At 35.2% G+C, this 72,089-nt stretch overlaps 2 protein-coding genes across 5 annotated transcripts; one reads left to right on the forward strand and one right to left on the reverse strand.

Moving 5' to 3' along the window:
* Window positions 1-17,098: 17,098 nt before the first annotated feature.
* Window positions 17,099-19,566, reverse strand: LOC118271155 (uncharacterized). Of its 2 annotated transcripts, XM_035587099.2 has the most exons (7): window positions 19,059-19,543; window positions 18,839-18,867; window positions 18,659-18,720; window positions 18,471-18,559; window positions 17,908-17,940; window positions 17,579-17,702; window positions 17,099-17,314 (listed from the first exon to the last, which is right to left on the reverse strand). In XM_035587099.2, exons 1-7 carry the CDS (start codon window positions 19,138-19,140, stop codon window positions 17,164-17,166), a joined length of 570 nt encoding a protein of 189 aa, XP_035442992.2. In that variant the 5' UTR covers window positions 19,141-19,543; the 3' UTR covers window positions 17,099-17,163. The 2 variants fall into 2 exon arrangements, with proteins under 2 accessions (XP_035442992.2, XP_050551721.1); XM_050695764.1 differs by lacking the exon at window positions 17,579-17,702 and having other exon boundaries at window positions 19,059-19,566.
* An 840-nt stretch (window positions 19,567-20,406) lies between these two features.
* Window positions 20,407-51,072, forward strand: LOC118271112 (uncharacterized). Of its 3 annotated transcripts, none has more exons than XM_050695759.1 (8): window positions 20,407-20,837; window positions 21,591-21,794; window positions 24,200-24,238; window positions 30,800-30,910; window positions 48,533-48,697; window positions 49,402-49,493; window positions 49,933-50,080; window positions 50,688-51,072. In XM_050695759.1, the coding sequence occupies exons 2-8, from the start codon at window positions 21,683-21,685 to the stop codon at window positions 50,966-50,968; spliced, it is 948 nt and encodes a 315-aa protein (XP_050551716.1). In that variant the 5' UTR covers window positions 20,407-20,837; window positions 21,591-21,682; the 3' UTR covers window positions 50,969-51,072. The 3 variants fall into 3 exon arrangements, with proteins under 3 accessions (XP_050551716.1, XP_050551718.1, XP_050551717.1); XM_050695760.1 differs by having other exon boundaries at window positions 20,408-20,831; XM_050695761.1 differs by lacking the exon at window positions 24,200-24,238.
* The last annotated feature ends 21,017 nt before the right edge of the window (window positions 51,073-72,089 follow it).

A 72,089-nucleotide genomic window follows, 5' to 3' on the forward strand; every position in this document is an offset into this window, starting at 1 on the left:
ATACCTAATAATGGCAAGGGGACGTAATGTTGTTTTAGAAAGACTCAGGGTAGCTTTAGCTTTTAGCTTTGCCCTACAGTGGGACAATCATGGCTGAAATCTAAAATCTAAGGGTGCTTTTCACCAGAGATGTGCTACGCTACGTTGGTGCGGATGCATTTCGCTTCCACCAATATATTCATTGGTACACATAATTTTACATTGATGGAAACGAGTTGAACTGTTTTTTATATGAAAAGATGCGTGCTACGGATGCGTGGTATGGATGCGTGCTAGGGATGACTTCCCTAACTATCGATACAGCGCATTTCTTCTTGATATTGTTTCATTATTCACACAGCTTAGCTTAGTATCAGTGGAAAAGTGAAATAACTGGCATTAGCGGAAGTTTTCCTTTTAGCTGATACTTAATTCTTAATACAAGTCAAAATGTTACCATTCATTAGTAGATCTATCTTTACGGAGTCCGAAACTTACTACTGTTATCAAAACCAATAACCCAATATCTATGTAGCTAGCTATAAAAGAAATTCTCCGGACATCTACAAGTCACCAATATCACGACCCTTTCTGATAAATTTAATATCCAATAAATTGTGAGGTTCTTAATTCCGGTCACAATTCAAAGTAGATGAGATACTGGATCCAAGGTTTGAAGGAAAGTATATTTGATCCCTTGGGATTAGAGATGACAGACCTCAATTGACCTCATGCGGATATTGTCCAATAGAAACCAAAATATGTTACGGATAACTATAGCAGGAATGAAACGAATATGCGTTTCCTGATCGAATATTTACTAGTCAGATGAACGAAAGTTGTGTATTGCAGGAATGACTGCTATTATTATTATGCAATGCTACATAATTGTATTAAAAAGTTTTTTTTTCTTAGTATCATATGTATGCAGTTGCAGCAGTGTCTGCTTTAGAAGCAACACCTTTAACAGCTATACACACACACACACACACACATACATATAACAAATTATTGTATTTGTGACTTTATATTGTATCATCCATAATTTTTAATTGCAAGATATCTTAGTAATAATAAAATTTCTTTGGTTTTGATTGTTGTAAACTGTGCGATCTATTACGATGGAAAACCAATACAAAAGTGAAGTTACTACAGAATAAATTAAACACAAAATATATACATATACCTACATAACCAAGTAAACTATTCGACTAATATTAAAAAATGTAGGTATGAAGTATAAGTACTTATTGCTATTATTCGTTTCATATTATGTATAGTCAACATAGATCCTGATTATACCTTGAGTAGTATTCACACTTGAAACACATTACCGACAACAACGTTGACGATTACAATAATACCTACTTATATTTATACATGTCAACAGCAGATAAACAGTTTATGTATAAAGATCCATAGCGAGTAATGTAGTATACAGAATAAACCTAGCTTTACCTACAAACGATAAACGTGGAAGTGATTTCTAAGCAATACTCAGGAGAAATACATTTCTAGTGTATACATAGGAGACCGCAGACGACACAATTTTAGGGTTCCGCCGAATATACGGAATCCTTCTAGTGTTTGGCGTAAATAGATATTTATTCACCAACTAGCTTCTGCCAGTGGCTTCGTTCGCGTTCCCGTGGTTTAAAAAGTATCCTATCACCTAAATCAGTTCACACCCTATCTGTATACGAAATTTCATTGAAATCCGTTCAGTAGTTTTAGCGCGATTGACGGACAAAACGTCCGAATATCTACACAAATTTTCACTTTTATAATATTAGTGTGATTATATAATTATTATTTTCCAAAAATTTTTTTTTTTTTTTTTTTTACATTTAATGGGTCGACGTTTGACCGCTATCTCACCTGATGGTAAGTGATGATGCGGCCTACGGTGGAGCACGTCTGCCCATAAGCAACCTATTCACTCGGGCCTTGAAGACACCCAGGTTATACCCATCAGGAAACACAGACTCCGGCAAGGAGTTCCACTCCCTAGCAGTTCGCACAAGGAAGCTTGAAGCGAAGCGCTTAGTGCGAGTTGGTGGGATATCTACCATGAAGCGGTGACGCCTCGCCGATTGTCTTGTGGTTCGATGATGAAAAGGACTAGGGGGAATCAAGTTGTGCAATTCCCCCGCACACTCTCCGAAATGTATCCGGTAAAAAACGGAAAGGCTTGCGACCTTGCGCCTGTGTTCAAGGCTTTGAAGCCGGGCCTCCACAAGCGCATCATCGTTGATGAGCTTCTTGGCACGCCTTTCAATGTGTTCGAGCGCATCTAGCTGGCATCTAGCCGAGCCGTCCCAAAGGTGAGAACAGTACTCCATACATGACCGAACCTGCGCTTGGTACAGGCTCAGCAGTTGTTTCGGTGTGAAGTACCGTCTCACCTTCGAGAGGATACCCAACTTCCTACCAGCCAGATGCGCCTTCGACTCTATATAAGAGCCGAAGTTTAGCGTTGGCGATAGAGTTACGCCAAGAAGCTCTAGATGATCCGATATTGGAACGGATACATTTCGGAAAGTAGGAGCCAGCGGAAATTGACTCCGTTTGGCAGAGAATAGACACGCCTGGGTTTTGGTAGCGTTGAACTTGACCAAGTTGGCGTCACCCCAATCGGAGACCGCCTTCAAGGACGAGTTCAACCGTTCGACCATGGATTCTCTTAGAGACTGGATCTGTGTTCCGCTAGTCCGCGCATCGGACACATACCTTTCAACAACTGTGCTGTCATCTGCATACCCAAAGATACCGGGCTTAAGCAGGTCGTTGATGTGCAGCAAAAAGAGCGTTGCTGAAAGTACTGACCCCTGAGGGACTCCGGCGTTGATACCAAATTGGTCAGACGAGCAGCCATCGATGACTACTCGAATTGACCGATCCCTCAGGAAGTCTGCAATCCATCTGCACAGATCAGCGGGAAGTCCATATGCAGGAAGCTTGCCGATAAGGCAGTCGTGCCAAACCCTGTCAAAGGCCTTCGATATATCGAGAGAGACCGCTATTGCCTCCCCGTGCTTCTCGATGGCCTCGCTCCAAATGTGGGTGGCATACGCAAGAAGGTCCCCAGTGGATCGGTTGCGGCGAAACCCATACTGCTGATCGCTGAGGAGGTCGTTACCTTCAAGGTATGCCAGGAGCCTGTTGTTGAGTACACGTTCCATACTCTTACAGAGTATGGACGTGACCGAGATTGGTCGGTAATTGTTAGGGTCGGCACGACTATGTTTTTTGGGCACAGGCTGCACGTTGGCCAGCTTCCATGCAACCGGCACTTGACCAGTCTCCAAGGAAAGTCGAAACAGGCGTGTCAGGATTGGAGACAACTCAGGCGCACAGGTTTTTAAAACCACGGCCGGGATTCCGTCGGGGCCACTGGCCTTGTTCACGTCGAGATTACGCAACGTCTTATACACCTTGTATTTGGCTATTAACTGTTCTTTATCGGTTCTTCATCTTTTGACTGCACGGTTGGTGCGGTGGCTGGGCAACTGGCTGCCGAGCAACGGGTAGCGGGTTCGATTCCCGCACGGAGCAACACTTTGTGTGATCCACAAATTGTTGCAAATACACATGACACCCAGGTGTCATGTGTATGTGAACTTGTATATTTGTAAATGCACCCACGACACAGGAGAAAATCCTAATGTGGGGCAACGTTTTTTTAAAAAAAAAACTGTTCTTTATCGTTTGATTGTTAAAAATTAATTCATTGTACCAATTGGCTGCTAAAACGGTACAATAAGGTTTAACTTTAATAAGCTGATTATATAATGATGATAAAGAGGAGGAGACAAAATAGTTTGTTTATTGTATTCCTGCACTCTTAATATGGGTTAAACCCTGACTGACTTCTTCTTACAGAACCTGATTGAAAAAGGAGTTTCTCGCTCGTTCTTCTCCATAGGAAACTACACTTTGGAACAAGCCAATAGCTTCACTAGAGGACTGACCGACAGACAGGCATTTTGTTTTTGTAAAAAAAAATATTTGCTTTGTGTGTGCCTTCTAGGTCTATTTGAAATAAATAATTTTGACTTTGAGAACTCTACTCATCGTACTTCTACGAAAACACACCACCACCTGACATCTTTGTATACATACATACCTACTAATAAAGTTTGCACGACCAAGTAAGCAAGTTCCTATCTGTATAAACTTCCTTGGGTTACATGTTTACATTTGTGGTTCACCTCAATTGAAGCGAGACTTTATGAACATACAGACCTCTTCGACAGTGCACCGGTGTAGTTGTTTTTATAGTTAACGATTAGTCCAAACAATCGGGTCATCGTGATTGTAAAAATGTTAAAAATCAACGTGTCACCCGAAAGGGCTTAGCCTTATGTTGTTCAAGATCTAAAGTAACAATTTCACCCTTTTATACTGAAGAATTACTTGTTGTATATCGAATTGCATGTGAAGTTTTACACATGTAAAGCTGCCAACGGTATCAGTGTACTCCAATATTCAATATGTTTAAATCCCATGTAATCAGAAGAGTAATTTGCCATTTGGCCATTTCCAGACTCTATGCTACTACTGAGAAAATTTCGAAAAAGAAAAAAGCCCAGCAATGGCCACAAACCCGGGAATCAAACCCAAAACCTCTGGTCCAAGCAGTTCAAGTTACCCCTTGAACTTGCTTCGTTGTAAACTTCGTTGTTTTCTCACGGCAATTATACATATCTAAAATCGTAGAAAAGTGCTGTATGTACATTGAAAATAAAAATAAAAAAAAAGCAGGGGTTGTTGTTATGTCGATGTCGAACCCAAAAATGTTTTCAAGTTTTTTTTATGTCTGAATTGTCTGTTTAATCAACCAGACTGATTGTCTGTGTGTCTATGCGCGCTAATCGCCAGAAACCGCTGATCCGAGTTGGATGCGGTTTTCACGAATATATTGTGGTATGCTTGAATTTACATTTACCATGTCAATCGGTTCATAAATAAAAAAGTTATGTCAAATTAAAGAATCACGTCGAACACTATTCTTGCTTATACGGCATTAATCTCCGCAACTATTAGACGGATTTGGTTGAAATTTTACAGATTAGTTTGGAACCTTCAGAAAGGATTACGATAGGATATTAAATTCAAACGCAGGGCTCATTATGTTGATTTTTGAAGAGTTCCCAGTAACCTCAACCACACACAGAAACACCACGTAAGCGTTGTTTCATGCCGTGGTATCGTATCACTCCGGTCGAGCCAGCATGGCTCTCCCACACAGTATTCATGCGTATACTATAAAAATTCCATAAATAAAAACGATATATGCAATCCAGTTACTAGTAGACCTGAAAACCCTACTACAAATCCTTCCGATTTATCGTACGACACCATAATCTTCGTAGGATGGCATAAAAGGAAGTTCTGCAATCTTCATATACACTCTGTTGGGAGTGCAACTCTTGATTTGACTTGTTGAACTTTGAGATAGGCTTCTCCGAAATACGTAGGTAACGTAGTCACAGTCAAAGTCAAATCATTTATTCCAATTAAACCATTAATTCTTAGATACTTTTGAAACGTAGTCTGTCAGTCCATCAGTGAAGTTATAGTTCAGTGACTAACACTGTGCTTTCTTTCACCATTTGACTGCGATTGTCTGTATTGTCCTTCGCCATTTACTTATTTTGATACGGTGCGGTGTTGAAAACATCATGTACTGGACACAATTCCAGACCGCTACTACTGAGAAATTTTCGAAAAGCCGAAAAAAGCCCAGTAATACTTTGCCCGACTCGGAATCGAGCCCGAGAGTCCTGCAATCACTGGACCAACGAGGTTACGTATTATCGTAATGTTAATAAAATTCTAATTTTAAGTTATAGTGTCTCCTTTTTACCCGACTGCGCCAGAAGGAGGGTTATGTTTGAACGTGTTCTAACGACAAATACCTAGATACTGCGAAACACTCAAATACATGCAATGCTGCAGTTCACTCTAAAGTTTTACAGTCACGTCGAACCTGAAACAGTAGTTCTAGTAGTTCCAGTAGTTCAGTGTTCTGAACTCTATCTATCGTACATCCCACACATACCGAATTGCAACCTCGCAAGTTTAGTGATTTAATCACAGAATGTAGTAACACATGTAGGTTTGTTTCATGTAGAAGGGCACTTATCAAACGAAATGTCTACTTTTCGCCAGATTAGTTAAGAATGTCTACATACTATGGAATGGATAAATGCCTAATTTTTATTTTAATAACCGTTTTATTATTTTATTACGGAAATAAATACTCTCTAAGATATATCGATTTGGAATATCGCGTGATGTCACTTCAGCTTACATTTTATGCGAAGAAATGACGTATTTGCTCCCACTCATAAACTTTGATGCGTTTTATTTAAGTATTATTCTTCTATCTTATATGACAAAATAAAAATATATGTGTCTAATATTATTTCATTACCCAACTGACGAGCTAATTCGATTTTTAATTTTTATACCCCTTTATTATCCCTATTGCCATGGACCGGTACTTAGATTTCTGATAACATGATGGATGAGTCAAATGAGTTCTACTGAACCACAGTTAGTCTCTTGGATGATTTGACGGTCGGGAAACAAAATCAAAAACAAAATCATATCTACTGCGTTAAAAATAAAACCGTATTTGATGATTTTGTTAGCTACTAGCTAGTACATACTCGTACCTACACTAGTGTTAAATCACATCAAAGCAAAATATAATTGGACACCCTTTTTATGTTATTTCTGTCCCTATAAAATTGATTTATTCTCTCAAAAGGTACCTGTGTATGTAGGCAACGGGGCACCTTTAAGATTTCTGTCCCAGGCTTGTCTAGCCTAGATTAATGCGTAGGGTCTAACAACGGGCCGTCTCGTACATATCTCAGGTACCCAGGTACCTGGGATTTCAGAAACTAGATCCTAAGATTCAAATCTTATCTGTCAACAGAGTAATAGCTCAAAGACAATATAACCTTTATACCTAAGTCTCTACATAGGTATTAGATTTATGTATTTGGGACTTCTGTGTAATACCTAAGATCGATTATTATAGGTACAAGATGATTGTTACCTATTTTTTTTTTATTCGACAAAAACTAATGCTTGACTACATCCCACCTGATGGTAAGTAGTGATGTAATCGTTGTAATAATTGTAATAACCTATACTATATAATAGGTGTTACAAGTAAGATATGTATATTAAATCATATCAAATTAATCATCTTTATTGTGGACTACGAACTTCAACAAACTTCTTCCTTTTTATTCTTAAAACATCACCCGTTTCCGCTAAGCTATGTTTACAAATGATTGATGGAAGCCAAACGCATCCACAGCAACGTAACATAGCACATCTCTAGTGGAAAAACACCCTGAAGCCTCGAGCGCGCAGTGAACTAGCTTAGCTGCTCGAGCTTTCCGTGTATGTAAGTACTAGCTACTTCCCCGCGGTTTTACCCGCTCTGCTTGGCTCCTATTGGTCATAGCGTGATGTTTTATAGCCTATATCCTTCCTCGATAAATGCGCTATTCAACACAAAAATAATTATTCAAATCGGACGAGTAGTTCCGGAGATTAGCGCGTTCAAACAAACAAACAATCAAACAAACAAACTCTTCAGCTTTATAATATTAGTATAGATATGTATGTATGTAGAAGTCAAATACGTGTGGTTCACTATGTAGTCGCAGTTTGGAAGAGTCTATCCTGACTACTTTAAACAATCCTTGGATGGTGGCCCTTAGATAATAAAGTGCAGGTACCTATAGATATTTCACCTAATGATAGATAGATAGCATACTTTTTATAATTGAAGTAGGTACTAAAGTAACTCAATGATATTCAGAAGCCGAATTGGATAAGTTGGCAAAAGTCCAACAGAAATAAGGTTTTTGTTGGAAGATAGCAACGAGATTCGACATTTTAGGTCAGGAAATGTCAGTACTTGTGTTTCTCCAGTCGTTGTTTTGTGTCAGCGATAAAATTTGGCGGTCGTACAGCCGGGAAAGGAAAACATTTAGAAGAGCAACTGTAGGTGACAAGAGTAGCACGTAGGTCTAGTGATCTTGATCAATTAAATTATATTTTTTGACTTCAAAAACACGTTGTCCCTTACTAAGATTTTGTCCTATGCCGTGGGGGCATTTGCGAACATACAATTTTACATACGTTCACATGATACCCAGATAGACTCAGAACAATTTGTGGACGTCATCACGCAGTTGCCCAGTTTGGGAATCGAGCTTGCTAAACGTTGCCTAGAAACCGGTTACCTACCTATAATTTTTTACCTCAATCAAGTACCAATCTTATATAATAATATGCACTTCACATATTAAACCACCCCCACACCACAATGCAAAGACGTTTCGTATAGGAATCAAAACTACGCCACGGTGCGCTACAGTCGTTGTTTCAACAACAACTACACCTGAATAGTTGTCAATATAGGTACCTACATTTGTGAAATGTACGCGATGTGGTTTCGTGTACCTACTTGGTATCAATACCTGAAAAAATTTTAGTGAGAGCTAACGAATTATTTTCAATGCCCTCCCGCCCAAACCAAATCCCGTATCCGCGTCTGATAGTTGTTTACAGTACGCAATACCCACACAAAATAGAAGACGTCGAGTTGTTATTACAATCACGTAATACTTAAACCTCACAGGATTATTCGCATCACGCCTTCGTATAGCTTTATCACAGTTATCATGTTGACGCAGCATCCCCTCTTTCCCTTTATATTATTTTGTCCCAACCACTCGCTAAAAAAATTAAATAAAATAGAAATTGGTTTAAGGAGGATGTTAGAACTACGCACTTAGTTTAGGTTTGGTCCTTTAAATAAGGTTTGCTTTTTATACTGCCCTTCAAAAAGGACGTTATTTTTAGGGTTCCGTAGCCAAGTGGTAAAAAACGGAGCCCTTATAGATTCGTCATGTCTGTCCGTCCGTATGTCACAGTCATTTATTATTATTTTCGTATCGTTATTTTCGTTCTTTTCATTTTATTATCGGTATCGTTATTTTAATTATTTAAAATTTGTTTAAGTTTGAGTGGTTGTGTCCAGTTGCTAAACGCAACCTGAATGGGTTAGTTGGTTCAACTGGGAAAGTTAACCCCAGTCTACCAGTCAATCACAAGGAGTCTTACAGAATGTCAGCGTAAAGTCAATATATCAAAATCCCGATTCCCCAACAACCTTCAAATTCCTAATCCCTATATTAATAAAAGGCCGGCAACGCACGCGTTGTAATGCATCTGGTGATTCGGGTGTACATGGGCGGCGACAATTGCTTACCATTAGGTAATCCGTCTGCTCGTTTACCGGCCTATACCTACCATAAAAAAAAGCATTTAATTACCCAATAATGAGAACTGAAGGTATCTTGCTTAACATGGCGCTATTTGAATATCTCTGAAACTTCCTAATTCGAATTCCTTTTCCTTTAAAGCCGGTAATGCACGTGTTAGCATGGTAACTCCGTTGCTGGTCTTTAGAGGCGCTAATCCTCAACAGTCCTCATTTTCCTACACTATACGATTGGCAAAGCAATCCTGATGCCTCTCGTGATGCATATGTACTAAGGCTACGGTAAACGCTGACGATCAGACGGACTGAATCAGTACGCTTAGTATGAGTTTGCTTTACGTTCAACGTAATCGAAAAGAGAGCGAGTTCGACGCTCTGATTTGTTGATTTATTGGAGCCGGCCAATCAGAGAGCCGAACGCGCTCTCGTTTAGATTACTTTAAACGTAAAGCAAACTCGTACTAAGAGTACAGTTATTTTGAGTCAAATAATGAAACAATAAAACATTATAATTAAATATCGATTTAATGTAATTCACTTTAATTACAATAATATTGGGCGTAAATACAATATTTTCTATACATTTCAAAGTTCACTTTACAGTCATGAATTGCAGAATATCACTTAATTATGGGAGGAGTGAGAGTGTCCCTCACTTATATAGGTATATATACAATATTTTTATAGAACTTTCTATTCATAAGAACTTAGTACTAGTTATACTTATATGTGTATAATATAATGTTAATAATAGTAGAGGGTCATCTAAGGTATACCTATAAAAAAAAACAAAAGATGTATACATAGGTATACATACATATACATATACATTAACATAGATCCAAACAACTGTAAAGAGACTTTCACATTACAAAAGATATCTATACAAAACCCATTTATTCATATCACATACAAATGGAAATTTTTTCTTTACAACAAGCAATCTCAGGTAGTTTACATATAATATTCCACCGTATAACAGTGTAAAGGAATCGTTATTTTATCGTTAATTTTATAATACAATATTTAATGTCCGTATGGTAATACGAAATATTTATTATACATACAATTTGTGCGAAATAGAGTACCTATAACAGTTAATTTTAATAATAAATTTATAATATCTTCAATATCATGTAAATGCCTTTTAATCAAATGGAGAAATAGTTTTGAATGAGATTCTCAATGTTACAAAAATATTCCGAATAGAATAATACTAGTTGACGGTAACATATATTAATGGGAAATATATTGATTGACTATGTATAGATAAAAATTTGTTTATAAATAAAAAATAAACTTCGAAAATTTACAAGGTACACAAATATCTTCGGTGGGAAACTGACGTAATGACGTCACAAAAAGAGAAAAATATACATCTACTAGTAAAAGAACACCATTGCAGTCAAATATTCGTTCTCATTCTCCTCCAAAAATTGTCCAAAATACTACAACATTCTCCTTCCCATACTTCATTATTACAATTAATTTAGAAATAATAGTTGACTTCTCACAGCCTATCACAGATGGCAGCACGGGCGTAACGGCCTCTTCGTATCGAACAAGCGTTTAATACTTTGGTGGTACAAATTGAGAAAAATACAGATTTAAAAAAGTATTTCTACGTGATTATAGTACAAATGGAATGGTCTAGAAACAAACTAAGGGATGTCAAAACGTCATTTTTACTGTCAAAAGAACCTAAATCTTTTGACAGTAAAAATGTCAAAAGATCCTAAATCTTTTGACACACTTTGGCTCCTGGGTAACCGAGTACCTAAGGGCTTAGTACAAGTTTGTACATACTTGTACTGTTAAGTAAAGCTTAATTGTTTTGTAGGATAGCTTAATCATTCAGACAATCCCCAAAAATGTTGACAATCTTACTCTTTCTCAGAATTATTCTTCTATTTAGTTTGTTTCCAGCTCACTCGAATAATAAAAAATTGAGACAACATTTACTTATCTTCTATTTCTTACAATGTATAAATACCTCAATTATGTAATAAATGGCAGGCACTACATTGAGACTATTTGCTATGGGATACTATTCAAGTGGGCAGTAAGGGGTTTCTATTGAAATGACGGATATCCTTTTTTTGTTCACCAGATGGCACTTATGTAGCACTAGCGACACCCACTCCAGCTTCGCATGGGTGCATATAAACCTTCCTCTAGAATCACTCTATCTATTAAAAAAACCGCATCAAAATCCGTTGCGTAGTTTTAAAGATTTAAACATACAAAGGGAAATAGGGATAGAAAAAGCGACTTTGTTTTATTCGATGTAGTGATGAGGTCAGTGCCAAAGTCAAAGTCAAATCATTTATTCCAATTAAACCATAAATAGGTACTTTTGAAATGTCAACAAATAAATAAATAAATAATAGTCAGTCAAGTGTGTCCGTCGGTGAAGCTCGTTTCTGTAGTTTAGGTACTTTTTGTGTCCAATAACTAACAAAAAATGTATGCGAAATCGTTGGACGCCAACTTTGTACCCGACTGTAGGAAGAGTATTGTTTTTATATATTGGACAAATAGGCCCAAACTCGACATAAGCTCCATCTGGTGAGCAAAAAAAGCAGTAGCCGTCATTTATACTGTACCTTAGTATGAGTTTGATTTACATTTAAAATAATAGAAACGAGAGCCGGTTCGGCGCTTTGATTGGTTGCTTTATTCGAGCCGGCCAATCATAGTGCCGAAGGCACTCTGATTTCGATACTCATAAAGCAAACTCGTACTAAGGGTACTGGTCTATTGTCACACAGAAATCATCAAATCAGTAGATACTGATACATACTATAATCATAGCTATTTTTAAGTCAACAAACAAAAAAACAGATAATTTTATTGTTTCTTAAATATAAAGCTTCAGATATATTTATCACACACAAGTTCTTTTAATCTATTCTCTATGTTGGGAAAAGCGTTAACATTCAAATTTTAATTTTAGAATGTAGACATTCATTTTTAAGTTACACTTCTTATTCATTACGGCTTATTATAACTCGCTACACATGTCAAGCAAATATTTTCAATACTTATTAAGAATTTTAAAGTGTAGATAATTTAATTTTTTATTTTCAACTTTTAAGATGAATTTAGTTATTTATTTTTAGTTTTTTGGTTTTACTTTATACACGAATTAGTGTAAACTTAATAGTAATATAATTGAACACTACCTTATGTGAGAATATAGTACTTTAATACCTATTATATTTATATAATACATAATAATATTGACTGTGTAATATTTTTGTTCGTGATTTTATATTAATTTATAATACAATATTTTGTTTTCGACGAATTTATTTGTGCAAATAGTCAATTGGAATTACTTGAATACTTTTTATTAATATTTTAATTATTATAATATTAATCTACTGTCTAAAAATCAACCAAACATAATACTTGGAGAGAGATACAAAAATAATTTGTGTTAATATTAATCTTTACTAAAATCTGAGCATGAATTAGGAACTATGGTACATAACAGAATAGATGTAAATAACACAGATAGGTATATTATGAAAAGGATCGGGTTTCTTTGACCCAAACTTTTAGACCAATGATAAATTAATATACATTTAGTTCTGGATTCCTATTGGTAATAGAATGTGGGTCAACATTACCACATAGAATTAAAAGAGACCCCAACCGATATCAAAAAAAAAATGCCTTAAATTACAAATAAAGATTTACAAAAAAAAAGTAATAGCCTTATTACTTATGGCAGTCTTGATTGATTTAAATTATATAAACAATATACAATCACATTTTTTATATAATTCAACAACTGTCATTTAAAATCATAAAAATAGAATTGATATAAAAATTTAAATTAATTAGGTATCACAAGATTTATTTTCACTACTTTTACTACAACATATACATAATTATTATTACTAGTGGTCGCCTAGTGGTCGAAATTCGACCATATACGATTTAATTTACAATACCACTTAACATACGTTCAAGGATAATTTGTATTTAACGAATTGCTATTAGTTTTGTAAAATTCAAATTAATATATTCCGGCGCATCATGAATAACCAAACCTCCTTCAATTAGAAACCTCTTTTCATATGAGACGTGAAAAAATCATCGCAATGTCTGTCAATTTTGACGTTTTGTCAAATACGCTACTATGTATGGTAGTGTGTGTAATGTTTTATTTATTAATTTAATTTAATGTATTTTATAAGCATTATTTTTGAAAAATATTAGCGTTCTGGACTTCTCCTACACATATACTATAAGTGTACCAAATTTTATGCTCCTACGTCCGCGCAATTTTCGTAAAAAGAGTTACAAAGTTTTTGCTTCACGTATTAATATATAGATTTCATATATCTAGTTTAAATGTATAAAATTTCAAATACAGTGATGTCATAGGTTGATTGTAACTTATTTTACTTTACATTTTCAAATGGATACTTAATAAATAACTATTATACCAATAAATTGTTTACAAGTATGAATAGCAACGAGCTATTAAAGGACTAAATTTTAATTTCTACCTCTTATATTTTATACAATATACTTGGCAATAATTGAACACCATTAGACTGTTAGTATTTGAAATCAGACGGAACAGATAATGAAATGGGCCTTAGTATGAGTTTGCTCGAATAAACTAACCAATCAGAGAGCTAAACGCGCTCTCGTTCCTATTACTTTAAACTTAAAGCAAACTCATACTAAGGGTACTGTACACCGTTCAATACTTAACTGAAATCCTTTCAAAACCCGCTTGCTTTTATATAAATCCCATCTACTTTTAGATCACCTACTTATCATATCAACCGTTGAAAGGCTGATTGATCTAAACGACATTTTTGAGATTTTAGTATTATATGTGATATTTGGAATCAGCAAATTTTTTCCATCAAATTATGTGTGAAACAAAAATGTGTTTTGGTTCAATTAGTCTTTCAACTGTCGATATGCAGAAATATATCAAGTATACAGAGTCATCTTATACCTAAGAGAAACTAGGCAAGTGCCTACGACGCCATGTTACAGAAGAGCGCTGTGCCCAAAGTGACAGCGGCGCCAAAACAAATTAGGGGCGCCATTGGGGTGTCTGCCTAGGCTCTCTCTAGGTTTAATCTGCCTCTGTATGTATATTTAATATTAAATAACCAAGTTTGATGACTGTAAAGTATCGAAAAAGCTAGTAAATGAATCAGTCAAACTGGTAGCTCTTCATCATGAAGAGGTTTTGAACCACTGGAAGTTTTAAGGCTAGATCAGTTATGGAACTCACCATGAACATGATATCTGACTTGAGCCTTTTCTTATGTAGCTTCCATATAGTCCAGAAGTCTGTGATAATGCTGGTACTAAGCTAAAGGACATACACTACATCGGGTACAACAATAGTACAGGTTTCATTCGCGTGCGGTGATTGACAGGACTTGTATTTGTGTTCAAGATTGTCTACGTCCATTTTTACTCCTCTTTTCTTCGCCATTTGTATTACGTAGCTCTTTAACCTCATGTCACTGGAATTGACAGAAGTATTTGATTAGAAACAGTTTATGAAATTAATTTTTCACAAAGTTATGAAATACCAAAATGTGTAAAAAATCTAAAAAGATTTTAGATCGAGGTTTAACTGGCTGTAGGTACCTCTAATTATAATTTGATCTTGTTTTCATATATAAATCATAGCATGACACATAATTTTTTCAAGTTGATGTTACAAAATTCATCATCATCAAGACTATACAAAATTACGTAAACATGAAATCTCAGTTTGTTTTTTAGTAATATGTATAAAGATTGTTCTAAACAAAATATTACAAGAAACTTAAATTGAGATTGATAACAGGATAATCTCCATTGAGTTTATGCATATTACGCACAAGATGTTTTCAAACGAGTGACTGTGGGAAGTCTCAATTAAGGGAACAATACATGACATTCTTATGACTAACTGTGGACTTCAAAATGGGAACATTCTATGCTAAAATAAACTCGCAGGTATATTTTAGAGTATACTGTCAACATTTATCAGATACTAAGTAATCTTTTGTGGTATCACTGCTGTTCACCCCCTCTTGATCATAGAGTGATGTTTATAGCCTATAGACTTACTCGATAAATGTATTATCTAACACCAAAAGATTCATTGAATTCAAACCTGTTGTTCTAGAGATTACTTAATGTGATCAACTAAATAAGCAATTGATTTAATAGATTGATGTGATCAACTAACTAAATAAACAATGTTAATACATTCTAATTATAATAATAAGTTAAAACCAACAATGGCGTAGCGTGGCTTGGCGGGGCCCCATATAAAAAATAGTTTAGAGCCAATTTTATTTTTTAGTAAAATCATCCAACGATTTTTCCCGCCCCTTGGATGAGATGAGATGAGAGAGTGTCAGACTCTTACTGACTAAACTTCCGTGTCTGGTAAGCACCTGTGTCAAGAAGTAGGCAAGGTCTATCAAGCCAGCCAGCAGCCCATGTTTGGGGGCCCTGGGGCCCCGTATAATTGATACGGCAGATACGGCGCTACCAAACAATAAGTACAATATTCAAATATCTAAATAAGTTACCAGATAATTTGCTACAACTTAACAGGGTCATGTATGTACTCGTAGTATGTAATGGTTCTCTGTATGTACATTGTGCAATTAATAAATAAACAAAACTCTTCAGACTTCTTGAATTATTTACTCACCTGAACTTCATACACAGGCAGCATAAACAGCTCAGAAAAGCCATGGTCAGTAGAACGCCTACCGTAGTGATCACCATGTCCATAAGACTGCCGTCCATCATGTTTGTAACCAAATAGGTTTAATCACCAACTGAAAAAAATTTTTTTTAAAAAGCGCACTTTAATTCTTAGAATAAATATCCAGATTTTTTGTAACGTGTTTATGAATATCAACTTTAGAATATCAAAGCTATTTTTTTCAAGCGAAATCATATCAAATTAATGAGAAATATTGAAATTATCTGTAAATATCAACATTAACGTAAATATTATATTTTCACAGTAAATTACTATTATTTGAACGTTAAATTAATAGTAAATAAAATACCCACTGTATAAAATCCGCTTCACACCTACACTCACTCACTATAATTCAGAATTAATTGATAAATTAGTAAAACTACGCCACAATAACACACTGGCTGGCTGAAACACCAAAATTGAGGCGAAGTAAAACGAAAACATTCGATAATGACATTGACAATTCAAATGTGGAATGTCAATGTCTTCAGTCTTCAAGCTGAACTACCAATAGGAAGCGCTTTGATTTTCTGGCAGCCAATAGAACCCCGACTTGTTCAGACTTTTTTTCGTTCAGAAAGAGAATAATTTATTTTATTTAAACTATTCAAGTTTAAATAAAATAAATAATAAGTACAAAAAAAAATAAGTACACAAAAACACATAATGGTACTTACATTAATATTATATGGCATTCTCTCCCATTCAACCTTAAGGTTAAATTCAAAATCAGTGAAAATTTGCAGCTTTATAGTTAAATCGTAAGACATGTAGAGCAAACAGTTGAACTGTGCAGTTTTGTAGGTGTGTAGGCTGTATGGACTTACAATTAACTGTAGGTACAGCTCAGATAATATTATAGTTAATATGAAAGAGTTAAATCGTAAGGTGTGTAACGTAAATTAATGATTAAGTACTACCCTTGTCAAAATTATTCACCTAGTAAGTTATTTTTATGCATGCACGCGCTGTACAAATCTTATTTAGAAAAAATACTTTTTGGAGAGTTTTAAATTATTTTTGTAATAATTACGATGTAATTTTCCTTAAAATCACTTTTATTATACTTTTTTATAAATAACATTTCTAGTTGTATTCATTAGAACTAAACAACAAATACTCCCGCATCTTCTACAATAACATTACAAGTTTGTGAAGCTGGTGCCAGAGGTGGTTTTACTAATGGCTTCTTCGTTTTGTAATCTGTATTCAGTTTTTTCGCCAATTTCTTTACATTAGATTTCAATGACCGATCCCTGTAAAGTAGACGTGAGGTTCATAAATCTATTTATTTTCAATATCGTGAGACATACTAAATTAACTAAAAATCACGTATTATTATGGAGAAAAGTTCTACTAGTTTCAAGTCACAGAGGGACTCTTCACCATGAGCAGCGTGCGCAGACACGGCGACGTTGCGCAGCCTACTTTTACTACTTTTTTATTAATAATACGTGAGTAAACCGTGATTAGTAGTTAATTTTGGTAAGTATGTTCAATCAGTAGTCATTCACACTTACGTGTAGTTTATGCGGCAACAATAAATACACGCTGATATCACACAAACAGCTGCACACACGATAAACAAGAAAACTGATACCATAATTCCTTGAAATATTTTTTGACTTTCTATGTAGAGTTGTTCTGAAAACAGCAATAAAAAAGATGATTAGGTATCTTTTCACGATACATGCCAGTTTTAGACAGAAATCTAGACCAGAGTAGTCCTATGTTATTTCAAATTATAGTAGGTATCTAATTTACATATTTTACTTCAATCTACGTTGATGTTAGTTTCTACATAATGCGTATTATTCATGCAGTTTTATTTTAACACTCTGTAACTTACTTGCCATTTCATCGTCAGGTAAATTATTACTATCTGCAAAATCAAACAGCTTATTTATTGTCTGCACAGATATTCATGGGTGCCTACCCTACCTACGTGTCTAATTTGAAAAAATCTCTTTACAGTTAGTTCACCAATATAATGGCAGTCTCGAACGACCAAGAATAGATTTTGACGGTACTAAAGTCTAACAGCAATGCCTTTAAAGCTACTTGATGGACCAAGGAGGTAGTGAAGTGCCACGACCACTCTCACACAGAATACCAGTGTGAAGTGCTAATGTAATGTTACGGCGTTTCGTCTTGTAAGTTGACCCGCTGTTTGATTGAGCTACTATAACTTACTGAGACACGATAACGCAATTAACAGTTCTCTACATAGTTCGCAACACGTTTGTGATATCTCCGGTATTTGGACTATGTCGCTTACCATCAGACGAGAAATAAGCTTAGTAGATACCAATATAGTATCAAGGTAATATAAGTAGTATAGGAAACCGAAACTAGGTACCTATTGAAAATTGAATTTAAGCGAATCATTATATTTCATTTTAACAAACTTACCAAGGTTTTCATAATTAGTAACGACTTTTTTAAATACTCTTGTGAAATTGATTAGACATCTGTCGGTAGCCGCATCATAGAAATACATTCTGAAAATAATAAGTAATGGTTTTAGACATTTCGTTACAGGTGCATAATGATGGCAAGAATCTTTATTCAAACAGTTTAGACGTATACAAAATACGTACTCTTCACAACCACATTTTTCATGGCAGGTCTTGGGACTCAGTGATACATGAATCTCCAGTATCTGTCAAAAAACAAAGAAGAGTGAGGACTATCTGACGAACCTAATTACTTCGTTAAAAAAAAGCATCAACTGCATCAGTACTTGAGTAGTAGTAATGTTTTACGCATTTTATACTTACACCATCTTCTGGCGGACCGTCATCTGCATCTACGGTCAAAAAAACAGTATGAAAATGACATAATACTATCTTCATAGCGTCTAACTAGCAATAAATCTGACTCAATCATAGCACAATAACATTTCATCTCGGTGTAATGCCCTATTTACCAATCTTTAGTATTACGAAACGCTATCTCATAAATTAATCACATAGACGTAAATAATTGAATATTACTTACAGACAATTGGACATAAAGTAAGGAGCACCACAAACAACATATTAATAACCATTTTCTCTCTCGTAATGGTCCGTATTTTCATCACAATTTATTCACTATTAAGAAGTTTTAGTGAGAACGAAGTGCACACACAAAATTCCTTTGGCAATGATTTGCGAATAGTTACTGCACAGTTCAGTCGAATTTAGATTATTTATTGGTTTAGCGATATGTACTAAATATCATATTTAGTGAAATTACAATATGCTTGCACCTTTCAGCCGACCAATCGGCTTAGCAGCGTGGGTACCGAAATAGATGCATGACCTCGCAGGCGTTCGACTAATGGAGTTACCTATTTATTCAGTCTCAACTATGTAATCTTTGGAAGTTATTGGTTATTATAACTATTGCAAAGATCTTTATAATTGTTTTTCTAGAAATATCTACAGAAATTGAGAAGAGGTCACCGACATCTGCCTTGTACGGCAAATTCGGCGAGCCTTGAATAGTAAACAAAACCTTTAACGCAATTAAGTACCTATGTAATTACTAAATATATTACGTATAGAACAAGCCAAGAAAAAAAGTCCTCCTCTTTGCGTCAATTTTTTTTTAGTTTTTCATAAAAAGTCAACTTTTAAGTTTCTTCCATGAACTAAGTAGAAGAAAAAGTTCGTAACATGTCTCTTAAGAACTTCTCAACCACACTCATCTCGCATGTCACTCTATTACGTATTTTAATCTCCGAAGGGGTAAGCAGAACTAAATTATGTAGAAGTTAAAGTTTAAATATTTGTACTTAGAGTATGTATTTAAATATAGCTGAAGTTGTTTAGAAGATTTTTTATATTGATTGTATTATAAAAAAAAAACACGTGGATTTGGTCAGACCTGGTATTATACATGTCATATTAACGCACATTAAAAACCAAATCAATTTCTTGCTTGCTTCTCAAATGCTGGTACAGGTACTGAATTTTACTTCTTTTTGCTGCGTGTAAAGAAACGTTAAGATTCGTTCAGAAATCTTACATGCAGCATTATTAAATTTTATGAATAAATCCTGATGTTCCTATTGAAAATTATTGTGAAAATTATGTTAATAAAAAGGATTCGATGATATTGTTCTAATAATATTTTTAAAATAAACAAAACTATACAATAAACCAGACCATTTTAGTTGCATATTGCATACTATAAAGTGTAAACGCATAGAAACAAATTATTGCTATCTTTGTTTCGCTTGATGGAATCCATATTTAAATTTGCGTTAGAGGGAGACAGAAATAGTTCTGACAAGTTGTTCGAGTCCAGTGACTGCAACGTACCATCATTGCCGTTTCGCCGTGTTCAACTTCAACAAATCAAAAAACCAGTTTATTTACCGACTACATTCACGACGCGCGCGCGTTGTAGGTCTCGTGTCTAGAATTTATAGTCCGTGTTTTCTCATGTAGATTTCAAGAAAAAAAATCTGTCTGTGCACTTTTGAGTTATAATTTTTCGTGTGTCATTTTAAACTTAAACTAAAATTCCTCGAAACTTTTCTGTGATTTTCGAAAGTTCTCAATAAAGTACCCATTGAGAGTGATAAAAAGGTGTGTCGTGGTTCGAATTTTGAATCGTGAATAAACTTTTGTGCATTCGCGTGAAAAATACAGGTGTTTTGTTTCGATGAGTTCGTGTGTACAAAAGAGATGTTGATACGGAAAAGTTTACATTCGAAATCGATTGTCAGTTGCATAGTTGAGTGATCTCCGTGTGATTTGTTCAACGAGACGAGTTCGCAAGGTAAACGTGAGTAAAAGTTACGCTAAAATAACTGTTCCTAGCCTTAGATACTAGCTCCTCACTGTATGGTTCAATTAGCACGATGAAAAGTTCCCACCGGGTGATTCCAGTCGGATTTTAATTGGAAATCATTGTTGCATTCCAATAGGAATGTTAATAATAATGTAGTGGGTCGAAATGTTTTGATTTCGCATTCCTTTGTGCCGTAATGTTACTATCGAACAACAACCGGTTTGTGTACCATAATTGGGTACAACAATAATGTTTGTGAATGCATTCGAAATTCGAATTTCGTTTTCGCTAACATTCAATTTATGCAATAACTAGGTATGTTTATTTGGACAACTTTAAAAAGTTCTAGTTCAAGGAAATTTATAATAAGAACTCTTTAGAATATTCCAAATTTAAATTAAATTGTTTTTATCTATTTTAACTATGAAAATTTAAACTGACACTTGTTTTGTCCTATAAGTCACTATTGACTACAACACTTTTCCTTATAACTACTTACTGACTCTTACTTTAACCTCTATGATGTGTAGAATCTACAATTTAAAATATAAAATCCTTAAATCTTTCAATTTACCACAAAAACAGGAGTTATGAGTTTGATACCTAATTTATAACAGAACTTTACATCCCTAATTTAATTCAATAAGGTCTGTAAATGCCATAAAAATATCTAAAACATAAAATATTTGCCAAGCTAATATGTTACAAATTCTAAAGATACTTAATTAAAAAAAAATTGTTCCACAGATGTGTTCACCAAGACACCTCAGCAATCGAACAAGCTCTCGTCAGCCCTGATGTTGTCCGGAACATTCCATGAAGTCGGCTGACATGCAGCCATGGCCAGTGGCAAGGCTCTGTATTCTATAGCGGTGGTCGCATTGGGCTTCATTTGCTTTGTAGTAGGTGCCATCGCTGTTGGTTTACCTACTTGGGGAAACTTTCATAGCTGTAAGTATTTTTTAATTAATGTAATGTTAGGTATAACATGATATTGACGGTTGAAAGGCTAATTGATGCGACCATTTTGTCACAGATCATTTGATGGAAAAGAATTCGCTGATTCGAATAGTGCATATAATACTGAACATTACACAATATACAAAAAAAATGACTTAGATCAATTGATCTGTAATTAGCCTTTCAACCATCAATATAACATTGCAACAGTTATTTCTTATACAAGTTGAAAAAGGACATTGTTTTTGTAATGGAAACCGAGTCTCCATTACTTAGTAGGTCTATTCTGCCAGCATAAAGTGGTGATGGCAAGTGAAGAGGGACTTAGACTAGAGTGCCCTTGCTTGTTAGTTACGCTTACACCAATGCGACAGTTACAATATGTAACATAATATTATATTTTTAATGATATAGCACTTGTATCAATTAATCATACTTCCCACATTAAACCTTGTATCAAATGACCTACCCACTGTTTAGATGAGTCACTGATTAATAATTATGTAAAGTTAATAATAATCACCTATTTAAATAACATTTATTATATCGTTAGCGATCGCAAAGTAGGACATTAGCTTAATTGCAGTAAAAAATAGTAAGAAAGTTGCGCATGACTGATTGGATAAATAATTGACTGCATGGTTAGCGCATTGACTGGCATACAGTTTGCTGCACAATTTACGGATGATTTGATTCCTACAAGGAACAATTCTTTTTGTGATCCATGACCCACAAATTCAGCTTTGGTTTAGTTCTGAATATGTCATATAAGTAAATGGAATTCATGTTTAAAAATGCACCTATAACCCAGAAGAAAAATCTCTGATTTGAGGGTTCATTTCTGAAAAGAAAAAAAAAATTAAAGTATTTTGCCACCTAATATCACATTTACAGTTTAATTTGTTGCTCCAAAAGCTTACATATTCTAAAATGGAATGTAAAAAACAAAACTGTTTGATTGTATTAGGTGTATAGAATACAATGCACAAAAAACAATAGAATTAATTAAAGTAACTATCATGCAAGCTTTGTTATTTTGTAGGCTAATGTATCATTCTCATGGTTAGGTATTTTCGTTGCAAGTCCAATAAAACAGTTAAATAAAAATACCACAGACTTAATGACTAAGTAACTGACCTATTTTGTAGTTAAGAATGACTCCAAAAAATACTCAGAAATGTCACCAGTTCTCGTTCTCTTAATCTGTACCAACAATTGTTTAAATGCGAAAGTTTGCATGAATGTTTCTTAGTAGTCAGTTAATTCTTTTTTAATGTGAAACAGCGCAAAAAGAATTTTTCCCTATAAATTCCATACAAATTTTAGGGAAACAGAGAGTAAAGTCCTCTAAGAAAAGGAGGATCCTCCAACCAGGCGAGGTGATCATGCCTGGCGGGCTTTCTGCCCAACTGTTCGTTGGGATTTTCTATCCATGTTTATTTGCATGTAAATTTCATATGTGCGATGTAGAATTTTATGACGTCATCCGTTGATTTGCTCGTCGATAGCCTATGAGCGACTTCTGTTATGTGTCGCCACAAAATAAATCATGTCAGATTGGCTTGATGGCACATGAGTCTAAATTAAAATTTGTTCATTGCTGCCTCTGATCAGGTACATTATAATGTGGATTTAAAATACATAGGCAACTTTTAAAACCAGTGAAGCAGCTTGCAGAAGCTGGTACATAAATTTGTTTCATTTTGACTGTACTATATTAATATAATTTGTCCCTAACAGAACAAATAACAGATAATGTCTTGGTTTTCAGGTATTATTTTATCCTCTACCAAGCCATATAAGTAATTAACTTAAATATTTTCCTTGTCGAATACAGGGAAAATAGATTATTTACCATTATAGGTAGTTTGTCTCTTAGTTTCCTCAGTTATTAGTGATTCCAACAGTACTTGTCATTTAAGCATAATATTAAATTAGTAACTCATATTAATTGTTCCTTTATGTCGAGGAAGGAAGAATGTATCTTATTATATCAGCACTGTGTAATAAAATAACAAAGATTTTTAATACAAACATGTCTGTGTAATAAGTAGAAATAAAAAAAAAATATAGGAATGCCAAAAAGTTTAATTAATAATGTTTTACGTAACTGTCTGACGACGTAACTCGACTAGTTTCAAGCCGAGTTTCAGCGAGCGCCGCGCAGCTAACTGTTGTTGAAGTTAGTGTAAATATGAACCCCTACTTAGGCTTGAAACTAATCAAGTTACCTCTTCAAACCGTATGTAAGACGTCAAATAAGAGTTACAAGTTTTATTAAAAGAATTGACTAACTATATCGTTTTATTCTTTCCGTTTTTTGGCAGACCTATTGACAATAATGACACTGTTAGCAAATGCTTTGCACTTAGATTTGTATAAACTAATTCTTTCAGATGACTCTGACTTTCAACTCTCAGTTCCTGGGTACTATTGTAAGTATTGAAAATAGTTTCTTGGTGGTGGGTTGGGTCCTAAAACGCGAATAAACACCTTGTAACTATAGATATACAATACATATTTGCTTGTTAACATGGTGGTGGTTTTTCTAGCCTTACGAACTGGTGAATTGTTACTAGGTATATAGCGTGTTTCAATTTCATTTTGGCGAGAAAAATATCGACTCGTCATCGTCACTGATCCAACAGACAACCTTCAATGTTATACTTTCACTTTGAAACTGTCTTTTTAAAGCTTAAGATTATTGTTTTCGCAAAGATATCAGCCGTAAAATAGTTCTTGGAGAATGCGATTCTGCCAGAAGTCATTATTCCACGCTAACAAAGTCGCGGACAAAAACTAGTATCTTTGCAACGTGTCGCGGATTTGAATGTCGCGCCGCGCCAGCCAAAAAGTGATAATGTCAATCTGAGTAACATCCCCGGAGCCAGGAAGTCCGGCGGTGTTTTTTCCCCGTGGTCTTGCGCTGACCTCTCTCAGGTCGTGTCGATCTGCCGTCCCATCGGTGTGAGAACAGAGAGTACACCTGTGTTTGCGCACATACTAGTATGTACACTATAATATTTCCCTTATGGACTAGTCTACTTTTGACACTGAACGAAAAAGATCGAGACATTTTAAATATAAGTGCAAGAAATTAGGTAGGTATCTATTATTACCTATAAAAGAGGCTGTGCTCGTGAGGACAAGAGCACAGGGCTTGCGATATATTAAAAAGTATGGACAAGTTCCTATTGATAAATCTTCTTATACAAGTTAAAATCTAACCAGCTTATTTATACTTGTTACGTAACTAGTATTTTCACGTTCTTCTAAGATTCTCCCAACGTTATAATGATAGTTACGCTTTTATTTATGTTTATTGAAGCCACAGGTTGTAAGAAAGCGATAATCGGAAACGTGTCTTATCTCATAATAGTTTCATCAGTAAATAACAGTACAAAACCGGATTGAAAGATTATATTTATGTATAGGCGTTAGACTACTGCGTTTGAAGCAGAATATGATACTATGTAATGTAGTATCAGGTAGAATGTGTAGAATGCCTCGTGTTTAGACATTAGCAGCGCAGAAGACAAAATAGTGATTACCAGTGCTATGCATACCGATCACAATAACATAGCGAAATGTTGAAATGGAGTTAGTATTTTGTTTCATTTAGATGTTAAACAAAACAATACTTTCGAGATTATAAAAAAGTTACTGGTTCCATAAACAAATTCGAATGACGAATTCAAAAAAGAATTCGATTCTAAGGTGTGTGTTCAAAAAAGGAATTGTACCAAACTTTGTCGTTACTTTTTTGGGTATACAACCGTCATGGTATTGGTGTGTAAACAATACGACTAAGTGTGCGTTATACTTAGGTGTGTATCTATTATCTTGGGGCACACAACGGAAGTCGCAGGCCCAAGCTCAAGCGCACTGGAAGTAGGCCAAACCGCGCTCCTACGTCTACTGTTACTCTGTTACCTTTGATACCTTCGCCTTTCTAACGTACCTCAGCTATTTATAAGATAACATCAATGATTGCCCGTCAAATCTCAGAAACTCATCTCTTTTTCACGGGAAAATAATTAAATAACACTCCGTAGTTTTTATTTTCTCACAACTAGTTATTTATAAATCCATCTATTTGTACCGTTCAGCCATTATACCTAACTTAGATTTTTTAAAAGCAATTGAAATTGCTCAAGCTTGTGCAGTTTTGCAATAGGTTTTCACTTTTACTTCCTTTTTAATAATAGTAGATTCTAAATATAAGTAAGCGACAAGCGTTAGAACGGTCTTATCTGCACTAGTAAGTAACTGTACACAGAATAAAGTTACAATTTAAACTGCACGGTAAACAGCACTATGGGAATAATTACCTCGTAGGCTGTTCTCGATGTTTACTTGGGTCGGTATATTCAGTGCATTAAAAAATGTGGCACGCCCGCCAAACGGGTTATTGACCCACGAGACCTTTGTGACAAAACTTGTGGGAGATGTGCCAGGCTGCCAACGGTCGCGGTTATGGAGTCGTGTTTTTTTTTTTAATTTATACAGACTACAGACATCGTGCATTCAACCTCTTTCTAGAATATGTAAATTAATATATCTTGAATGCTAAATCACTTTGTATTCGATACGTACGATATGTTAGAGGCGGATTTAATTTTGAAGTTCAATAAACATTCACGTCACGAGATTTGAAAAGTTCTTTTCGTTTTGTATTTTGAGTACTGGGTCCAAAAATTTTAAAAACGTACTTGCTTTGTTTTTGTCATCAACTTAATAATTATAACTGCAAATCAAAGGTGCTAATGGCTCCATAAGACTTAAAGGTTCTTGAATAACAACTGCTGTGCAACTTGTAGCGAGTTCGACTCCCACGCGGAGCAACTCTTTGAGTCCACAAATTGTTGTTTCGGGTCTAGTTGTCATGGGCATGTGAACTTGTATGTTTAAAAACGCACCCATGACATAAGAGACAATCCTAGTGTGGGGAACGTAAAAAAATCAAGTATCAAAGCAAAACTGGTGTCAAGCTTATAAAATCTTCGATAAATTCTGCCTTTTTGGATGAAAATGTAGCTTCTTGCAGTACTTGCAAGACACGTACTGGATCCACATTCTTAGGAAGTAACAGCAAAATGATTTAAAACTATCACTTGTACAAATAACACCATAAAATTAAAGTTAACAACAATACTTTTGTATAATTGCGCCATTACATTGGTTCACAGCCGACATGGATCACGCCCACTATAATAACGGTATCATCCAAAATAGAAAAATGATAGCTTATTAATTTACAATCGATGCATGTCTAACCGGAATAATAAATTGTAGAAAGCCGTTGCAGTTACTATGCGGTCGCAGTACCATGTATGTCTATCAAAATTAACTCAATAGGTGTTTAAAAAATATCGATTCACACGCCTCAAGGTTTCCTTTAATTGCTATCTGCTAGACAAACACGAGCTAGTTCCCTAGACAAATGTTTATTTTACTTAACGAAGTTTTAGAAACCTAAAACTTTAATGTATATCACTGGCCTTCTTTCAGTTAACCAAATATCATGTAATTTTCCTCCTTAAACGTTCTAAAGTCTGCCATGTGTAATTTACTCTAAGGTAGAATACTGTAACCGTTGTTGGTCTGACGAGTTCGTATCGAAACCATCAATGGTAAGCATGACAGCGCCATTTTTTTCCCTGACAGGCAACGACCTCGCCTCAAACACAATCACGATACGCGAAGGTCCTAAGAAAGAACATTTTTTCTCTTCTAAATGTTTTTTGTTTAGTTCACAGTCTTCACTGTCATCATTGTCCATGACATTGATGCTAAATGAAGTGTCAGCTCTGGTATTTATAACTGTTAATTTAGTAAAAAGATCATTATGCTATTATGCATCTCTTTACAACCACACGTACACAAATACACGTTGCTAAGTTTGTTGTTTTGATTAATTATGGTTTTGACTCAACGTGCACACGTTTCGGATAACTATATCTTTCTATGCCATTTAGTATAACCGTTTTTACGGTCCGGGCTTTTATTACGACAGTCGTGATAGATATCATAAACCGAGAAATTGGTATATTGTTCCACTTCTGTTTCATCAGAACTATTCAAAGCCATATTCGATGGAACATTATCTTTTATGGCTATTTATTAATACGTTTGATTTCTTGGTGTTGGTAGGTGGTAAGAAGCGTACTATTGCTCCTTAATCTAGGCTATCGGTTTACCGGGACTGGCCTGAATCGTTAAATTTATCGGTGCACTTTATGACTTATTGTTCCGCAAAGTTCTTTAACATTCACAGTTATATTGGCTCGCCGCTGTAAATTACAATCACAGTCACGAATAACTTTAAATGCTATGTTGATGCACTGTCTTCAGATGGACAGGCTATCAGACGGATAATAAAATAATAACATAAAATTATGTAAGCATGTAGGTATGCAAAGATATTTTTGAAACCTGCAATTAAATCTTTGGTCTATCATCTAACCTTATGTTTTATGTAAGTTTGAAAACTTTCACAATACTTTTATAGTAGCAATTCGTTCCAATCCTTACTGGCTTTTTCTATGAACCGTTGTTTATTGATTAGCTTCTGTTAGAGTATAAATATTAAATTGAAGCTTCTACGAAATACCATTTACCTACATCTTGCGATCTTGCGATACACTATTGAATATCTTCGACACTCGTAAACGACTCGTGACAAATTGGAATAGACTGAAATCCTCTACGTATACCTATTTTAAACATTTGATACGCTTACATCTATAGACTTGCGTAATGTTTTGTTGCTATGCAAAACGATTGAGAGATATTTTATTTTCTCTTCGGGCTACAACTAACTTCACTAAGAAAAACATGCCTTTATGGATTAAAAATGAGTTTGTCAGAGTTCTTTTTTCATAAAACCCTCTTGATGTTGATTAGTTTACTTTATTCTACGTTTGTATAGAGCCAATACTATGTAAAGTATCGTATATATCCGTCACGCTACATAATGTTTCAACATATGATGTCCAGTCAAGTGCATTGTTGACCCGAACACTAGGTGAATGTCGGTCATCGTGTAATCAATTGACACATGAGTCATGACATGCCATCATTAATGCAGTGCATATGGCCTTCCTCTGATTTCGCCATAGTCTTTCTACGAGCTTATTAAGACTCGTATTGGTACTGCTTCGATTGTATTAGTATGTAACAAGGTAGGTATATTTGCTGTGAACGCAAAACGTGCCTTTATTCTATCGGCGCAGATTCTTCCAGAGTCAAATAGCTATGCTATATCCGCTATTTGTTTGTTATTGGTATTGTGTTTTGTATGTATAGTTCTATAGTACACGCATAGTATATTTAGTCAGCAATATATTTTTCACCAAGCTCCATTTAACTAGTATAGAAACAAGGCCATTAAAATTGCATTTACATGAGTCATTCGTTAAGTTGTTTTCCTATTAACAACCACGTTCGTATTAAATATTCAAAGGCGTAATAGGAAAATCGATAATACTTTTTTCCGCGGAACGTCTGAAGGAAGTTCTATGTCCGTAAACGTAGTTAGATGAAAGAGGTAGAGAGGAGGTAGACAATTAGCAAGGTCTCTTCGCAGCAGACTATGAATTAAATTATTATGCAGCCAGGAAATCGTGACGAGGGCCTCTGTACTCCTCTTAGCGTGTCGCCGACCTTCAGACGGATTTGCGAGCCTTCAATGTGTTCAGCTCAACTAATAGGCTGATTGTCATAGTATTCCTAAACACAGCTATTTCCCTAGTTGTAACGCGAGCGGCCTTGCTTTAAACTCTATGATGCGTTCATTAATGAATACAAGTTACAACTAACTATTCATATTGAAACAACATGTAATAGCAAGGTCTGTTGAAATATGTACGCTGTACAAACGAGTCTGTTCCACATTTAGGACACTCACTAAAAGATATTTCAATAGACATATTTCCAGTAGTTCGACCACATTGAGGGCTCGTAGCAAAACATGTTTGCTTTATTAAGGTATTGTTACGTCAATTTTGTTTAACTTATGTATATGTGTAGGTGGTTTTGAGGTCGTCAACGATTTGCGTTTGGATGCCAAGTCAATATTTTTACGTTACGTCACACATGTCTATAAGATGTTTTTTCCATACATCCTTGACCTCTTTTATGAGTAGTCAGTAGTCCATTATTTATTTTAAGCCCAGCATTGTACGAGAAACAAGAATGAAAAGTGGTGATGCGGATCAGTGAGCAATGTTTTGTTTAAAACCGTTAGCAACAGTGTTAATAGTAAAGCTGCAGTAATTAAGATTTATATTGAAAGGAAATTGGAAAAGCCCGTAAGTGATAGCAAAATGCTGTTTATCAGCTTGGTTTTGCGGCTTTCCCGTGATATAGCTCGAGCGCCGGGCGCTACTTTCCCACAAGTCTTTCTACTTAGGCTTTAACGTGCCATTAAATTGGATCCTACACATTTCATGTGACGTAATTGAGAGCCCTGGCAGTAAAATTTATTTTAATGTCTGTATTTTATATCATCCTTAATGGCTTGTGGAGCATGTCAATTAACAATGCACGGTGGTTGTAGTACCTTCCTATTAAGGTAAATACTTTATGCAACTAGCACACGGTTGGTTCAGAATCAGTACTTTGAACTGAATTCAGAACGTAAATTGGTACTATTAAAATGGTGGTTGGATATATTTTTGGTACTAACAAACATTATTATTTTCGATATGATGTTTTTCGGCTTACTCGCGTAATTATTTGACGAGGAACTCGACTAGTAGCAGCGAGACAGTCGCCGCGTCGTGTGTCGCAGAATGCTGCTCATGAATATGAGCCTCTAGCATGGCTTGAAACTAATCAAGTTCCTCGTCAAATAATTACGTGAGCAAGCCGAAAAACATAATAATTAATTTAATATGTCTCACGAAAGTTATATATTAAAAATATTATGTTCGATACAATGTTTCTGGGTTATTTAGGGTTGTTATTAAACATAATGTTTGATTTGTTTGCAGTAGACAACCCGAACTTTGACCAGGGATACTTCGGACCATGGCGGGTTTGCAAGAAACTGCTCTACAACCGGGAGAAATGCGGCTCAGACGTCTCCAAGTTCCATCCGTCGAGTAAGTTACTTTACATACCTTTACGGGTTTATTTACCCATCTTGTTTGAAAGCTAGGTAGTAAAACATACAGCTCATTGATAAACAAGAAGTAGGTTTAACGAGTTTACTATAAATAGATTCATTCACGGTCTTAGTTTCAAAGCAATCTGATTAATCTAAAGGAATGGTAATCTAAAATCATTTCAGCTTTCTTAAAATTAGCGAAAGACCCATTCATTGTCGCTTGCTAATCGATTTCTCAGCTATTTACTCACCTCTATAAATAACTTCATCATCTAATGTCAATGCTACAACCGTTAAATAAATTCATGATAATGCTCGCTTGCCTACTCTCAACAAGTTTCTGAGAGCAAAGGCCTCTAATGTCCAATTGAGCAACAAACATCTTTGAACTATCATATTGAAGTAGGTATGTATGTACTTTGCATTGAACATACATTAGTCTTCTGTTTCTTATCGAATATCGAGTTGTATACTTATACACGGTGTAACAAAAAGGGGGTATACATATCAAGTGCACTGTTTCTAGATAACATAACAAACGATACGGGAAGGGTTTTTTAAACTCATGTTTTCATGGAACGAAGTTATGAATTTTTCCAATACATCAAATTCCAGAAACCGAACAGGTACTAGGCGATCAGATTTACAGAAGAAATGTTTCGTAATATTAGCGAGTGACCCCTGTAGTGTTGTGATACGTTTGTATGATTTAAAATCAAGAACCATGCGACACCAAGTATTTGGTACCAATTTTTTTAAACGTATTTTGAGCTGATTCTTTGTGTAGAGATTCTATTCAACCTGTATTCTTCAGTATATTCAGACTGCGTAACTTACAAATGATAAAAATATAATTTTGACGCCGTTTTTTTGTGACTGTCATGTTCGAGACACATTAATTTTCTGAAAGTAGTGCACCAAATGGCTTGACCTATTTTCTTTCGTAGACACGCCCCTAGTTTCCCTTTGTTATCGTTCTCTACTAATTGTATTAATTTTTGTCGCTAAATGTGTTTTATTTGTATTAAAATGCTAATGGATTTACTTAAGAAATTAAATTATGCTTTAATGTAATTTTATGGTAATTTTTTACAGTGAACTTAGGTATTTATAATAAGGTGTGTTTGTTATTAGAATCTAAAAATTTTAATGTCCTATAAAAGGCTAAACAAAATGTTGTTTAAAGGTAACCTAATATTTTGCTTAAAGGGTCCGTTGTTAAAAAGGAAACGGGGTTCGGTGGAACGGAAAATAAAGGAAAGGGCTGTGCGTTGCTATAAAACCTTTGCCTTTATCGATTTTTTACGAAAACAGGACACGCATCTATGTTTTTGTTGCAGTCTTTTATGTATTTAGGTTACTCACTTAATATTTATGGGACTTATACTTTAAAACCCATTCACAATTTTTGCCGTGGATTAAGTTTTTTAACACGTTACTAAAAATGTTTTAAAACAAATTATTTTTTTATGTTTCGGTCATTAAAAACACAGTAGCAAAAAGAAAATCACTAAAAGAGTTAATTAAAGCTAAGAAAGTATCTGTACCTAGGTAAACTTGTAGACTAGTATAGCCTAGACTAGACACAGATTACACGTGAAAGTCTAGATAAAATAGCTCCAACGACAATTACTTCAGAAGAGACAGTTCGCGACTTAGATCGAAAATAGATATAGTATCGCTATCTTTGTTTTCAGTCCACTTAGGAAATTGGTTACGTTCTTAATTGAATTGATCTTTAACCGCTCCTAAGTTTATTTTGCTAACGTTTTTATTGTTTACCTGACTAGAAGCTCATTACGTGTTTGTGTGAGAAAGAATTGTGATACGTGCATTGTGTTATGTTTAGTGTTTCTGTGCTATTATACATGGGTTTGTGACCTGTGAATTCGTGAATGTATGTTTGTTACTGTTTCTTCTTTAAAACTTTGATAGTAAGTATTTTTATAGAACTAGCTGACGCGGCAAACTTCGTACCGCCTCAAACATTTCTTTCTCGTCTATTAAACATTCCCGGGACTTACAAATAATTCAAGACCAAAATTTACTAAATCGGTCCAACGGTTTTCGAGTTTTGGTGAGACTTAAGGACAGCAATGGATTTTTATGTATAGAAAAATAATGTCAGGCGTTACTTTGCGGATATCCATGCTACATTAACACTTTATTGTATTGAAATCAATGAAAACTAAAAATGTATTGTAGTTATTGTTAGTGTAGTAAGTATTTGTTTTGTTGAATTTTAGCATAAGGTGTGTGTGGGCGGAGAGGTTTTTTAGGTCCAAAATAAGGACAGGAAAGTCGAGAACTTACTTTGTTAAGTTGCGATGTTACGTTTGGTCGCAAGTTCAACACGTGGCAAGTGGGGTCGGGTTTGATCAATAATATTGTTATTACTTATATAGGGCAGGTCTCGATCTCTATTTGGGTTATAAATTCCAATACAAAACACATTGAAACGTATATATAACTGACATAAATGAAAAATCATAGTTAGTATGGTCAGTACATCGGTGTGTACGTAGATCTGCCTCCATCGAAGATATAGACATTACAATCATACTAAATTAATTATTATGTTATCTATCGGCTTACACACTTAACTGTTTGACGAGGAACTTGGCTAGTTTCAAGTCATGCTAAAGGTTCATATTGATGAGCAGCATTCCACGTCACACGACGCGGCGATTGTCGCGCTGCTACATTATATTTTGTACATTACAATCATATGACTTTTGAATATTAAAATGTAATCTTGCCAAAAGACCCCTTATGTATTCACGATAAACAAACGACATTTCAGTAATATGCTAATACCAAATACGTCTAGTAGAAGCAAGTAACTCAGTTTGAAAGAATAACAAAACGCGATTAGTGTGTCGTGACTGAACTCAATTAATTCTCATCTAATGCCCGTATTAACGTTTCCTTATAAACTGTCTTCAATACCGCGTTATTTCTATTTAACATGCTCCGATTGCTTCGATCGGTTTCGACTTTAGATAAAAAAGAAAATTAGTTTCTTCATAATGCTAATTGTAATTAATGATTCATTCATTATGAATATTTCATTTTCACTTGTGTAAACTATGTTTAATGTGAATATTTACTCACATAATAATACAGGTTGCAGGGGTACACCTTTACCAGTTATGTTGTGAGGTCTTTATTAGGGCAAGGCGAGGTTTTTTAAGGGTAGATAAGCATCCAATGACGTCTTCCGCTTTGGAACAGGCGAGAGGGTGTGTCAGACTCTTACTGACCAAAAACCACCCCGTTCCTAAGCCTGTTTTTCGGGCCAGAGCCTCGGTAAACCGCTAGCTAGGCAGTCCGCTGCTCCGGGATTAGAGCGAGTCTACTGTCAAATTCAGGCTCCTAAACTATGTAATATGATGTACCTATATGATGATAAAGACTTAACGGGAGTCAAATCAGAGATTCTTAGGTTGCAGTCGCTCTTGCGGTCATTCGAATAGATCAGACAAATAATGAATGAAGATAATAGAACTATATTCATTTATTCTTTATATTTTGCAAACCATCCTCGAAGAAGATAAAACACGAATGAAGTGTCTTGGGTATTGTCCAATTAACAGTTAGAAGATATAGAGCTATTTACGTGTCACCAAATGAAATTCTGTGTTAAGGGAAAGTTCTATTATCACCTACCGTTTCAACCAATAAGCTTTTGCCGTCCTAAACTAACAAGAAAAGATAAAAGTCGAACGCAAGGGGAATATTTAAGGCAAGTGTGCATACTACAGGTAGGTAAGAGACTTTAAAATATTATGCTGTGTTCATTACTCACGCTAATATTATAAATGTGAAAGAAAAAAATATTTGTTTGGATGTTTGTCCGTTGTCACCGTTGTCCGCTAAAAATACTGAAAGGATTTCGATAAAATTTGGTATACAAACAAGGTATGAGCTGACTTAAACTTTAGATTGAAAAGTTTGGAATTTTAGTTTAGTTTCCTATTAAGTAATTTACGGTCAACTAGTAAAAGACCTAGAGTAATCTGTCTTGGTGACTAGTGGTCTAAACATGTCATCTATACTACACGAAGGCATTACCTACATGCCATAATTTGCACCTCTGCCCTTCGGGGATTAAAGGCGTGAAGTTGTGTGTGTGTGTGTGTGTGTAAGATATATCAGAGAATACATACATGTCTGTTTGTTGCACTATTGTTTTTAACACCATGTAAAAATGATACATATACCCCTTAAGTCACAGGTCAGTTCCTCCGTCTAATCGATCCGTCAGTTCTCTCAGTTCAACGAACACGAACGTTACTAAATGTGTTAAGTAATTAACTGGTAGTTTAACTTAATAATGATACGCCGGTATGCAATCGGTTCGAACATTAACTGTGGAAGACTACAGAAAAATGGGCATTAAGGTGGTGTTAGTTAAAGTTATTTATCACTTTTTTCTTGTGAACAGATTATTTATTTGTGTCAGAATATCTGTGTTGTTATAGAGTATATTTCTAATTACGGGTAGTTATAGTTTCTTCTATGTATATTATTATGTTTCCTAAGTTTCTATTTGAAAGGGTAACAAAATAGTGTGGTCCTTTTCTATGCAGTAAACCGGTGATCGGGGAGCTAATCACAAATCTGGTAAAACGGGATAATATACTATTCACCCCGTTTTACAGTTATATGTGTTCGATCCAACCAAAAAAAATAAATAAAAAAGAAAAGCCGTTTATTTCATAAAACAGTCTTAATACAATCAAGATTCTGACAGTTCAAATAAACATATATATCATTTGTGGTACATCGCGAGTTTTAAGGAGATTATAGTTTATTTCATATCTAGACAAGACAAGAGACAGAGTAGATTCAAAATCTTCTAATTAACAAAGACACTTTCCTTGTGATGTTGATTTATGAAGTATTGTTTCACGTGTGACTTGAAAGTAACAATGTGTGCGACGACAGTGCTAAGTTGTGCGTACATCACACGTGCTACTTAAACGATCATAATTTAAACTATCCATATACATATTAATGTGGGCCGTTAACAGCTAAGAGAAAATGTGCTCTATTTTCACCCCCTTTCACTTACATTGTAGTGAACTCACGATTTAAAACCGACCCTTTTGTTTAAATGACTAAGAAAGCTTTGATCAGTTCATCTTGTGTACAGTTAGGTTAGGTACTGGCCAGAGTACGGAGTATTCAACTATTCAAAAGTACTATTATGTATTAACAGATAGTGGATCTCGAACAGACTATTCCATACAAGTACCCTTAGTACGAGTTTGCTTTACGTTTAAAATAATCGAAACTAGAGCGCGATCGGCGTTTTGATTGGTTGGTTTATTCGAGCCGGCCAATCAGAGCGCCGAATCCGCTCTTTTGATTACATCTGATTTGAAAAGCGGCTGTCATCATTGATGTATCAAACCGTTTCTAAGTATCCTCTTTCTAGTAAAGGGTATTAAACCCTTTCTAAATTTCTAGGTGCTTATGGGCTACCTCATTTGTGGTGTTAGTAAACCGAGTAGTATTTATTCTAGTGTAGTCGTTAAGTTTGCGTAAATGCTAGAATTTATACGACGCTAAGTTATCGTTTGCAACCGTAGCAACCTATTTTCCTAGTTGCAAAGTTTTACGCGTTATGATAAGCACCTTAGTTTACTTCAATTGGATTGCAAGCCTCTCCAGGAAATAATATGACCACTTTAATTGTTGTTTGTTAGTAACAGCAGTAATCAACAAAAGTATAACTTTTCTATATGCCTTTAGTGTTTTATGGACTCGTCCATGAGCAGCCTTCATCACCTAGCAGTAGGTAATCTCGCCTGCTCATTTGCCAAATGAACAAAGCCTAAAAGTCAAATGAAGACAGCAGAATATAAATCATAATATGTCACCACCACTCAGGTGGTCTTTGGGTGTAAAAAAACCGATTAAGGATACATTTATGAGAATCCTGCCAGTAGAGCTTTCAGCGCTGTGATGCTGCGTGATGCACCTGATCCTTTTAATTAAACTGTGACTTCCAAGCGATAATGGCAAACCCCTCTTTTGTAGAAGGTACCCTTAGTTCAGCGGTGGATTTCCACAGGCTGTTGGTGTTTTAGACAAATCAGCCATCTCCAATCCATCGAAGTGATAACTGAAGATAGGCTTAAGTCGGTTGATGTGTGCTTGAACGATCCAAAAATAACTGGAAGATGGTTATACTGCAGTTCCCAGTGTTTGCTCAGTGTCCACGTAATGTTAAAACAATGTCATTGTGCAGTGGACGTGCGCTTGTGTAATGCTTTCATTGTTTCCAAAGCATTCTCCGTGTGCTGTGGCTAAATTACTAGCATGAATATCAATGCAGTTTTTACCTTGACCTGGATTAGACTGAAAAACTATTTCTAATTGACTATCTGATGCGTCGTCGGCTGGGCAAACATTGAAGGCACCCAGCTCGGTAGTGACATTATCCGCAAATTGACAGTAGTGGTTAGAAGTGAAGAGTAAAAGTTCGAGCCCAGTGCAGTGGTGTGCTATTGAAGCATGCCATGTCTTAGCGGTGGACAGAAACAGCTGATGATGATAATTGAATAAACATTATTTAGAATCAAATGAACAGTTTCTCAACAACAGATAAATTTTATCTAATGACTCTTTTCATTGGCAGCAAATTTCAACGTTTGTGGTCGAATTTCCGTTCGTTTTATCCAAAGTCACAGTAACAACTTGTGTCTATGAAAGACCAGTGAAGGTTTTTGACGATTTTGCGCTATCCGTTTCTAGTGTTTGTAGGTATATTTCATTCGTCAATTTCGCTAGGTCACAAAGAGAACACATTGTTCTTAGACAGAGTAAAAGTTGAGATTTATTTCCTCAACTGTTTTCAGATTATTTTCACGTGTAGTTCAAAAGGCGATTGCCACAAATGGGTTACTGAATGAACGGCTCTTGAATACCAATCTTATTGTGAGGACGGTGTACACAGGTGTTCAAATGCAGTATTTTAAGATTCACAGCCACGAGCCAGCCGTATACCATATTCGTGAATGGATATCTTGGTCACAGACGTACTTAGGGAACTGGTACCTACATTAAATGGTATTACGGTATTAGGCTACTAATAGTTTGATTTAGTGGCTTTTAGTAGCTACCTAAAGTCCACCAAAGAATAACTTATAAAATGTGACGATTCGTAGAAGTCTGAAAAGACGGTGTTAAGTAATAGATCGTGAAGGATAAATGACAGTTGCTTTACGTAAAATATTGTCACGATCACGAATTTTAACAATTCATTACAATGTCCCATTTATTTGGACGAGACAAGATTTTTTACATTCAGTACGATAATATTGAAATGCAGACCTTGAAATTTGCTTTTGGAAACTGGAATTTTACTTATCAATTTTATTTTAAACACAAATTCGCTTTGATAAAATTTATTGGAGTTAAAATGTGTTACATATACTTAAATATCTACATACATACTTGATCCTGAATAATGTAATTTAATGAAACCACAGATGAACATTGAACATGTTCTTATTAAAGTTCTTTGCACTGCAAATCTTTAATAGCGGTCATATAACCTTAATAAGAATCATTTTACAATAAACACACATATTACATTGCCTGTAGTTGACATAGTTAGATTGAATTCGAAAAAACCGACTTTAATTCTAGGTTTTCCTTGCAAGCAAGGACTGTCCAGTCATTGAAGGCTTAGACTATGCCTAAGTACATTAGTTGCATTATAAAACTAAGTATGAGTCATTGCAGTAATCAGATGCAGTTCACGATTGCGTGTGTACTCAATTCAATGTTTAACAGTGTCTTTTTATCTTAGTATCTGGATAAAAATACTGGCCTATTCATTGCAGTGTAGTCATCGTCTTGGCGAAATAAATGAACACATAATCTTAAAAATTCTGACTCTCTAACTTGAGAGTAACTGTCGCAATCAGAGACATTCAATGATTACTTGGACTTTTCCTTAACTTTAACCATTTTGTATCGAAAACAAATGCTAAGGACTGAGTTAAGTCTTTGAATGCCAATAGAAAACTGTTGAAGGTAAATCCTCCGCTAACGTCGGTCACCGGTGACCACAGCGTTCAATGTGTTAAGTAATCTTTAAATTACTCAGTACGTCGGTAACATACATTACATTCCCATCATTATCCATATTAAATGGTAGAAGCCTCAATTTTAAGGAGTTTACACTTGGTTGACTGGCTGAAGGCTTGGGGACAACCATTATCAAAATTTCTAACGATCGTAAGTACTAACGTGTTTATGCAGTTGAACTGTATCAAAGAAAATTCCAAAAGGAACATTATTTTTCCTGAATTTATAATCATTTAAAAATTGTGTGGGCAGTAAAACATGCATTGGGTTGTGTGAGTGGGATGTAGATAACAGTAATCACATTTATTTGGGAATAAAAAAATACATTTCTCGACCAAAAATGGCAGCTGGAATGTTAGTGAACCTTCAATTGTGTGTGATGGCTAATATAATTTTATGAATGAGATAAAATCTGGCTATTAAATGATTTTCATAATTAAAGTTGCTAAACTTTAAGTTTTAATGTCGTGCATAATCATTGGTGCTTCTAATTATAATTGTAAGCTGAAGTCTAATTATAATTATAAGTAAGAATTTAATTGAGATTCTGTCCACTGATTATTAGATAAATTCCGAATTAGCAGTAACAAATACAATAAATAGATAATTGGATAGTTTCCTCAGTCAAAAATAAATTATTTCGGCTTTTCAATACAATAAAATATTAAAAAATAATCACATATTCATTCATAGATTTGATGATCCATTTAATTTTTGATCTTTTCTAGCTAATTTTCTAAAAATAAGTAGGCTATTTGACGTAAAATCTGATGACGACGCCATAACGCACTATTTCATAGTAAATATCGTTTTTGACGTTTCGAAAAAGGTATTGAGTTTGACTTGTAGGAAACTAGCCTATTGTCTTTTGTTCTTTTGCTAGATGATATACTATCGGTACAGCATCTTGTGTAAACTGACGTACATACGTAAACTGACTAACTATATACATACAAATGTTGGTATATAGGTAACTAAATACGTACTTTTGTACATGTATCGTGTGTATGTAATGTATATAACATGACCAACCTTGCGATGTCGTGCGCGTTTTAATTACGATAATTATTTAAGTAAATATTTCAATCTATTCTGCCCTAAGATGGTATAAATATTTTTTTAGCGTGAGGTATTTTTTGAAGGTGTCGCAGTTGTATGTCTTAGCTTGTGTATGTAACTAATTGGAAAATTAACTTTAATTTAGGAAAAATCGTTATTCCGTACGCATTTTATGAAAATTACACAAGTCCCTTTATTCCGAATATTTTTGGCAATGGATTATCTCTATGTGAATCTGAATCTTGATCTGTTACTCTGCAGCCACTTCTGCTATTAAAGCTAACAAGATTTTCAAGAGCCATTGATGTTAAATGGTCATCTTCCAATTCGTAATTTCTAGGTTAAATAGTAGTTTCATAATGAATGTCCAATTAAAGTTCATTGACCTCTTATTGTCTTGTCTCGGTGTAAATTTCTCAGAAGACGTCATCGAGGATATTATCATACTTTATTTGAATTATTAAAACAATAAACCTTGTCTTTATAGACAAAACAGTCTCGGTCTATTGCAAACATACGGGGTCAGAATCCTGAGCTGTGGATTACCTAGCTGGTTTACCGGCTCCGGCTCGAAAAACAGGGGTAGGAACGGGGTGGTTTTTAGTCTGTAAGAGTCTGACACTCCCTCTCGCCTCACCCAAGGCGGGAGAAGTCATTGGATGATTTCAAAAAAAAAAGTAGTCATAATCTATTAGTAAAAATTATGAGTTAATATGGTTGTCATGGTATGTTTAAAGATATTAATTTCTCGATTTATTATAAAGAAATGTACGTGCATCAATGAGTATAATAATACACCGTTTGTATAGCCGTGACTCAGCGCTGTCAAACGTGCAAAAATGTCGCCAGTCTCCACAATGGACAAACATTGCATCGACAGCCAACGTAGACAATTTGAGAAACTAGAAATTCTTCATTTTGACTCGTTTTTGCCAAAGAGATTGGAACAAAACCGATTTGTGTGGATGATTTCGTTTCTGGACAAATGTTCCGCTCATTTGTTGCACCTAATTCGCTTCTTTTGTGATAATTTTGTATTTCTTTCAAGAAATTGAATTCTTAAGCCAATTTTAATGGAAATTAATAGATTTTAGGAAGTTTTTGGGAGACAAAAAATAAATTCAGTATACATGTAAACTTTAATGAAAAGAACACATCTTTAATAAAGTGTCAGGTGGTACATAGGCAGGATGGTATGTCATGTTTGACAAGCATGCATGAAAAGACTGATGACTGTTGATGATGAAGCGAAGGAGGTATGTAAGATTCGTAGCAATTGGCGTCAATTGTCTCTGCCTACATAACCTCACGCCTATCTCCCATGGCGGTCCATGGGGGTCCATGGGAGATAGGCGTGAGGTTATGTATGTAATTACGTATGTATGTATGGTACCTAGTTATATCGCACTGAAGGACCCTAGGGAAACTACGATATTTAATCACTCAATCATACGACTTTTGATTAACAAGTAACATGAAATCGAAATGTTCCTATTTGTACTATCTCCGTTTACCACAGAGAAAGGGGCATGATAGCTAAATTCAAGTGATGACGTCATACTTAAATTGTGATCTCTAAAACCGATGGTGCAAGTTCAACGTCAGGCTGATACAACCGGTCCTGGCTGCGACTTGCGACGCTCTCCAAATACATGCTTATGACGTCATACCTTCAAAAACAGGAATGCGTTTATTGCCACACCTGTTATCTCTTATATTTTTTTAAGCTTTCAGCAGATTTAAAAAGTTTAATATTTACTTAGCTAGTCGGTTCTTCGGTTGTTAGCTACTACCTAGACTAGACCTACTTTGTTTTAAAACAATATTTTTGATTTATTCCGTCAAAAATGTTGATTACAACAGATTATATTACAATCTTATTTACCTAGTATCATTATCATCTCCATCTCAGTTTGGGTAGTATAAGCTGATTTTCCACCAGAGATGTGCTATGATACGTTGCTGTGGATGCGTTTGGATTCCACCAATTATATTGATCGGTATTTAGCATTGGTGGAAATGGACTCAGCAACGCTGTTTTTATATGGAAAGCTAAGAAGATGCGTGCTATGGATGGTTTCCCTTCTATCGATACATCGCATACTCGAGGTACGCATCTTCATCGCGCACTTTAGCTACTTTGCCGCGACATATCTTTATAGCACCTCTTATATCTATATCAGTGGAAACGGTCACATAGTTTCACAGCTTAGCTATTACATCTTCGTAGCTTAGCTGCATCGCACAAGCACCCTTAACATAGTCATATTCCAATAGGTACACAGTTCCACATAAGAACCAATATAAATTGACCGTTGGCAGTGCGGAAAGATCTTACATAGCGAGACATGATAAACTGGTTCTGTATAGCTTCATGTGTTACGATGGGTACTAGTAAAACTATGTTCCCAATGACACTGTTGACATCATTTTCCGCCATTGCATCTTGCAGTTTCTAGAAGACAATCATTCACGAACGGTTGCATTTTCAATGTCACGCTATTGTCTTGTTGATGACGCTCGCTTTTTATGTAACCATCAAGGTACTTATTACTAGCCATGAATCAAATTATATAATCGTACTTGCCGTCTTTATGAACTATAATAAATATAAAAATAAATACTAAGAGTACTTACTAGTAATTAAATACTTTTTTGAGGGATCATCTTATGACTTCTCCTTTGGGTGAGGTGAGAAGGAGTGTCAGACTCTTACTGACTAAAAACAACCCCCTCTTACTCCTCCTTTTCGAGCCAGAGCACGTTTGACCCGCTAGGCAGTCCGCAGCTCCGGGTAATTAGGTACCTACATTAAGGTTGTGATAGTAAAAACAAACTTAATTAAAGTAAGTAATTAGGTACATATTGTGTTGCGCACTATTTTACATTTTTGTTCTTGCTTTATTTCACATGAAAAAGACATACATATTAAATATAGATCCAAAATATACTATACGCTTGACTGAAACAAGGGTACTTAACAAACCACACCTAATTTAATCAGAGAATTTAGTAATGTTCAGTGAATATTTCGCTTACAAACAACAAGACGACTGCTAAAAATCCTTCTAGTAAATGACAGTCTTATTTAATTTACATACCAACATAATACCTATGTATTTACCAGCCACAATTTAAGAACGTAGATAACTAGGTAATAACCATAGGTTTACGTCATCGCAACCATACATATACATAACTATATGTACAATTACATATGTACTATGTAAGTATACAGGGTGACTTTGAATTCGACGTATTCCTCTCGGGAGGTGATAATACAACTAATTTCCTACAAAATTAGCCCTGAGGTCCTTGGGCGGAAAGTGGCTGGTTTCTGAGATATTCAACATTTTTGGTTTTTGTAAAAAAATCCCGAATTGACTACAAAAACATCAATAAATAAAAAAATACTGGTTGGATTTTAGTTATTTTAGTTTTAATCAGTTGCCAATACATCAGTTATCATTTATAAATACTAATAATGGCAGAAATATCATTCGTTTTAAAATAGCAAGTATTTTCTTATCAAATTTTGTTTTGTGTCACTAATTTGGTCAATAGTAAACTAGATTTATTTCAAAAAAAATATATGACGCTAAGCGTACAAACCATTAGAAAAACTTCCTTGGTTTATTAGCTACCCAGAAACATAAAATTATTTACAAAATTCTCAAAAACAAATGAATTAATTGATGATAAGTAGAGTGTAAAGAGAAAAGGGCAATTACAAAAACATCTTAATTTGCTAAATTTTGTTTAAAGTGACCTCCCCTATGACGAAGATATGCCCGAATATGCTTCCTTATCTCTATGACGGTCACTCTTGGACTGAATATGCGTCTTTTTTCGTCACTATCTTCAAATATGTTTCGGAGAAGAATTTCGATACACGGCCAATTCCGTCCGCATAAACAAAGGATTTCATGTAAAAATCAATCGTCGTCAGATTTTGGACACCGTGCATGCCATGGAGCTGGACCCCCTGCCAATATAACACGTAGAAACCGAGGTATTCAACCATTGCCGCACCGTAGTTTGATAGTGACCTGAACAATCGTCATGTTCGAATACATTCGTCATCTTGTTTCTAAATTCAAATTTAAAACAATGACCCTAACTCATTCCTTAAAAATTCTTCATATTTCTTACCATTTAATTAATATTATAAATTGTTAGATAAAAAGTACAGTCCAATCAAGTAGGTAATTATTTATGATACCCATCCAAACATAATTGTTTACGCTGGTTTTGCTTGTTTCGGATTTACGACGATTGATTTTTACATGAAGTCCCTTGTTTATGCAGAGGGAATTGGCCCTGCATCGAAATTCTTCTCCGAAACATATTTGAAGATAGTGACGAAATAAGACGCATATTTAGTCTAAGAGTGTCCGTCATAGAGATAAGGAAGCATATTCGGGCATGTATTCGTCGTAGGGGAGGTCACTTTGAACAAAATTTTGCAAATAAAGATGTTTTTGAAATTGCCCTTTTCTCTTTACACTCTACTTATCATCAATTAATTCATTTGTTTTTGAGAATTTTGTAAATAATTTTATGTTTCTGGGTAGCTAATAAACCAAGGAAGTTTTTCTAATAGTTTGTACGCTTAGTGTCATATATTTTTTTCGAAATAAATCTAGTTTACTATTGACCAAATTAGTGACACAAAACAAAATTTGATAAGAAAATACTTGCCATTTTAAAACGAATGATATTTCTGCCATTATTAGTATTTATAAATGATAACTGATGTATTGGCAACTGATTAAAACTAAAATAACTAAAATCCAACCAGTATTTTTTTATTTATTGATGTTTTTGTAGTCAATTCGGGATTTTTTTACAAAAACCAAAAATGTTGAATATCTCAGAAACTAGCTACTTTCCGCCCAAGGACCTCAGGGCTAATTTTGTAGGAAATTAGTTGTATTATCACCTCCCGAGAGGAATACGTCGAATTCAAAGTCACCCTGTATAGCGAGCAACTGATACATTGATAAATGGTGCTCATACAACCATATCGTAGAACATAGGTACAGCTGTATTGATGTTTTCTGTAAATCTTTATATATATAATTCTTCTGTAAGTGTGTATGTCACTGAACTTCTCTTAAACGACTGGACCGATTTTGATGAACTTTTTTGTGTGTGTTCAAGGGGATCTGAGAATGGTTTAGATTCACAATTTTGTCCGCTGGACAATGTTTTTTTAATTATTTTTTAATTTATTAGTAGTTGTTGATTTTGGAATGTTTTACATAGGATCCGACAGACGGCTCTATCATCGCAATGTCAAATATTAATGACGTTAGATATTGTCATAACATTTGAATAATCATTTTCATCAAAATGGTCCAGAATGTTTTAGCTTATTAAAAAAAGTTTAAAATTTTCAAATTAAAGACGTGTAGACAGGACAACGTCTGTCGGGTCCGCTAGTGAATATGTAAAACATTGAGTTTTGTCAAATGACACGATTCTAACATACTTCTTTCTTAGCTACTAAGTAATTTGCATACTTTCCAACTAGAGATTTTGTTCTATGAAATTGAAAACACATTTCAATTAACAATTAATTGGAAAAAGCTAGGTTTAAAAAAGTTGAATTGAGTCTCCTTCTCTTTTTGAAGTCGGTTAATATACTAGACAGTAAACAGTGTAACAAAGGCTCCGAAAACCGTATCAAAATCAGTTAAGTCAATCGCGACAATCATCAGGGACAAATAAACAAACATACATTCTCCTTCTATTTTTTAAAGTCGGTTAAATGCAAAAATTCAGCTCTGTTCTTTTTGTTATTTAAACACTTTTTATGTCTATTTTGACCGGACTGTTTGTCAATAATAATGTTGCACAAATCGTATTGAACGTGGGACAAATCCGATTCGACTACATTTGTTGATACTAATATAGACGTCCGGTCGTCGCTCGTTGTTTGCGATTCATTTGCAGTTTCCTTTGACGTAGTTTTGTTTGCAACCAGTGTTGTGTGTACACTACATACGTACAGAAATTCACACATTCACACGAAAGCATGCTTCTTTTTTATTTTTATCTAGTAGCTAAAAGTTATCTGGAAAATGTCACTACAATCTAAATGCAATAGAATAGAATATATCATTCTATAATCATCTAAACATTATTTAGGTATTAATAGAATAGACGACTTATTTTAATTTTTTATTGTCGTACTGAAAATTTTATTTTAAAATATTGGACACGTATTTTTTTTATTTTCGTACTAAAACCAATACTTTCGAAGATATGTTCATTTGAAATATCACGTGACGTCATTACTAGGTATATTTTATACGTAGAAATTACGTATTTGCTCCCACTCCTAAACTTTGATTCGTTTTATCTAAGTATTGTTACCATATATGACAAAATAAAATACGTGTCTAATATTTTTTCATTACTTTATTGTGGCCAGACTAATTACCTAGATATTTAATTTTCATACCCCGTCATCATCCCTATTCCATAAGTTTTGTTAACAATTTTTTTACATAATGAAAACATAATTATATTAAGACACTCCCTTATACACCTCGTTTAAACAAATATAATAACTCATATAACATAACATACACAATACTATTTTTGTGTTACAAAACGTGTAAAGAGTAGTCCATTAGCTTTTAAAAGTGACCTAAAACATGACACTCTGGGTGGCCTTGGAGCACGACCCAAATATGCAAAACACATAGGCAACACATTATCTTACTAATTACATGACAGCTTATACTGTGGACTGCGGACAAATTTTGTTACTGAAAATTGCTCTGAAAGAGTTCTTGTCGTATAGAAATTTTGTTTAGTAAAAACAATAGGGTAGTTTTTTTCTATACTTAATAGGATGGCACTTGGTCGCTATCTCGCCTGCTGGTAAGCGATAATGTGGCCGACGATGGGTATTTTAGTATCCTAAATATATTTTTAATGTCCGTCTGATATTTAATGTATGTTTTTCTTATCTTACAAAATCAATTAGTTTTGACGATACATTGTATTGAAATATCGTGAGACGACACGATTTACTGATTTTATAGGGTAACGTGACGTAACGGCCTCACAATCCTAAAGTTAACTCCGTTTTATCTAAGTATTGTTATATGACAAAAAAATACTTATCTAATATTTTTTAATTACCTCACTGACGGACTAGTTCGATTTTTCAGTTCCATACCCTGATTGCACTTAATTACACTAGATCCATTCTAAACATAAGTTATTAAATTAAGCTGATTCTATTTTTCTCAAATATAATTTCTTAAAAGGTTGGCAACTCACTTTGATTCCTTCGGTCCATGAGCGGTGTTGATCATTTACCATCAGATGATCCATTAGCTCGTTTTTTCTTAGAGAATTCTAATAATTATTTTGCTTGCTTTACCTAATTAAAATGCAAAAACCACAATTAATCCCTTTTTACGAAGCTGTATTTAAATTGCAATTGCAATATAAAATATGTACTATGATAGTATGTATGTATGTATGTATGTGTGAAGTGGAATCTTGCAACTAAATTTTGAAGCAGATATCTTCAACCGATTAAGTTGAAATTTTGCATACAAGTTTAATTTACATGACCATAAATGCTAAGCTGCATTAAAGTTTGTTTTTAAAATTATTGTATTCATAAAAACATACTTTAAAGGTTCAATAGTATTGACAAACATCAACACCCGACGTTCAAAGTGTAGTAAGTCCTCAGTTTTGTGAAATAGAATGAGTAAGAGGAAAGCGGTGGTCGCGTGAGTCAGGTACAGCCTTTATTTTAGTCTGTCACTCACTTGTCTAGTTCAGACCCGTCCCTTGACGCTGACGTGTGTGCTTATTTGCTATTTGATAATTTGTTTCGTTTTTGTTCGGCGAAATTAAGTTTCCTGTTGTTATCTAACTATTTTAGTATTCAAATGGAGTAGACTAATTCTCTTTAAATATGCCGAGTGTGAGGAAACAATTTGCTGTTTATTGATCTTTTTAAACAGTCTTTTTGTTTTTTTTTTTAACTAATATTTAACTTAATTAATGCAACTAAATGTAAGTATTTTGTCCTACGTAACGTACTATACGTAGATACATTATGTGATTTGAAAGCTGTATTAAACTATTTTTTTTTCTGACTGATAACATAACTCGTATTTTTAACAACAACTATATATTTTTGATTTGTGTTGTTGCCCTGTATGAGACCTGGAATTTAAGGGTTGATGCTGAATCGGGGATTGGGAAGGGGGATAAATGGGCCTCCAGTAACCTTACACAACGCAATAACGCTTGCGTTCATGTCAGTTTTCTGTGAGGCCGTGGTATCACTCCGGTCGATACGGCCAATACATGTCGAAGCATGGCTCTCCCACACATACATTTTACTGGCACTTTAACATTTAGAATGATCATCAGATCTTAGGTGTTAATAAAGGTTTTTTTTCTGTTTCAGCGGCGGTGTACATAGCGGGAGTGGTGGCGTCGGTCGGTGTGTCCGTCCTTGGCGTGTTCTGCGTGTTGTCAGTACTGCAGCTCGCCATGATATCGTCCAAGGAACGCGTCGCCTTCAAGTATACTCATCTCGTCATGATGAAATTGGCGCTGGCGCTTTTAGCCAGTAAGTATCTGAGAACTTTTCTATGGTATACAGCGGTAAACGAGCGGATGGGTCACCTGATGGTAAGCAATCGACGCCGTCCATGAATACCTGCAATATCAGAGGAGATAGAAATGTCTTGTGTTTTGGGGGAGTGGGGGATATATTTTTGGGGTTTTAGTTGGTCCGTCGTTAGTCAGGTAAATAGAAACAAGAAACCTATCGCCTTCGCCCCATTGATGTAAAGGATTTTTTACTCTGAGAATATAAAAAAACATACAAAATCTCAGTAATTTCTAGCCCAAGAACCAAAGACCTTGCTTGACAGTCTTGCACGCAATACAACCATTCAACTACATACTTAGTCAAAACTTTAACATATCAGCCTACATAAAGTTTATACCTAACTCGTTTGTATTTTTTTTTATGGAACACGAGCAGACGTGTTACCTGATGGTAAGCAATCGCCGCCGCCCATGGACACTTGAAACACCAGAGGCGTTACGTTGCCGGCATTTTGGGGGTTAGGAATTTAAGGGTTGTTGGGGAATTGGGATTAGGAAGATTGGGAAAATGGGAATCGGGCCTCCGTCGGCCTGTTTCACGTCGGTTTTCGGTGAGGCCGTGGTATCACTCCGGTCGAGCCGGCCCATTCGTGCCGAAGCATGGCTCTCCCACACTTATATTCAAGTAGATATATTGATAACAATGTGTATTGTTTCCAGCGCTGCTGTCCATTGTGGCAGCAAGTTTGTTCGCCGTGCAAGGCGATGACAGGGGCTTCTTCGTGACGAGGGGTGAAGCTTTCTATGTGCAGGTAATATATTTATTTATTGTTATAGAAGATAGTACATAACATTTTTAGAATTGGTAAATGAGCAGATGGATCACCTGATGGTAAGCAATCGGTGCTACGAATGGCATACATCAGAGAAGGGACATAGGCGTATGAATTTACACCTTTTGACATGACGAAACCTGAATCTGGTACTCATAACACAAGTTTATGCTTAGCTTAAGTACCAAAGGATACAAATCTGTGTAGCCTGCATTTGTCAATATTTTTCTTGGCTACCAAAAACTGGCAAAGCATTTGTAACTTCTCTGGAGGTGTGAGTGTTCATGGGTGGTGCTGATTGCTTACCATCAGGTGATCAGTCTGCTCATTTGCCACCTTTTCTCATAAAACAATTATTTATTACAGTATAAATTGTCTTTTAATTTAAAAAATTAATAAATCCATGTTTGTTTTGCAGATAGTAAGTATAGTGATAAACTCGATACTGTTTATAATGTCGCTGTACGACGCGCTGTTCTCGCGACGGGCCGGCGGCGACCCTACCAATCCTTTAGGGGAGCCTGAAGGCACCACCATCAACAATCCTGGGTTCAAAGAAGGAAGAGGTAACTATAAAAACAATTAAGCTATGATTTTATAGCTGACTACACAATTGGTGCGGTGCAACGTGCAGCAGGTTAGATTCCCGCACGAAGTAACTCTTTGTGTGATCCACAAATTGTTATTTCTGGTCTAAGTGTGATGTGTATGTAAACTTGTTTTTTAAACGCACCCACGACACAAGAGATAATACTAGTGTGGGGCAACATTTAAAAAAAAAACAATATTTTAGCTAGCTACTCCCGCGCTGTTCCACCCATTGCTCAGCCCCAACAGAGGGGCTATAAATCATCATGTAATGTTTCATCGATTTACGAACAATAAGAGTCAAGCAGAGTGAAACCACGCGGGAGTAGCGAGTACTTATTATATAAAACTGGAGCGTTTGTTTCTCTGGAACTACTAATTCGAATGGAATAATTATACATTTTTGTGTTGGATAGTCTATTTATTGAGGAAGGTTGTTTAACATTACGTTGCCAACAATAGGAGTTAAGCAGCGGGTGAAACCGTGCAGAAGTAGAGCTAGTTTTTTTAACAAAATTAATAGTATAATCAAAATAAAAACTGCATATAAAACTTGTAATATAATCACACAAATGTTACTTGCAGGAATCTCAATGACTGATGCGTCAGGGAAGCCGTACAGCACAAATGGCCACGGTAGCGTGGCGTCAATGAACACTACGGCTACCACGCTGACTGGCATGTCGGATGCCAGTACCATCACCAGATCTCCCCTCCGGTCGTCTCTCAAGAAGCCGCGGCCAAGGGAAGGTGAGCCCGGTGGCCTGGGCATACAAAACCCGGGCTATTCAGGCCACTCACCCCCTTTAAATCGCAATGGGAGTCAGAAGAAAGTGCGCATTCAAACACACAGTACTGAGGTGTGAACAAGTTCTCATATAAGACACATCTCAATAACTGACTATGTAGATTTGGTTATTTAAGCCCACAAAAAACTGGATATTAAATCGATTTAGTAAACTAGTATTTACTGATTATTGAATCACTCATGCCCAAATAGTCAAACGCTACTCAATTTTAAGACGCTCTCAAATGTTGTTCTGTCACTATCAATTCTTTATAAAATGACAGAGATAGCACGATATTTAAGTGCAACTTAAAATTGAGTAGCGTTTGAGTATTCTGGCGTAAGTATGCTTTCATTATATGCAGCCATCTTGAATCCTGACTGGTTTACCCAATCAATTGTGACATACACTTAAATATGAAGATAAGACTTGTTACTGACTGTACCTAAAGGCAACAGAGAAATGTTTTACTAATTATAAAACTGAGGCCTACTCGTAGAATTGTTCATCATACTACTTAAAATAATATTCGCTTCTTCAGACAAATCTTTGATAACATTCCATATACAATAATATTACTATAACTAACTCTTTTTCATAATTTCTGTGACAGTAAAAGGGTCATATCAAAGCTGTATTTCTTACAAATTTGAGGGCCACAAACGGCTTTGTTTTATGTTTAATGAGATCGAAATGTTACAGCGTTGAAGCCGATTGGTTTACTCTTTGGAGAAGGCCAATCACCACCCTTAGTTACGAAACGAGAGCGCTTTCGGTACTCTGATTGGTCGGTGCCAATGAACCAACCAATCAGAGCGCCACCGTAAAGTAAGCTCTTACTAAGGACACTGAGCGCCGAACGCGCTGTCGTTTCGATCTCGTTAAAAGTAAAACAAATTCGTACTAAGCCCTCCTATAGCTATTTAACTCGACCTACATTTTAATTTTGACTGAAGGGGCAAAGTGTTTATTTATTAAAACAATTTTTTATTGTGTAGATTGACTTAAGAAGACACTGATATAAGACACATAAGTGTAAATTAAATAGGATTTTTATAAATATGTATGTCAATACAAATAGGTACCTTTTTACTGTTTTAATAGCATTATTCGCGGTTACATGTAAAAATATGACTTTATTTATAATTAGGAATCAAATGAAATGTTTACATTAACCATTACAATGTGTTTATTGACACGAGAATTATTCAATGGATATTATAATATGTATATTTTTACATGTAACAAGTGCCCTTAGTACGAGTTTGCTTTACGTCGAACGAAAACGAAACGAGAGCGCGTTCGGTCGCTCTGATTGGCCGGCACGTATGAGGCAACCAATCAGAGCGCCGAACGCGCTCTCGTTTAGATTACTTTAAACGTAAAGCAAACTCATACTAAGGGTATTGAGTTCCCACTAAGTGTGCATACAACTATAGTTAAGTTAGAATTTATATAAGTCGATGCACAGTCGTGAAATATATTCCACATATCACAAGCTGATATAGCTACGTATTTTGTTTTACATTTAAATATTTTTATATACAAGTTTATTAGACATTGCAATCATCTGTATATTTAGTTTGAACAAAGTTCTTAATTGAATATTTTATTGTGTATAAAGTGCATATGTGTACATAAATCAGCACAAAGTGTTGTAATTTAAGTCTTTTTTTTAAATTTGTTACATTATTATACAGCTTTGTTGTATATTGACATGCAATTTAATATTTTAACATTTATATTTTAGAAATTAATTTCGATTGTAAGGAAAAATACATAGGTATGTGTAAATATACATGAGAACCCACCAGGCTTTTTTGCGGACATCACATTTATAAAGTTGTTTTATCATTTATAATTACTTAAACTGCTTTTTAAAACCGATTGTGAGAATCGTGCCTTACCTTTTTAATCCAAATTCGTGCCTTATGTCCTAAAAGCCATTAACCTTTTTTAAAATTCATGTAAGTATTTAGTATTTTACCTGTTATTTATAAACAACATTTAATTTCTTCAGCCTATTTGGAATTGTTAAAGAAACTCCGCAAAATTTAATACATTAATGTAATGTGCGTAAAATTATATTTATCTGTATAAAGTGTTTGAGTTACAGTAGGACTAACTGCCGCACTCAGAGACATTTAATGATTACTTAAAGGATTCACTGCCGAAAGAAAAGTGTTGAAGGCAAATCCTCCGCTGAGCGTCGGTCACCAGTGTCCGACGTGGCGGTTATCATGAAACGATTTTATATCGAAAACAATTACAAAGGACTCGATAAAGAGACTGCTTCGTTGGTCGAGTGGTCGCTAATGAAAGATTCCCGGGTTGGGCAAAGTATTACTGGGCTTTTTTCGGTTTTTCGAAAATTTCTTAGTAGCACGAAGTCTGGAATTGTGCGCAATATGTGGTAATAGGCTCACCCCCTGTTACATGCGACTTATAACACAAATGTTGAAATGTACATTGTACAGTGGCATTACGTGCCGTAATATGCATTTCTGCCAAAACGTTCGGGGATGAAAGTGTGCCGTTACTTCTTTTGGATAAAGTAACCATTAAATGACTGAGTACGGCGGTATGATTATTATAATTAATGGTATGATAATGTAGTCTTATGTGTTACTCCGGCCGTCCAAATTCTGGTCTTAACTTTAGTTTGAACACTACTTGTTAAGTAGTAACCCTTTAGTCGGTAGAGGATGAAATCAAATTTACTATTATTGTTACTTTTGAATTGTTGAGATAAATGTTATATTTTATCTGTATTCTGCATGCGTAGGGACAGTCGTTTTTTCTTTCTTTTATTATAAATAAATTAAATTGATGAACTTTTTATTTTAAAACTTATAAAAAGAACTAAAAATTATGTATATTATTTAATTTTTACGTATGTAAAATTCGCAATAATTATGTTTTAATTAATTACGGTATTATATAATTCCGTCCAAAATATCCCATTATGTTAATGATCTGATATTTTAGTTTTATATGTTTCTTTAGTAGTATTTTGGTGAATAAAAAAGAAATTGTTTTAAAACCAGATTTTGTTATCATTTACCACCCAGGTTACGTTTCACACCCTTTTTTTAATCTTAATTTTTATTAGGTCTTTTTCCTTATACAGTTATTGTTAGGAATGCAACGTATATTCGGATACTACTCAGTATTTCAGGGTGAGGCCTTTCGTTTGTTGCAGATGGTGATGATTCAGTATTAGGTCTTTTCGGGTACTTTTCTTTAATATTCGATATTAGCCTAAACAACATTATTATCAATGGTTGAAAACTAGGAATTTTTCTATTGAATCAACATGATCTCGTGCAATCGCGCTATATTGTACCCCATCTGGTAAATAGGTCCTCAGTCAGGTGACTACAGGACCTATTTTATGGCATTCACCTATAAAACTTCAAATATAAAATTTACTGACTTGTTGACCTCAACAAGCCAGTAGATTTTCTATTAAAAAAATAGTAATAAAATTTTGTAAATTAGGTACTCAACAAGCTGTGTGTCTGTGTATGTAGCGATATTTTGAAGGTAATATCATAATATGATTGTAATATTTATATGTTTTTTGGGATTTGTGGCACTGACTTCCGATCATATTACAGTGAAACCTCGTTAAGTGAGACATCAAGGGACCTTCAAATTGGTATCACTTATAGAGGTATTCCACTAACCCAGTGTTTCAGATAACCAGGTATAAATAAACATTTGTCTCATTTACAGAGGGTTCCATTAATAGAGGTGAAAATACAGGTTATTTCAGATAAAGAGGTGTGATTCTTAAATAAAACAATGTGTTATGTGCACATTATAAATGAATAAGAATAAGTAAATCAACAAACAAAACGATGTTGTCTCAGTTACTGAGGTTTATGCATTAAAATTCACTTGCTGTCTCAGTTATAGAGGTAACTAAGATGATAAATCGAAAGAACGAATCCCAGATATAGAGGGTTGTTTGTCCCACTAATAGAGGTAATTCAGTGCCAATGGGTAGGGACCTCAGTATGAGTTCCATTTGTAGAGGTTTCTCACTTATCCAGGTCCCACTTAACCAAGTTTCACTGTATTATGAATATCGGACAAATAGTTAAGCGAGTAAGCCAAGGCTGTTAAACATTTTTAAAAATCCCAAAAATGTTTTAATACAAAAATTATGATTGTGTCTATAGTCTTTAGTTTCTTCATTCTCTATGGTCACTATTGTCAATGTCTGTTAAAATGTCAAAACGTCTGTGTGTGACTGTTTGACGCGAACTAGGGATGAGCCTTCGATATTCAGGGTTCCCGATTTGTACCTGATCGGGACGCCAATTGTATATACCGATAAATCGCTTCGATGAAAAACCCAAAATCTTTAGAAAAAATTATTACTCATCGCATCATTATCAGGACAGCGTTCAGTTCGCTTTAAGTGATTATTGATTATAAACAAATAAAGTAAATTTAATATTTCAAGATAATTAGGCGATTTGTTTTACAGGAGGATCGTTCCTTCGCACACTCCGCTACCTTCTTAGCTAGTATACTATTTATTCATGCGTCTACTATCACCTTTGTATTTTACGAAGTTGAGGAGTGTTTTTCATCTTTTTGTTATTGTACCAAGTAACAGCAATTCCATCCCTATCGCAAAGATTATTAACTATAACTTTGCAGTTTTCTTAAAACTTTCAGTCCCACAAATTGTAAAAAAAAAACTGACTGGTAATATTTTTGCACCGAAAAAGCCTTTATTACTTGTATGAAAAAAGAGCATTTATTTTTAAAAGAATATGCCCAGTTAATCGATTCCCATGTGTTCAATTGTGCCCTTTTAAAATAAATAAAGAAGACGGAAAACATGAATTCGGAATCGATATCGTTTCTATAACAAGTTCCATTTATTTTCTTTCTAAAAATATGCAATGAAGACACTTTTTTTATTTGCGAAACGGTACCTATTAAAAAATCTTTGATTTTGGTTTGTCCCGATCTACGATAAAAAATCCCGATTTATTTTACTTTATGTATCGATTTAAAACATTTCGAACCTGGCAACACTAGTGACTGTGAACGTGACTGAGCCTGTACTGTACCATGTTTTTTAATATTTTGTAAGCGCTTCGCTTCAAGCTGTGTTGTAAAATCTTGTGTTTGCATATTTGTCCATAATTTCAAACAAAATGGAGTTGTTTATTCGATCGTTCGTATGTTAGGTTCGTTAGGTTGTTGTGTTGTATCTTTACCAGTTAGTCTGTGAGTCTAACAACGGCATCATGGGTAATCAACTTTTCACAAAACAGTTAAAAGTGCATTGTTGTCTTGGTAATGTTTCAAATTATCGTAAAATATATAATGTTTTTTGATAAAGCTTCATGCTTTCTCGAACTTTCAGTGGGTCCTTATTTGTTTGTAAGTTAAAAAATGTTTGTCTTGGACGTCGTTTTGTTTGGTTATGTCAACATCGTCATCGAGTGGTCATTTGAGTTTGTAAATCGGTATTTCGTCGGCTAAGAGTAGGGTTGCTGCCTTTATTTTATGCAATCAAAGCATGAACAGATGTTCTTTAGTACCACTGTAGTAATAGTATCAAAATTAAGTTTTTCTTTGTTATTGTTAACCCTGGAACCCTACACTGTTTTGCGCATACAGTATTCCTACACTGGGGTGATGAAGCACCCCAAACTTAAACAGTCCATAAAGTATATAAATAAAAGGAGATTTATATAATTATACTTTTATTAATATTAGACTGTAATTGTCATTTTTATATATATTTTGTTGTTATATATGTTTTGTAATTGTCATAATTTTCATTTTTATTATAAATTTAACACCTTTGGCATATTTTAACTTGGTGATCCAAACATATTGGAATTTTGCACTTAGCGCACCTTGTCTTGCTCTTCCGATCCCTTTTTCGTGGGCAGAAACCACAACGCCCTTGTGAGTGTTCTTTAGCCCTTTAACGGGCATAAGGATCCTGCTCAATAAAATAACTTTTTGCAGTGATTTATAAATTTTTATTGAAAATAAAGAAACACGTATTTCAGGAAAATAAAAAAAAATCGGGAAACCCCCAGAAAATTTGGTGGGAAAAATATTCCCATTGCCCTTCAGGGACAGTGAAATTGACGGAAGCATGGTAAGATGCAGAGAGCAACATCACATGTCTCACACTTCACTTTGCTCCTCTTGTCATTTGTTTTTGTGCTGCATAGTTTGCAACGCTTGTAAGATCCCAATGCCACTGGCATATGTACACCTACATCTTTGTGACGCAGTTCAGTTGGGACAGTATTTATAGTTTTTTGGTAATTATCTGATTCCAAGACTCTTACTTTCTTGGTGACGTAATTTCCTATAGCAGACGTCCGTTTTCTGCAGCTGTAGGGGAAGGGGACCCTTCGTACGGTTTCCACATTTTATTTTTTATTATTTTTATATTTTCAAGAATCAATCGCTTGACAGCTTAAATTTATAGTCTAACTATCTGATATTCATATACAAAAATGACAGATGATTTCATCTGATGTTTCAACCATAACTATGATTTGAACTAGATCTGGAAATGATAAATGATAAATGATAAATGATAAATGATATTTATTTTGCAAATAGGTTATAAAATAACACTTTTACACGTCAATCTCTTAAATAACTAGATGAGGCCGGCATTTCCTATCCGACTACTCTGAGAAGAAATGCCGAAACAAACTCAGAGGTCATAGTCTCTTTTAAAGTCCAGACAAAATCAATTAAAGATGTCGGAGAACCGTGCAAGTTGATTCTGTAGTGGTCTTTTGAGGAAAGAACCACAGCAGTTTGAGCGGACCTGTTCAGATGGCAGCACGCATGTGTCAGTTTACAATCAGCTCAGCTGACGGCTGTTGCTGAATGATCCGACGAACAACACCAACCAAAAGAACATTTGGGTAGGCCACACAAATGCTCAAACTGTCAGAATATAATTTACTAAAAATAAAATGACTAGCAAAAGTCTCACACGGTCCTCAAACTAACAATTTTAAAAGGAAATATAAAAATATAAAAGGAAAAAAAAATATATAAAACAATGTCAAATTAAGTTAATGTCAAATTGTATAAAAAATGTAACTATATGTTACAAACATGTCAGCAAGACCTGTGTGGACATTAACAGTTCATTCCCAAGCCTGACTATCATCCAAGTAGTCTTTTATTTTATAAAAAGCTTTACTACAAAGTTTTTCTTTAATAACATTTTTAAATTTACCTAGGTTTAAACTTTGAATATGGCTGACGAATATGTACGAATCTGCCCCAACAACGGCACCTATGTACAGTGTTTATTTATTTATTTATTTATCACATGTTTCCTTTGCCATTACAGATATACTAAATCTAATGCGACAAAGTAACTTATTATAAACTATATCTAACTATAACTTATTATAAACTTTCCCTAACTATAACTTACATGCTACACATGCATGTGTTGGGAGTACCTTTGTACGCTGTGGGGTAGTTCCGTACGTGCGATTAAAACGACACAAATAAATCAAAATTCTTTTATTAGCAATGATATTAAACACAAAAATAAAAATTTAACTTCTATTAAACAAAAATAAAATGCTTTTCTTATAGTCAACAAAAATTACATAGCTTTTCTTATGTAAAACAAAACTTGAATGACTTTTCTTAAAATTAACCAAAATTAAATTACTTCCCTCTAACCATTAAACATAAAATTGCTTCATTTTCTACGTAAATTAGTTATCTTAAATTTAGAATCACATTTTTCAATCTTTGGTGCGGATTAGCACTGCAACAAGTTGTTGTACAAGATAATAAAAACTATTGAACAGTAAAATTAGAAAAATTTACTGAAAATGTGAAAAGTTTTGATGTTCTAGAAGTACAAACTGTAGGAGGCTTTGGTTCAGGAAGAATCATTTCAACATCAGTTATATAAACAGTATGAATATCTTCAACATTAGGGAAAACAAACGTCCACAAACAGCCTTTCTTAGATAAGATACTTAATTTAAATTCAGTCTGACTATAGTGGCCGATAACTTTTCCTACATAGTAAATAATACTTTTTTTCTTAGGGAACCTCACTAAAATAAACGAACCGTCTTTAATATTTTCTGGTATTACATTAACTGTCAATTGGCTGCTGTTCATATCAATATTTTCATGCTCGGTTTCATCTTCATCTGTGATAGAAGTTGAACTCTCTTGAAAGCTTATATCAGATCCATCACAATCAGATTCATCACTTTCTTTGGTTTTAGCTTTCTTGTTCTTCGTTTTTAAATTAAAATCAGCTAAACTACGTTTCATTTGTCTTGCCCTCGCCCTCCTTTCCTGTTCTAGCTTCTTCAATTGCTTTTCATTGTATTTCTCTTCAATTAGCTTTTTTTCGGGTGTGTCAGTATAAATACGTGACTTTCCTGGTCCTCGTCCTTTTTTTGTTTTATTACTTCTTACAACAGTCGGATAGGGTCGAATTGCCTCTGGTGTCAAAACTGTATTCAAAGGAGCTACTATTTGATGGATTGGTGAATTGTTTAAAGCATCTGGTTCACAAGCATCTAAATTATTAAACCTTTGTAGTTCATCATCATAAGTTGTTATCAATGGTGAGTTAATAGCTTGTTCTGTAGATTCTCGCGGAACCTCCAAGAAATACTGTGTTCCAGAAATAGATGGTTGGCAGATATCAGAGACAATAGGCTGCAGAGTAGGTGCAGACAAATTTTCAACGACGTTTTGAGTAGGAGGCATATGTTGTAAGTTACCGGATGTATACACCTCAGTTGGAGCAAAATCTTCGTCACTAAAGGCTAATTCATTAAGAGGCCATATTAGAGGTTTGTTAAACCCGCTAGTGATATTTTTTGCTGTGAATGACTCTAAAAATGCAATTTTTACAAGCTTTGGAATATTGTAAATTGTCAATGCTTTGCCTGGGTTCATTATATGCCAATTATTATTGAAAGCAATTTTTAACTTTGATTTAAATGGTCCAAAGACTCCCACATCAAGTGGTTGTAAGCGATGAGATGTATGAGGTGGAAAAGATAGGTAAATTATGCCATTTTCTTTAGCGTAGTTAATGGCTTCGAGAGAAACATGGCTTTCGTTGTTGTCACACAACAATAATGTGGGGTTATCTTTTGTGCAGAGTGTGTGCTTCTGGATATGTTTTAAAACAGAGACGAATATATTGCTATTTATCCAGCCACTTTTACTTGCAGCGCCGAGACTTCCTTCGGGCGCTCCTTCGAGAAAACTATCTTTGTAATGAACGCGTGGAAACACGAAAAGTGGAGGAATGGTATTTCCACTGGCAGATATAATGCCACCAAAAGTAACGACCTCTTTCAGCTGATACAATTTGTCCGACTTGTTTTTGATATCTTGGAGCCAAGACTTTGGGAGTATCTAGAACAGTAGATACACCTGATTCGTCGAAATTATAGATTCTGTCAGCAGTTAAGGGATGTCGCTCCAACACTGTCTTCAAGTTGGTATAAAACTCGGTAACCGAAGTTTTGTTAAACGCAAAAGATCTGGCAGCGCTTGTGTTTTCGAGCTTGCGTAAACTGAGTTCCGGGTTTCTTCTGCGAAAACCATACATCCATTCTCTACCAGCCATCTTATTTTCTTCCCACTTTGCTGGATATTTCAAACACAAAGATTTAGCATACTCATATGCTAGTTTTCTTGCTTGTATCGTCGTAAGACCATAATGCATCTTACAACATTTGATAATATAATCATTTAGCAGTTTTTCTTCTTCCATAGAAAATACTTGGAAACTTGTATATTTAGAGTCAAATGTACGGTTTCTTGACCCTTGAGCATCATTGCTATTCTTGTATTTTTTTACTCGGCTTTCTAATGTCGACAATTTTAAATTGTACTTGTCCGCAGCTTTTCTATATGACAATACTCCTTGCATAACATCCTGTATTGCTGACTGCATGGATTCTTCATCCACAGCTTGTCTACTTGTATTTTTTGGTTTATAAGTCCGCACCATGTTTCTGTTAAAAAATAAATAGATATAGGTATTAAAATATACTTACACCGACACCGACGATAGCAAAACACACGACAAAAATAATGCCAAAATTTGCAATTACCTACCTATCAGTTGGGGCACATTCGTACGCGTTCAAATGTGCCCCATCTACTTCTGTCCGAAAGTACCCCACTAACTAAATAACAACAAAATATAACCTCTTTAAATATTAATAGGAAAAAGTCATAAATTAAGTATTGAAAACGTATCTTAAGTATATTTTGCTACTTACTGATAGAATACTCTACACGAAAACTTATTTTATCTATGGTAACAATAAACAAAAACATTGATCAAAAAATTACTTACCGAGCGCGAAAACACGTTCGTTCCTGTCACTTCACTCTCACCAGTGCGAATGGCGCGAAACTACGTTGACGTTAAGTTGGTACCTCGACACACGCACACATACGAAAGCAAGACCGTACGTTGTATCGTTCGAGTTTTATTTTGACTGTATGAATGTGCCCCGCGTACGAAGGGTCCCCACCTTCCCCTATCGTTCAGAACTCTGGCCTTTGAGTTTGAGCCAGTGAGTCTTTGGGTTCTTGAAGTGAACTAACACAAATGGATGAAATCAGTTTAATATCTCTTAACATTCATAAAAATATTATTTGGATAGAACTTTTCAGTCTTCTTAGAGGAACTTTAGGATTAAAATTTAATATACTTATTCATTTAAGCACAATTTTCAAACAAGTAACAACTAAGCACAGTCTAAACAAATATAAAGTATTGATTAAATTATTAACCGATTTTAAAAAAATAAAAAATTTCAAAAGTGTTTGTATGTATGTTTTTTATGTTTGTGTCCGCATATCTCTGGAACTACAAGTCCGATTTAAGTAATTCTTTTTTTTGCTATACTAACTATTGTTCAACTTAAGATTACTGCAAGCTTCATCAAAATCAGTTCTGTAGTTTTTGAGATAGGGAATTTTAACAGGCTTTTTTTAGTTGTGTATCGCAACTACAACCGGTGATATAAAAAAACTTTTTATAAAAAATATATACAGACTTCAATAAAAAAAAAACCACTAAAATATAAAAATAACTTTAATTTCGGAATTCGGTGTTTAATAACCAACAAATACTCGTAAAACCGAGAAACACCGACTTCCTAAATTAAAGTTATGTATTTTTATATTTTTGGTGGGTTTTTTAATTCAAGTCGGTATATTTTTTTTTATTTAGTTTTTTAAGTCTTCCATATACCAATGAATATTTTTGTTTTAATCTATCCATATTTTTTTCTGATTTCGGTATATTTTTTCTTTGGTTTTAATGTATAATTATTTATACAAAATTATCTCTTGATTTATGCTTCTACTTTCCTTAATTATAATTATCTTCACCAGGTCTTAATTGTTCAATCAATCTTTGGTTGTGGATTCCTGTTGCTGAGTCAAAAATGAAATAAATTCTTGTTGATGTTGTCCAAATCCAGATGCTTCTGTTCGAGATACTATGAATGGCTGATTTTGCCAAGTATCTTTGACTTTAGCAAGTGGTGTAACCTGCTCTTTTCGAATTCGAGTAGTTTGTGCTTTATTAGGCTTATTTGCGTGTTTAATAGTGATTTCGCTCAATATTTTAATCTTCTTATTAGGAGGTATAATTTTAACATTACCGACTTCTGATTCTATTGCACTTTGTAAATTTTATGCAATTACATATGCTTGTCGTGCTTACAAATGGTGTCGACACACTCGTAACAACTCAATTTTCTAAACTCAAGGAACTCCGATTCTGAGTTCTAAAGCACTTGATGGACTAACATAGTTCCTTTGAAAGGAGTTATGTTTTTAGGGAGAAGAATTTCTTTTTCTCTAATCTCATGTTCTTCTCCAACCCTTATTTCGAAATTTTTTATGTTTTCTCGCACAACAATAAATGTTGAGAAGTCCCCTACATCACGACCGCATTTTACTTGGTAGTCAGCCGTCTTTTTAAGGTCGTCGTTTTAAGACGTTCTTTAGGTCTGGATGATGTGGGGGCAAGCGGAGTACAGAGTGACCTGCTTCGTTTAATATGGTATCTATATTAAATTTCTTATGCTGGTCTTTGTATTTCTTTATTAAATTGTACAACCCCGGTTTTAGCATATATTTCTCAAATTGGATTTCTTTTTGACGGAGCCAGGTTTGCATATCTGCTTTCTTCGTACTAGACGTTGGTGCAGCATCAAGTTGTCTATTATGATAAGATGCATTGTCAATTACCACGACTGAATTAGGCGGTAAACTCGGCATAAGTTTAGTACGGAGCCACCGCTCGTAAGGTACAGTCGTCAAATAACGCCCCCTTTTTGTAAAAAAAAAATATTCAAAAAATATCACGACTAAAGTAATAAATAAAACGTCAAAGTTTAAGTAGAACATTCCTTTATATTTTCAAATAATCAAAAACCCGTTATCTTAATTACTATTTCTACAAAAATAGCTCTAACAAAAATGTAGACATTCTGTAAATATATTTTTGAGCTCCTAATTACGTCCCGGGGACGATATTGAGATCACAATAATCAGTACGTAAACTTAAATTGTATTTTTAACAATAATGATTAGTAATTATAATTATATATCTAATCAGACTTTTATTAATCACTGGTATAGTTTTAATTCTCCAAACAAATTGCACAGATAAATTTAGGTCCTGGATTTTCAGCACAATCCTCATGGATCCATTGGAAACATTTTGTGCATCTTATCCATTTCTCTCCCTTTTTATCTTCTGAAAAACATTTATGACAAACTGGGCATTCAGCGTCATCATTGTCACTATCTTCTTCGTCAGTAGAAACTAAAATTGGGTCCTCATCATCATTTTAGTTTTCTTCTTGTTGCTTCCTGTCATATTTTTCTTTACATTTCTGGCTCTTTTTGTTCCTGCTTCTCTTTTACCAGTTGCATTCTGCTGTCTTTCATCCTTTTCCTTTCTTTTCTTTTCTACGTCTATTAATTCTTGTTTATGCGGCGAAGCCGTGACTACCATGGCTTTGCCTCGCCTAGTTGATGTTGAAGGTGGCTCAACAACTGGAATAGGCTGTACGTCTGCTGGAACTGTAAACGGGGATGAAGAGTTGCTTAACTCTAGCAATGGAGTTGGTGTTCTTGGTCTTGTAGAATTGAAAGGCAATGAGACAACATTTACCAACGATGTCGTACTGTTTACATCGGTTGAAGGGGGAGCATTTGGTGAGTCACAGAAAATGCTCTCATTGAGTGGAAATATTCCTGTTTTCCGGAAGCCATTTACAGCCGTATCAATTTTACATGCTTTCGCATAAGCTTTCCCAAATATTTCTCCAACTTGATAGTGAGTAACGACTCGCCCTGGGTGATTAGTCAACCAATTTTCTATTTCTTGGGCATAAAAAGTTTTTAACGGAAACATGAATGAAACGTCCAAAGGCTGCATACGATCAGTTGAATGAGGAGGTAACCTGTAAAGGATACGCACAGTGGACGGGCAACAACAGACACTTTATTCGAAAAAGTTTTAACATGGTTGATCATAGATGGCGTTACTTGTTACATTTTGTTATACATTTCTACATCCCCACTTAACAAAATAAAAGATGCAAACACATAACAATATATTCGTTACATATTATTTCTATCAAACAAACCAAACATTCCTAAGAAGTTATAATGTTTCATTTTACATAAGCCCTTAGTAAGTATATCCGCGGGCATCTCTGAAGTCGACAAATATTTAATTTTTACAATTTCATTAGCGACTTTTTCTCTACAGAAATGGTACCGCACATCTATATGTTTTGACCTTTTATGGTGGACAGGATTTGCTGACAACTTATGGGCCGACTGATTATCATTAAATATAGGTATTGGATAAGTTACACCAGTTAATTCAAATAACAAATTTCGCAAATATACGGCCTCTTTACAACAGTCTGAGATCCCCATATATTCAGCTTCCGTACTTGACAGTGCTACAGTAAGCTGCTTCTTAGTTTCCCAAGATATTGCACAATTTGACAGCCTAAAAAAATATCCTGTATAGGATCTCCTATCAATTACATTACTGGCCCAGTCTGCATCTACAAAAGCTTCTAACTGATTATTACCACTAGCTGAAAAATTTAAACACATAGTTTTAGTTTTCTTTAGGTACTTTAGAATCCTCTTTGCACAGGCCCAATGTTCTTTTGTATAACAGTTGTTAAATTGGCTTAGGAAATTTACAGAAAATACAATGTCAGGACGTGTGAGAACAGCTACATACATGAGCGAACCAATTAGTTGTTGATAAGGTAACTTTTTATCACAATTCTCACTTTTAGCTAAATTCAATTTAGGTTCAATAGGTGTATCTGCAAACTTACAATCAGAAATATTAAACTTTAACAATAATTCTTCAATATATCTTTCTTGACTTAAAGTTATAATACCATTCTTTTTATCCATTGCTACATCCATACCTAAACAATTTTTTATAGGTCCCAAATCTTTAATTTTAAATTTAGCTGACAAATTTTCTTTTAACAAATCTGTTTCCTTCTGATTATTTGAAAATACGAAGAAATCATCAACATACAAGGCAATGATGATTTTTACATTTTTATCCATTTTTGTGAATAAACATGGTTCTAGTTTACATTTTATATAACCTAAGGATTGCAACAAATCATCAATTCTTTTGTACCAAGCCCTAGATGATTGCTTTAGGCCATAAATAGCACGTTTTAAACGCAAAACCTTGTTCACATTATCATCATCAACATGAAAAAATGGTGGCTTCATCATATACACATTTTCATTAAGAAAACCATTTAAAAATGCAGTATCTACATCCAAGTGACAAATGTCCAACTGAAGCTGAACAGCTAAAGCAAATAACAATCTCAAACTAGAATGCCTAACTACAGGTGAAAAACATTCATCAAAATCAATGCCTGGCTTTTGGGTGAAGCCCTTAGCAACTAGCCTGGCTCTATATCTAACATTATTATCATTATCAATTTTACGCTTGAAAACCCATCTACACGGTACAACAGTGCCACTGTGAGGAATGTCCACTAACTCCCAAGCGTCATTGTCTTTAAATGATTTAAGTTCACTTTGAATAGCTAATTTCCACTGTTCACTTTCTGGTCCATTTAACACATTATCTAGAGATATTTCACTAGCACTTGTTTCTTTAATTAGACTTTCACTCACTACACTAAAGCCATAACGATCAGGCTGCTTGCGTAGACGCTTAGCAGGCTTCTCCACCGGCAACGGGGGAGAGTGCCCTGGCTGAGACGAAAGCTGTGGCCTGGCTGACACAGGCTCCGCAGGCTCCGCTGGCAATATGTCTTTAGAGTCCTCAAAGTTGTCTTCATCAGTGCTGTAACTTTCTTTGGGACTCAGTGCCCCTTCCTGCTCCTGATCTTTCTCTATTTTTGTGTACTTCATGTTCCCCACTTCTTGGGTACATTCTTCTCTTTCTTCTTTCATAGGAAGAATATCATTAGTGCCCTCACTAATATCAATGTGTATGACTTCTTCAATCCCCTCCTCAATCACTATAGACACGCCATTGTCACGTCCAATGTCAATTACGTCTAAATTTCTTGTGTGACTGTAATGACCATCTAACACCAGCACAACGGGATCTTCTTTTGATGGTTTTACAATAGACACGAAATGTCTCAGCCATTTTGTGAACAACTCAGGCTGGATCCAACCCGATGGATGACATCCACCAATGGTGCCTGGAGGTGCTCCATCAAGTAGTTCAACTTTCATGTTTTTTCTTGGAAACACTATTAAGGGAGGAATGAATTGACCAGAAGCTGACATACAAGTCACAATTGTTACTAAAGCCCCGGATACACTAGGGAACATTTTGTCCCGCAACATGACGCGCAACACAAAATATACGTGACGCTGCAACGTTGCATAGTGTCCCGCAACATGACCCACAACATTGTACGTGACGCGGGGCATGTTGCTTGCTCCCGCCTCGAGAGCGAGCGCACGTGTCTCGCGTCAGTGTTGCGCCATTTGTCACTGAGTGTAGTCGCGTACGCAACGTGCCTTTAAAATGTCTGTAGTGTGGGGAAATGATACCGTGCTTTTGCTTATAGAGCTTTACGAAAGTCGTGACTTGTTGTCAAACGATCGAACAAACGATCCGTCAGACATTCGGAGATCACTTAGAATATTAACTCTTCTTTCTCGTTGTAATAAGAAATTCCGCATCCACCACCTTCTCTTTCTCTTAGGTTTCAACACACTCGATATAATTACTATGTATGCAGCACTAATAGCCACAACCTCCTCGGGCGACATTTCTATAAACACTGAGAAGTGTGGTCGACAAAATGTTCCGCGACATGTATGTCGGCACATTCCACGTAGTTGTTGAGGAACATGTTCAGCAACTTGTTGCTCCAATTGTCCCCTAGTGTATCCGTGGCTTAATGCTCCCCTTTCAGCTGACGACAATTTGTGAACTTCTTTCTTGCCTTTCACCGTCAGGATTTTTCTGACTTTGTGCTGAACAGTGCTGATCCCTGTTTCATCCACATTAAATATTTTATTGGGGTTGAAATTAATCTTTTGTAATTCCGGTTTCAATATATCAAAAAAAGCCTTAACGTTTTCTGCAGTAATACCTTGTACGCGAGCTCGTGATAACGATTCTGGTTGGCGAAATGACAAGTTAGGATGTCGAGCCATAAATAATTTCATCCATTTTTTGCCTGCTTGTTTTTTGGTTTGTGAAAATGGGTGTGGAATATTATTTCTGATACTGATACTCTTCCCATTTTTCCAGAAACTATATCTTCTATAGATTTATCAGCCTTTTTTACATAATCTTTCAAAGTAGCTCTTGGAACATTAAATAACTTAATCGCCTTTTTATAACCCATTTCTTTTGCTCGAACAGCTTCAACAGCTTTTTTCATTGCTTCAGGATCCCATAACTTTCTCTTTGGCATCTAAAAATAAAATAAATAAATATTTAAATAGTTGCAGAAAATGCAACTAACGAATGACGAAGTGATCTAAATATCGTCCCGGGGGCGATATTAGGCTTACGTAAGGGCACGATATTAGGAATTTGCCAATTATGTTTGTAACCTCCATTCAACACAAAACACATGTCATAACCTAGATGAAATAACAATCGATTTAAATTTAAGCGACAACAACAAACTTTGCCCAAATTTCGTTCCAGTAAGTCAAACACATCAATATATAAACAATACCGATAATATTTCAATCAAAAACTCACCTTGAACAGTTTTTTCTTTTTTTAAATATCTTAACACAGGAGCGAGGTTTCACCGTCAAACTTTTGCAATGGCCGACTGACGTAACTAACTTTAGATTCAAAATATGAAAACTAGATGGCGTTATTTAGAAAAAAAGATACCGATGGGGACGAAATTAAGTTTGGGGACGAAATTTGGCGACTGTACCTTAATTCTCTGAATTCATATTGTCTTGGTAGTCACTATGACCAACCGGCTACCTTTAGATATAGGTTTTTTAAGGCCTTTGGTGGAGCCGTCTGTCCAAGAATGGTGAGACGCATGGGAACTATCGACGTATGATTCGTCAGTGTAAATAATAGGTCTTCCTTCCTCTCTATATTTTTTTATCTTTCGAAGATATTCAATCCTTTGATGACGAATTTGTGACTGCTCAATTAAAATTTTTGAATTATATCTATAATCAGCGAATTTATAGCTATAATTTTCTGAAAAATCCATGTGGACTAAAGTTTCGTAATAATTCTGGGATTTTATCGTAAAATCGTACATTTTAGGTATTTTTATGATAAAACTTAGGGGTTTTAAAGGATGGGGTCACTATCGACCTCTCAGACCACCCCCCAAAGTAGTAAATATATACAGGGTGAAATTGAATAGATGCGACAAATTTAAATATACAATAATACGTGTTGTCAAGAAAATTTAGATCATATCAAATGAAATAATTGGAAACATTTATCAGTGTTACGAAAAATGTTAAAATAATTATATCAAAGAATTTCGCGTACTACAGTTTTCGTGTAGTGGGCATAATTTGTGTAGGTACATTCTCGCTATGAATGAATCGCGCCGCCACGCCTCCGAGCGCCCGGCGGTGGCCGCGCGCACGAGTGATAACAATTTTGTGAAACCAAATTTCCCTTTATACTTCTATCGGCTTAGGACGATCAAAAATACAATAAAAGTAATTAGTAAAACAATGTTAATTTATGAGGTCAAACCTGAATAATGTTTGTTACAACAACAAATTAATTATTATTGTATTTTTGGCGTATTTAAAAAGTTGGAATCACAGTATTTACAATAATTATATTAAGTATTTACAATAAATCAAATTAATCAGGACACTTACGTGTATTTTAATAATTGTTCAAAATGTCCACCTACGTTTTGTAAACATAATTGAGCACGGCGCCGCAAATTGTCCTTAAGTTTTATTAATACTGAAGTCTGTGATTTTACAGTTTCAAAAGCACTCCTAATTTTGTTTTTTAGTTCGTCTAATGTTTCGAACTCGCGTTCGTAAACAAGTCTTTTTACTTCTCCCCATAAATAAAAGTCTAACGGTGTTAGGTCAGGTGACCGTGCCGGCCATGCTACGGGTCCACCGCGACCTATCCACCTATCACCGTACTCACTTCCTAAATAGGCTCGCACTTCACTAAAATAATGAGCCGGAGCTCCGTCTTGTTGAAAATACATACCGGCAAGATATGATAAGGGCACGTCTAGTAATAGTTCACGCACTTCATTCCTTAAAAGTTCTAAATAACGTGGACCGGTCAATCTGTCATTAATGAATATCGGCCCAATCACTTTGTCATTAATTATCCCAGCCCAAACATTCACACTAAATCGCACTTGGAAAGCGTCCCTCCGTGTAACGTGTGGGTTGCGACCGCGAGCACTCCACCAATGTTCATTATGAACGTTAAATAGTCCAATTCTCGTAAAGGTGGCTTCGTCACTCCATAAAATGTTGTGGTGAAGATTTTCCAATAACCATTCACAAAATTGTCTCCGCGGACGATAGTCGGCGAGCACGATATCTTGCACGCGCTGAAAATGATAGGGATACATCCCAGACGTGTTTAGTAACTTCCATATGAAGTACTGGCTCACATTGAACCGCCTGGCTGCCTGTCTGGTGCTGGCCTGAGGATTTTCTTGAAAAAATCGCTGTACCATGCGGTACATGCGCCGTGGGTGTACCGGCGGTCTTCCACCACCCCGGGCGTGTGCCGGCACGTGTACACTTCCGAAGTCCAGCATATTCTGAGTGATTCTTAAAATCCTTCCCTATGATGGTGGAGTGACATTGGGATATTTTATTCGAAATCTTCGCTGCGTTTCACGTAAATTCCTTACGGTGTTGTACCATAAAATAATATCGAAATACTGTACATTTGTAAAGGGTTCACGACTATTTCGTCTCGTCCTAGGCATTGTTATGACAATACAAATTATTAGTAATACAAACGTTTCGGGGCAACTGGCGCGCGGGCGGGGCGGGGCGATGCATGCATGCGCTGGCGTTCGATTCGCGCTAGATTTGGCAACGTCGCATGGCTCGCACTCGAAAATAGGCAAAATTAGGTAACTGACCGCGACGAACGGCAACGTTTAATATCGTGAGTATTCTACTACGATCATTGAGCTCTGTGTCGAGTCGGACGACAATAATTTTTGATATTTTAATTTTTCTTACTTTTTTCGCATAATAATTATATTTCTGGGATATCGATAATTTATACTTAAATAAAGATAACAACATTAATAGACCCTTTTATAACAATAATAACGAATTTTTTTTAACGATTTAAATTGTAGAAAAAACAGTTTATAATTACTATGCAACTATAACTGAAGCTCCCATTTCATTTTGTCGCATTTATTCGATTTCAGCCTGTATATAAAATGGAAAAAAAATTGTCGGAGAGTGCTCTACGATTGTATAAAAATATTTGTATATGATGTAGTTTTCTGGTTGGTTGAATGAAATGGAACACTAAAATAAGAATAAAAAATATTTATTAATTTATATTATAAACATATTTAACCGCAGTTAATAATTCCTCAAAGGGATCTTTTAAATTAATTCTAATATTTCTTCTCCAGGAGTATTCCGCCAGCCAGTCTGTGAAATCAGATTTATTACGTTGCTGACGGAATACTTTTTTAAGGGGACTTTCTATTCTTTGGGTGTGTGTCCCATCTGGTGCCACAAATCTATTAATAGGATCACTATGATTCACTCTTGTGAATATATCCATGTTCAGGAAGGCATTGGTACGCTCTCAAAAAATCTGTATGGATAATAGAGCCCTCCTGAACATGTTTTTTTTTTTATCAGTGGCACCTAATACTTTAGAATTATGTTCGTCGTCAGGACACACTTCAAGCCGCAGGTCTCCCATCTTTAATCATGCCAATAACCCAATGGCCTTCTATATGGCGTCCCCTACTATACTTGCGTCTCCCAAACTTCGATTCATCAATTTGGACAATTTTATTTGGTTCTCCAATTTTCCTGTCAGCAGTGACATGTTCTAGCATGTAGATTACTACCACTTCTCTGCAGTAGCTATACCAGTCAGCAATTGTTTTGAATGATATTACTGGCTGGTCCTGTTCCGATAATTGTTTCTGCACCCATTCATACGAATGGCCCTCACTGAAGGCATACATTATGTGGAAAATGGTTGTGAGGGCCAAATGTGCATTTTCGAACCAGGTCCCAGCAGCTCAACTAATTGACCTTAGTCTGCAATTGCTTTTTCTGCATCTGAATCTTCCAAAATGTCCAAGATCGGAGGTGATGGACATTGGTCGACGCGGCGTTTCTTTTGTTTTACAGGTAGCACAGTTGCTCCTGTAAACCCCAGGTGCTCCACATCCATAGCACGTGATCACTGGCTTCTTTTCAGGGTCTGTACTGGCTGCTTTTTCCTTTTCTTCCGCCAACCTTTTGCGACAAAGCTCGAAAAGATGACCTTTCTTGCCACAGAAAGAACATCGCTTGGGCGGCTTCCGTTCCAGTTGTGTGGGGACTGTCACCTCACCAGCTTCCTTGGCCAGACTCTCAATTTCTAAAAGTTCGGCAAAAGTCTTTA

The sequence above is a fragment of the Spodoptera frugiperda genome, chromosome 9 (assembly GCF_023101765.2).
Source record: "Spodoptera frugiperda isolate SF20-4 chromosome 9, AGI-APGP_CSIRO_Sfru_2.0, whole genome shotgun sequence".
NCBI classification, from domain to species: Eukaryota; Metazoa; Arthropoda; class Insecta; order Lepidoptera; family Noctuidae; genus Spodoptera; species Spodoptera frugiperda.

Bases quoted from the DNA above. Each gene is read 5' to 3' on its own strand.
- LOC118271155 (XM_035587099.2), bottom strand. From the start codon at position 19,140: ATGAAAATACGGACCATTACGAGAGAGAAAATGGTTATTAATATGTTG. The intron at 17,941-18,470 runs GTAAGTTTGTTA...TTGATTTTGCAG, and splicing joins TACTAATTATGAAAACCTTG to ATAGTAATAATTTACCTGAC. The intron at 17,315-17,578 runs GTAAGTGTGAAT...TCTACTTTACAG, and splicing joins TGTTGCCGCATAAACTACAC to GGATCGGTCATTGAAATCTA.
- LOC118271112 (XM_050695759.1), top strand. From the start codon at position 21,683: ATGGCCAGTGGCAAGGCTCTGTATTCTATAGCGGTGGTCGCATTGGGC. The intron at 21,795-24,199 runs GTAAGTATTTTT...TAATTCTTTCAG, and splicing joins TTGGGGAAACTTTCATAGCT to ATGACTCTGACTTTCAACTC. The intron at 24,239-30,799 runs GTAAGTATTGAA...ATTTGTTTGCAG, and splicing joins CTCAGTTCCTGGGTACTATT to TAGACAACCCGAACTTTGAC.